The sequence below is a fragment of the Nuphar pumila genome, chromosome 3 (assembly GCF_984573655.1).
Source record: "Nuphar pumila chromosome 3, dmNupPumi1.hap1.1, whole genome shotgun sequence".
Lineage (NCBI taxonomy): Eukaryota > Viridiplantae > Streptophyta > Magnoliopsida > Nymphaeales > Nymphaeaceae > Nuphar > Nuphar pumila.
The window spans coordinates 10,428,033-10,500,121 of record NC_143251.1 but is presented as its reverse complement, the minus strand read 5'-3'; the positions used below and the strand labels follow the sequence as shown (position 1 = coordinate 10,500,121).

At 39.6% G+C, this 72,089-nt stretch overlaps 3 protein-coding genes across 5 annotated transcripts; 1 reads left to right on the top strand and 2 right to left on the bottom strand.

Moving 5' to 3' along the window:
- Positions 1-22,417: 22,417 nt before the first annotated feature.
- On the bottom strand, positions 22,418-25,378 carry LOC149841926 (F-box/LRR-repeat protein 14-like). Its single transcript, XM_090001217.1, has 2 exons — positions 23,556-25,378; positions 22,418-22,837 (listed from the first exon to the last, which is right to left on the bottom strand). The coding sequence occupies exons 1-2, from the start codon at positions 25,354-25,356 to the stop codon at positions 22,824-22,826; spliced, it is 1,815 nt and encodes a 604-aa protein (XP_089857343.1). The 5' UTR covers positions 25,357-25,378; the 3' UTR covers positions 22,418-22,823.
- Positions 25,379-47,824: 22,446 nt separating this feature from the next.
- Positions 47,825-52,628, top strand: LOC149841925 (zinc finger CCCH domain-containing protein 19-like). Of its 2 annotated transcripts, XM_090001215.1 has the most exons (5): positions 47,825-48,283; positions 48,441-48,486; positions 48,898-48,999; positions 49,595-49,669; positions 52,495-52,537. In XM_090001215.1, exons 1-5 carry the CDS (start codon positions 48,090-48,092, stop codon positions 52,498-52,500), a joined length of 423 nt encoding a protein of 140 aa, XP_089857341.1. In that variant the 5' UTR covers positions 47,825-48,089; the 3' UTR covers positions 52,501-52,537. The 2 variants fall into 2 exon arrangements, with proteins under 2 accessions (XP_089857341.1, XP_089857342.1); XM_090001216.1 differs by lacking the exon at positions 49,595-49,669 and having other exon boundaries at positions 52,495-52,628.
- A 12,051-nt stretch (positions 52,629-64,679) lies between these two features.
- On the bottom strand, positions 64,680-68,890 carry LOC149841924 (uncharacterized). 2 transcript variants are annotated; one of them, XM_089998784.1, is made up of 5 exons: positions 68,332-68,890; positions 66,592-66,651; positions 66,168-66,230; positions 66,011-66,079; positions 64,680-65,589 (listed from the first exon to the last, which is right to left on the bottom strand). In XM_089998784.1, the coding sequence occupies exons 1-5, from the start codon at positions 68,761-68,763 to the stop codon at positions 65,110-65,112; spliced, it is 1,104 nt and encodes a 367-aa protein (XP_089854910.1). In that variant the 5' UTR covers positions 68,764-68,890; the 3' UTR covers positions 64,680-65,109. The 2 variants fall into 2 exon arrangements, with proteins under 2 accessions (XP_089854910.1, XP_089854911.1); XM_089998785.1 differs by lacking the exon at positions 66,592-66,651 and having other exon boundaries at positions 64,892-65,589.
- Between the last annotated feature and the right edge of the window lie 3,199 nt (positions 68,891-72,089).

The following is a 72,089-nucleotide window of genomic DNA, read 5'->3' as shown; positions in this document are numbered from 1 at the left end:
CTGTTACAGCAGATGGCGCAGGCGAACGTCTCCACTTTAAATGGTTAACATCAAACTTTCTGGATGGAGGACTTTTTTGTCCTTTTCACCACCCATTGTTTCACAACTTTTGAATGGAGGATATTTTTGTCATTTCCTCGAACCGTCATTTCAGGGCAAGAAAAGCAAGTAAGGGTGATTAAGTCTTTGCAACAGCACTAGAGTCCAATGCAAAGTTATGTCAACATACACGGGAATACGAGCCCCATGTGCATGAATACGTGGCGCTCATTCGATCCCCCGAACACGGACGTGGGATTCAGTGAATCATCGGGGGCGTACATACACAACCCTCCCTTTCATTTGTAACATAGTTATGCATGCGGTAGGTATATATATATATATATATATATATATATATATTTCAGATCAGCTACTCGAACTTCAGAATACATAGCAATAATGCACTTGCTAAAAAAAAATCTCATGTTAGTAGATCGCTGCATCATGGTCACATGTTTTTTTTTTATATATACCATCATCACTTTCGTTCTCATAGAACGTTGATACATTACCCAGACACGTCAGGTAACTAAGCTGGACCACCCGGTTTCATTTTCCTTCTTTTGACAGATCCTGTGAGTGTGTGGGTGGTGTGTGTTCAGACTTATGCTTTCAACAATGTAAAATTTTGAGCAAAACAAACAAGTGAGACAAAAATGAATCTCGGTAACAGCATCAATACCTCTAACACATGGGTCTCATGTTTTGTTTTGATTTTCTGTATACAACTGGGTGTTTTTACTTAAAAAAAATTTTTACCAGATCAATAATAAGAATATTGGCACCCAATAAACGAAAATGAAAGAAATGAAGGGCAGGAAATCCAGACCCATCTTTTCAATCGTTACTTTAACTACGTCATAGTCAGACATAGAATACCATTGTATTTTTTAGATAGACAACCGACTTCTGAATACATTGCAATAAGGTAAATGCTGAAAAAAAATTACAAACCTGTCTACTACTAGCATTTTCAGAAAAATTCTAACAATCTGATAACGTCCAGAACAGGTTTGACATTTCAGTGAAAACATCCCAGCATTATTTTTTTTCTTTACCGTGTGGGATGTTTTACAGTAGGTCGGTTTTTTTTCTTTTTCTTTTTCAAGAAATGTGAGGTGAAATTAAAAGCTACAGGGGTCAAAAATCCTGTGAGATGAATCGATGTATTCACGTTATTTGAAAGTCATCTGATAGGCATTGGCTGATGTTAAATCCATAAGAAAGGGAAAATAAAAAAATGTAACCCTCAACAACAATAGAGTAACATTTAAGGCTCACGGTGCAATCGTGAAGGCTGATCAAACAGGTTTAAGTAATGACGTGAACCCGTTTGGGGTCAGTATCTAACCTGATCAATTAGGGACCATTGCATTGTTAATGCAACCCTTACTTGTGATGCTAAAATGAAACAACATCATGATGCTCTGGATCCGATAGATATCTGTAATTAGTTTTTTTTCTCACATCATATGTGGTCTGCATCTAAAAGTGAATGTATAGCTGACATTGCAACCCATGAAATGACTGAATCCACATACCAGAAGGGCTCAATCATACATACCCAGATACGTTGATATTTCAAAGCATCAACCAACATATAACGTCTACTTTCTCAGTACCCCAGTTTAATATTGGGTTTCTGTCTTTTTTTATTTTAAGTGACGCACCAGATCACAAGCTTACTTATAACAACATCATGCAAAGCAGGTTATATGTTCCCCCCCCGAACAGGGCAGTTAGCTACATCTCATGATCGGGGGTCCCAAAGAGCACCACGTATGTAAGCATGTGCATCTCGTATCCCCATGTTTGTCAGCATTAATTAGCGTTGGAGTTTGATGCGATTGCAAAGACTTAAGTACCCTCTCCTCCATTGGTGCAAAAAAAATGACGGTTCTTAAAAAGGAGTGGTTGTAAAGACTTAAGTGCCCCGAAGATGATTATTTAAGACCCAGTCTCTGCACTACAGGATTATCCGAGAAAGAAATCTTCCCTAGAGGAGGCCATGAACATCAACCCTCTTACTCTCTCTCTCTCTCCCTTCTATTTACCCTTACAAAAGGGGGGTCTGAGGGCTCCTCCCAGTGTGTTCATGGCCTTTTGCCCTTACAGAATGGGGGATTTACATTTCGTAGAACACCCGTCACCGGAACGAGATGAACACCCATCACCAGAACGACGGCTCCGCTGAGACCTCCTCGCTAGGGAGAAGAAGACGACGTGGTGGAGCTTCTGCTGGCCATCCTCAGCGCGACTGCACCGACTGGGTTGCTGTCGAGGAGGAGGGCGAGAACAGTGACTCTTAGCTTGGGCAATCTTTCTTTTGATGATTGTGGTTGTAATGTATCGTTGAAGTTAAAATGGGGAATGAAATGACAATAGAAATTACTGAAAATTTACAAAAATAAACTAGACTTAATAACGAAGACACCACTTTTTACGGATTTGGAATATGACCTCCGGTTAGAAAGATATGACTCTGACAAGTTGGTCCTAATTTGTGGAAGACACTACAAATCGCTATAGCGATTTGCGGAAGACACTACAAATCTCTATAACGATTTGCGGAAGACACTACAAATCGCGGATTTGGAATATGACCTCCGGTTAGGGAGATATGACTCTGACAAGTTGGTCCTAATTTGCGGAAGACACTACAAATCGCTATAGCGATTAGCGATTTGCGAATCGCTATAGCGATTTGCGGAAGACACTACAAATCGCTATAGTGTTTCGCGATTTACGGAAGACACTACAAATACTACAAATTGCTGTAGGAAAGCCAGATAATACTACAAATCATTGTTGGAAGGCCCAAAAAAATTTTGGTCCGGAGGACGCTGCCCCCCGAGCCCCCGGACCCCCCTCCTGTAAGGGCAAAAACTCTAAATCAGGCACATAAGTAGAGAGAGAAGGGAGAGAGAGTGAGAGGGTTGGTGTTCATGGCCTTCTCCAGGAGGAACCCTTTACCTCTCTTGATTTCTTCTCTACAGAGAGAGAGGGTTTTACAGTGTTTTACGAAGAAGGAAGAAGAAGAAGATGACGATGCAGCAATGTAGGATCGTCTGTTGGATGTGCACAGAAGTAGAGAGAGAAGGGAGAGAGTGTGAGAGGGTTGATGTTCATGGCCTTCTCCAGGAAGAACTCTTTGTTTCCCTTGATTTCTTCTCTAGAGAGAGAAAGGGTTTTACAGTGTTTTACGGAGAAAGAAGAAGAAAACATGTTTGTCCTTTTTTTGAACAAAAAAAGAAGAAGACTTTGAAGAGTCAACATCATCCTCGACTTTCTGGATGGAGGACATGTTTGTCCTTTTTTTGAACTATTTGTTTTTTCTTTTTTGAATGAAAGGCATTTTTGTCATTTTCTCAAACCATCACTTTATGAGAAGAATAGCAATAAAGGGTACTTAAGTCTTTGCAACAACATCAGAGTCCGATGCAAAGTTATGTCAACATACACGGGAATACGAGCCCCATGTGCTTGTATACGTGGTGCTCATTCAAAGCCCCGAACACAGACGTGGGATTCAGTGAATCATCGGGGGCGAACATACACCACCCTCTCAACATCATGTGATCCCTGCAACCATCAAGTCGATGGTTGTTGGTTGTGCTCCCATAGTTCGTCATTTAAACGAACTGAAGGTTCGGCCCACGCCCAATCATGTTTCCTAACACCCACAATCACCCGTGTCGACAGTGTTGTCCATACTTAAATCGATGGCACTGCAACATATTTGTGTTGTAGGGCATCTAACACGTACATATAAAATAAAACACCCCTTACCTTGTTCGAAGCTTCAACCGGCGGCAATGGCGGTTTCTTATTCACGTTGGAGCAACACTTCACCACGAGGAAGAAGACCTTCACAATCCAACAATGGAGGTCGAGCAAAGAGAGAGAGAGAGAGAGAGAGAGAGAGAGAGAGAGAGAGAGAGAGAGAGAGAGAGAGAGAGAGAGAGAGAGAGGAAGGAGTCAAAATCGCGTATCACGATTTCTAAGCCTTCTTCCCTATTTTATCTCCACCAACTTAGGTGGGTTTTCAAACTTCAAACTCAAGTGCATCTCCCTCAATCCCACAAATTTTTTGTGGGACAAACTCCTCTTCCGATAATGCCCTTCACTCCATGTATTACATTTTCTAACTTCCACCATTTTTTCTCTAGCAACTCCTCTCACATTTTTGGTGGAGAGAGGCTAAAATGTAGGGTTTCTATGGGCTCACATTTTACCTTTTTCAACAAGGTAAAAATCGTAGATGGTTTGTGCAAAAAGACTATGCACAAGGGGTTTTGAACCATGGACATCTACTAGAGGGGCAATGAACCCCACCACTTGTGCTATCTTTGTTTTCGTCATAAAGAGTACAGAGTTAATTATATTTAACCTATTTGATTTAACTCTGGTTTCCATGTAAAAAGAGGAAAAAGTTTTTCCTTTCTACCACACCTAGGCGCATAGTGGGTTTTGAACTATAATTGCAAGTCTACATAACCATGCGTTCTACCACAACATCACTTTACCGCTACTTGTTTGATTTAGCATAATTAATTTATATAAGCTTACGTTTGATGTTTCCCTATTAGGCGGATTTTCTTGTTTCCACGTGGGTTTTCTCGATTTTTCTTGTCTTCGCATTAGCTTCCATTTAATATACTTTAGATCTCACACCAGAGTTTTGAAGTATTCAATTTTTTTGAAATAACTTCGTGAATCAGGTCGGATCTTCGGATCTCGCTAGAGTTCGAATAAGAGTCCAAATATGAGTATTCTTTATCGGGTTTGCACGAACCAACCCGTACGCATTGGAATCACATTGAATTTGACAAAAATCATATTATTTCATACTAGTTCACATTTTTATTTCATTGAAAATTCCTTAAAATTCTTGGGTTTTACATGGAGGGCTCCATTAATTTTTGTGCGAGAGGGCTGCTTTTGCGTTAGATCTTATCCTCGGCCCTGTTATAATTAGACGCGAAAAGAAGTGGAGGACTATTTGGAGAGTCTGGTTATTTACAGTGTGGTGGTTCATATGAATGGCCAGAAATGATGCTACTTTTCTGGATGTCCCGTTCAACCTTAATTGTTTGACTCATAGGGTCTTGGCTGATGTGTATGCTATCTTACACATATATCTCAAAGACCTGCCTCTGCCTCCAACCGATCCTCATCTAGATGTTTGTGGTCCTTGATGAGTTTTCTGTTTTGTGTTCGGGTTTTTCTGTTTTTTTGTAAATGGTGTGTTCATGTAGTGTTGTTGTATGTGTGCTTGTGGGACTCAAGGCTTTGTTGAGTTTCACTTTTAAGTAATGTTGATATCTCTCTCTCTCTCTCTCTCTCTATATATATATATATATATATATATATATATATATAAAAGGTTTTTCAGGGTGTTTTTTTGTAAATTTGATCATGCAGATTTATTCGAGAGTCTATTTGCTGGAAAATGATGCTTGAACTTTTTTCATCAAAAAAAGTAAAATTTTAAACTTAGATATTTATAAAAAATTTAAACCGTCAATTTTCAAATCATAAAAAAAATTACCCACATAGATGGAATCAAACAATCTAAAAGTTCATTCCAATAAAATCAAGCATATGGAATATGTGTCAATTGCATGTTGGTCTCGTGATTGCCATTTGTCTGAGAGAGTTGGATGTGGGTCGCATTATTGCTTTCAACAGATGCAAATTCTCTAATCATTCATCAACTGCTGCTGCAAAATTCACTTTCTTGTTTAATTTTCAATAAAAAAAAGCTGGTGTTAGGTGGACCCCTACCTGTTTATTTGAGCAGATTTGAAAACATTTGTACAAATTTATACTGGGGGACACAGTCAGGGTCCATGTTAAACCACAGTGTCATTGCCATTGACAGACAAAACAGAAAGGGTTCTTGCCAAGATATTACACTCTTTTGTTAAACCACTGTCATTGTCATTGACAGACAAAACAGAAAGGGTTCTTGCCAAGATATTACACTCTTTTGGAACAAATCGGATTACACATCTATCAAACAATCTAAGGTGTTGAATCAGCGTTTCCACTCCTGCATTTTCCCTGCCACCACCTTCAAATCTGCTGTTGATCAGACTCACCCGATCCCTTCTCGACAGCTCCATGACAATGTTCGAACCCGTCGGAATGAACTCCAGGATCAATTTTCACCCAACTGAGGGAGTCCTGCTCTATCAAAGTAGATCTGCATACTGTCCATCCCTCAGTTATGTAATGCCCTCTGAGTTTCGTACTACGTGTCCAACTCGCCAATTGTTACCATAGAGGCTGAAAATATTAACCTTGATCCAATTAGGAGGGATGGGCGACCATTTCCCATTATATCTCCATTTCCATACTGGAGGGTGATTCACATTCCTACAAATACGTAAACTAGGGGTGTCAATGGGTCGGGTTTGGTTCGGACCCAGGTAGAACCAGATCTCAAACTGGTTTTTGAGTATGGTATCAGGTCAGGACCGGGGTCTAATCGGGTGCACTATAAGAGAAACCATACCCGAACCACTACAAGAAAACCGTGGATTAGCGACGGCCTCTATCCATCGCTAATCCGTCACTAAGCCGTCGCTAAACTGTTTAGCGACGGCTTAGCGACGGATTAGCGATGGATAGAGGCCATCGCGATTTTTTGCTCGCTAATTAGCGAAAAAAATTATCTGTCGTTAATTCTGTCGCTAATTTGCGACAGATTAGCGACGGACATTATCCGTCGCTAATCTGTCGCTAAATTTTAAAAAAAAAATAAAAAAAAATTGATCCTTGTCGGGCGGTATTCCGGCAGCACTAAGCCGGACTTATACCGCACCCGACAGGCATTGCATGCACATAACGATCGGTCTGCCTCATCGCGAACCGGCGTCGCCGTCCTCCATGAACCGGTGCTCTCCGGCGTCGCCGTCCTCCATGAACTGGCACCGTCATCTTCCGTGAACCGGCGTCGCCGTCATCCTCTGTGGACCGGCGTCATCGTCCTCCATGAACCGGCGCCAACGTCCTCCAGCGATCGCCGACCGTCCTCCGTGAATCGACGTTGTTGTCCTCCGTGAACCGGCGCCGACATCATCCAACGATTGCCGACCGTCCTCCGGCGTCGCCGTCCTCCGTGAATCAGCATTGTCGTCCTCCGTCAACCGGCGCCGACGTCCTCCAGCGATCGCCGACTGTCCTCCGGCGTCACCGTCCTCCACTCTCATGTACATGCTCTCCAATAAGCTCTCCGACGTCGCTCGGTTTAAATCGAGCGCGGTCGATTTAAATCGAGCGCGGTCAATTTAAATTTCAAACAGGGAGAGAGGGAAAATTTCGCGCTTGGTTTAAATCGAAAATTAGCGACGGATTAGCGACGGAAATTTTCCCTCGCTAATCCGTCGCTAATTAGCGACGGATTAGCGACGGAAAATTTCCCTCGCTAAATCCCTCGCTAAAATGTTTTTCTTGTATTGAGAATTAGCGACGAAATACTTGTTGTCGTTAATTCGTCGCTAATTAGCGACGGATTAGCGATGAAACAACTTTCATCGCTAATCCGTCGCTACTTAGCGACGGATTCATTAAGAAAGTTTTCTCTAGCTAATCTGTCGCTAATTTGCGACGGAAAAAATTCGTCGCAAATTTCCGTCGCTAATTAACATTTTTCTTGTAGTGAACCATCTAGCCCTTGATTGGATGGCTAGGATTGAATGTATGATGGAACCCATCTTATTTCAAATGATGGATCGGTGTTCAATTCTTGGGATCTATGTCTCTTCTTCCATCTTTACTACTAAGGGTGTCAACGGTGAAGTTTGGTTTGGACCCAGATAGAACCAGACTTGGACCAGATTTTTGGGTATGGTATCAAGTCTGGACCCAAGTTTAATTGGGTCCACTATAAGGAAAATCATACCCGGACCATACCTGATAAAACCATATTTTTTTATCATTTGTCCATTAAAAATTTATGGGTCTTAATCGGAACTCGGGTCTGGTCTAGCTAGTATAAAATTTCACAAACTATACCCAGGTCCATGTATTAATCAGACCTTTGGGTCTGGACCTGGGTCTTAATCGGGTTTTTTTTTATCACCATACCCGGACCCTATAGGGTTTGGTTCGGGTCGGATCCGGGTAAACCAGGCACCTTGACACCCTTATTTACTTCCAACTATTTTCTTATTATTGTCTTGCACCTATTTTTGGCAAAACTATAAACATAACCATGTATTTTTTTTCTCATACAACTATTGCGGCTTTGTTATTATTGTATGCAGCGCCAATGTAAGTGCATAAGACGATTTTATCTTTCGTTCATAAAAAACGAATTGTTCTTTAGGCACGTTTGGAAGTGACAAAATGATATGAAAAATGGCGATGGGAAAGGAAAAGTGTCAAAATTTTCCCATGGTTTCAAACGAGAGAAAAATTATGAACTACTGTAAGATTATAAATCTAGCCGGGTTTTAATTGGTGCTTCGTTGGGGTTCTTTTGGCAACGTTCCCTTGGCCTCAGGCCTTGGATTTGGTTTCATCCGTCCAATCACACGGAATTAATCTTGGTGTTAGTATCTTCTTGGCAAGGAAGGAGGTTGAGATAAATTATTTTTTTGGAAAATCTTAGGAAAATATCTGCATTATATATCATTTGAAAATAAGAAAATATATAGAAGATACAGACATGTATGAAAAAGAAAAGGTAATTAAAAGTTTTTTTGGAAAGATATAACCGCTAATTGCTATCATGATGCTTTAAAAAATGTCATGTTTTGAAAATTATAGCAAAATCTTCACATTTTAAGAACATGAAATTTTGAGTTAAGAGGTGATAATTTGGATCCCATGAAAAGGAAGTTGTGTAATCTCATTTTTTCCAGCAAACATGCATTACCAAATTCACAGTTTCAGCACATTCTTATTCTCGTTCACCTAAAAAAAGAACCAAGCAGTCAGTAAGTAGCCACTCATCGATTCAAGACCTAAAACATATATAGTTGGTTTTTCCTTTTTCATACCACCAAAAAAAGACGACACATTTCAAAGCTAACAAATCCAAATACAAAATTGAGAGACAAACAGCTTTTTTATAATTATTTGAAAATCTAGTTGGATGGGCAGAATAAGATAAGGCAATACTTTCATAAAGTAAATTATTCTAAAGAGTTACAATAGCTTATAAATCAGATATGCTATGAATAAGAAATGTTTAAAATGCTGGAACTAGCAGGTTGGTGCAAATGACAACTAACTATTATTAGGCTGCTGTAGTTCAAAAGTTAATAATTATTTTCATTACTTTCAATTAATGTAATAAAAATAGTCACCATCATCATCTAGCACAGAAGATACTAGGAAAATATAAAACACCAACTATTGGCATCAACATGGATGAGACAGTAGGGTGCAATCATACTATATAGTATATCATTTTCAACATAAAAAAATCTATCAAAGTTTGTCTACACAAAAAAAAGATAAAAAAAAGAAGTTTCATTTGTTCAAAATACAAGTTTCAAAAGCACTCCATTACGCCACACATCTCAAACATCTCGTCTGCCTCCATTATCTAATTAATGAAAGAAGACAATGAATCATTCAAAGTTACATAATAAATTAACTTTTGATATAGAGTGCGTTATAATGAAGAATTCAACTTGTGAAGACTCAGTTTCATCTTCTCCAAATTGCACAAATGTTATGAAGAAGTTAACTATGATAACATAATAAGAAAATCAATAATCATAAAGGTAAAATGATGATGAAGTTAATGACATTATAATTACCTTCTCTTCTGAATGATATCGTGCAAAGCTTTTTAATCCTCTAATACGCAGAAACTTTTGAAGCATTCTTGGGGCTTTTTAGTAAGTCATGGCTGGTATGAATCATCCAGATAACAACCATAAGAAAGATATTAAATACTAGGAAAATATAAAACACCAACTATTGGCATCAACATGGATGAGAAACAGTATGGTGCAATCATACCATATAGTATATACTTTTCAACATAAAAAAATCTATCAAAGTTTGTCTACACAAAAAAAAAAGATAAAAAAACAAGTTTCATTTGTTCAAAATACATTCATCTAAAAAATTTCAAAAGCTATCTTGTCAGACTCATTACGCCACACATCTCAAACATCTCGTTTGCCTTCATTATCTAATTAATGAAAGAAGACAATGAATCATTCAAACATAATAAATTAACTTTTGATTAGGGATGGCAGTGGACCGGGGGAAAACGGGGCCCCGCCCCACCTCGCTCTGTTTGGACCGGGGATGAAGGGTATGAAACGGGGATGGAGGCGGGGACGAAGGTTAAAATCCATCCCCGTCCGGGGGTGGAGGCGGGGATGGACGTGCACTTTTCCCCGCCCCACCCCGTCCCCGCCACGATCCCCGCCTCATCCTCACCCCAACCCTGCCTCGACCACTTTTCCCCGCAATATCCCCGCCCCGCCCCGCCTCATCCCTGTTTGAACCGGGGATGGAGGACATGAAACGGGGGTGAAGGCAGGGATGGAGGATAAAATCCATTCCCCGCCGGGGATGGAGGCGGGGGTGGAGGATAAAATCTTGAGGCGGGGCGGGGGTGGAGACCTTGTCCCCCGCCCCACCCCGCCCCCACTGCCATCCCTACTTTTGATATATAGGGCATCATAACGAAGAATTCAACTCGTGAAGGCTAAACTTCATTCTCTCCAAACTGCACAAATGTTATGAAGAAGTTAACTATGATAACATAATAGGATAATCAATAATCATAAAGGCAAAATGATGATGAAGTTAATAACATTATAATTACTTTTTCTGAGTGATATCATGCAAATTAAGCTTTTTAATCCGCTAGTACGAAGAAACTTTTGCTGAGCACGATTGATACTATTCATTGCACCTTGTGCCTTTTAAAGCAAAATAAGATAACATAAATAACTATAAATACATAAATTATAAACTTTAAGTTGTTTTTATGAAAATCTAATAACCATACCTTTAACCGACGAAACTCAAAATGTTTCATAAGGGCCACACACAAACCCAAATCATTTTCGGTTCAAGAGTGTCCTCCAGCAATATAGTGAATGGCTACGTTTTTATAAAGACAAGGATCTCACAAAGATAAAAAAAAATATGTTTCTTAAAAAAAGGAGAATATAGAGCCTACCATCTAACAACTTCTTACCTATATTTTCTCTTTCGATTTTCTTGCACTAGTAGGAATCAGACGTATGTACACCCCAAAGTTAACCTATACAAAACTTTTGGCAGATACCTTGTCTATGCTTAATTTCAGTTTAGCTAACAAGCTCTTGGATTTACTTCAAATGCACTATATATGCAATTGTGACATAAAATGGAAGTAGCATGAACAAATAGTTATACCAAAGAAATGAATACAAGCCTCGGGGAAAAGGTCTTATTGGAGAGAAGGCAACATGACCGAAATTAAGCTTTAATTACCGCTGGCTAACTTGCATGTAAGCAGAGAATTGAACTCTAAAATACCCCATTGTGAAGGACCACTAACCCAAAAAGTGGCATGCACTTAAAATGTGAAATCTATTTGAATTTCATGTTCCTTCAATTATTAAAAAAAAAATCTCCAAATTACACTATGACATTCTAAATGAAATGAAGATAATTCCCTGCTCCTTTGCTAAGATAAAATGCAATGTTTTCAGAGTATATCATCAAAGACCATATGATATTATTCATCAAAATAACTTAAAAAAAAACAGCAGCAGCTAATGGCATCCAAGCAAGCCAGAGCCCTAAGCCACCAACTATGACCATTATCTTTTGGATCATCAGTCTCAAAAGAAAGAAAGCAAATACTTGATGGATCAGTTTTATTCAATACCAAGGCTGCACCCTAATGAGAAAAATCAGTGGACTCCCACTAGAAACACAAAGATAAACTCATAAATGCATACAACTATTTAATCAAAAAATGCTTTTTGATGCAATGATAGGAAAAAGGGCGCGTGTGGGGGAAAGAAAGGCTGCACCCTAAAAATGCTTTTTGCAGCAGTTCTAATTGGCTATGCCATCTGACCACGCAGAAGAAGATGATGAAGAAGCTTACCGCAACGACCGATCGAGTCACAAACAACAACCCAAAGCCTCACAGAAGCCTGGCTTGAAAGAGAGAGAGAGGAAAGAGCGAGAGACCACTGGACCTTCAACGGACCTAGGTAGGCCTGACTCTGTGCTGGTAAGGGGTCCAGGTCTGGGTCCAACCAGACCTATCATAGGGATAACAATAACCGGGTTCTATAAGGATAATGTAAACCTGACCCAAACTAGCCTGGGTAAAATAATTTTTTGTGATTTTTACATTAAGACATTGTGGATCTTAATAATAACTAGGGCCGGACCCGGCTACCAGAATTTCATCAACCATACTCAGCCCAGTATGCTGGTTGGACCCTATAGGTCTGCACTGAATAGTTCATTGGACATCTTTCTTGTTACTATTCTCAGATCCTATCCGATCCAGTAATGATTGGGATCGGGACATAACCGACCCATTGACACCCGTAACTTTATTGCTGTCTATGGGACAGATTAAACAAGAACTCACCCGAAGAAATTGGATATGGACCTGTACAGGATTGTGAAGCTAACCAGTCCGGGTCTGGAGGTTCCAATTATTATGGACCCAGAACTATTTCGTCATGTATAAACCAAGTCTTAATCCAATTCTTTTCCTGATGAAGATCGGTTACTGTCGTGTGCAGTTTTCTGGCAGAGGGAGTTTTAGCCCCTTAGTCTTACTCATCAGACACAGAACCTGTCCTGTCTAAACCAGGTCCGTGTGGACCTGGACCCAGTGTGGGTGATTCAAAGCTGGATATGGAACCAGAAGTGATTGGATCAGAATCAAAGACTGAGCACCTGACAACTCTAGTTAGTAGCACTAAGACTAGGGTTGGACATTGGGCTGGGTCGCACCCATTAGGACCCAACAGGCCGACCTGAACTGCCGACAGCTTGACCAGACTCTTACCTGTCTTGAGTAGGATCCATGTCTTAATGGGTTCGGGCCTTGGTGCTGGGACCATATATATTCGGATACCTGGATCAAGATTAGAATGAGCTAGGCCACAATGAGAAATTACTTTACTTAAACCTAGGTCCGAGAGTTTCAATCCAACATGCTGTGCAAACCAGACCCATTCTTGGCTGGTCCAATGTAGCCCATTGGGTGCCCCACCCGATCTCACTTCTAAGTACCTAGTATCGTAAGTACATTGATTCCTGAAACAACCCTAGTAGGTGCAATCGGTTTAACGGGTCAAGTCAGGTACTTATATTCAAACCCGGACCCGGTTGCATATTTGTGAAACAGATCCATATAGTAGGTTGGACCTAGTTCCAACCCTCTCTATGTGCAAATTTCAGGAAAATGCGAAGAAAGGCATCTTACACTGATAGGAATGAACATAAGAAATCAGATGGACCCAAGTTCCATACTATGCTGATCCGTGTAAGTATCTAGGATCCACTATTCCTAGTAAGAGTGGCCTGAAGAATGGATCTGCTCTGGCTCCCCCTGGACCAAAGATGGAACGATCGGCCTATTAAAACTGGATCCATGGGAATTTGATGAAAACAGGTTTAAGCCAAAGTAATCTTGGAATTGGACCGAGTTCACCAAGCAGAATAGCAAGCATTTGCATAGGCACATAAATGGACCTGGATCGTGCAAGTCTCAGCCCAGGATGGGATGCTGATCCAAAGCAAAAAGGTGCTCTTAGAATCTTGGCATCTACTGAGAAGCCGGTGGAGGAGTCGGGATCGGGTGCAATCACATGGCACAAAATTTGTGCATTAAGCACCTGATTGCCCTCCATCAGTCCTTGGGCCCCACAACTGACAGGCCCTGCCCCCAAGATGGAGGGTGATCAGTTGCATATTGCACCTTTCACGCCGATGGGGATTCATTTGGCATCTTCTTTTTCTCAATCTGTTTCCAATTGAAGGAAATATGATGTTTCTGCCTACAACAATAGTACGTAAGCATTGTTAGCACCATGCATTTTAGATTATTTTATCATTCGCTTTGGTTGCTTAGCCAAAAACAACTAATGTTTTGGTTGCATTTTCTCGGTTCCTAAGGGTTAAAAAACCCACTATATATATAGGTATAGATATGACATGACATGCTATTTATGTTCGTTTGCTTTATTTACTGATATTTTATGTTAATATGCCTCATATGGTATGAATGTGCTTTGTTGTCAAATGCATGAGCTAGATTTGCTGCAAACATTTCCAAGTTTATGACATTTTATTCATTTGCTCCCATTACTTAAATTTTGTGCTAATTAAGTAACATGGATGGGGTTGAGATGCTTAAATGCCTTACGTTTGTTTTATTATAAATGCTATAGAAGTTGACATTTAAATAATGTACTTGATTGTTTCAATCATCTAGCATACTCCTAAATAATATCTCAACTGTTAAACATAATTTGAGAATCAGTAAAACCAAATTAAATTAACTGTATAGTAAAAATGATGTATTTATTTAAAAACCTCACATTTGCTAAAAATGTGCCCGATGACCAAAATCGTAAATAGCCAACTTTGTTAGGACCCTTTTACCATTCACATGTGTGAAACTCATTATGTTCGTAGGTATCACAAATTCTCACTTAAAAGGAGGTCTGTACATTTTCTTTAATACTACAAAGCACGCAAAACTTTATGTTATCTATGCGTCTTTTTTGTTAACCATAAAATCACAAATACCTTAGTAAAATCATATATTTTATGCCAAAGTCATAAAAAATCGTGTGAATCTCCTTTATCCTTTCTTTAACCCTCACTTAAATGTATGTTTACACATATTTTACAGCAAAGTTTTGTGAACCTCCTTATGCTAGTAACTTTGCAAATATGTTAGCAAAATCACATATATTTGGTACCTATAAAATGTTATCTTCATACAAAATATGCAAATTTTTGTTCGAGCATTCATGGTCTTAAACCAGTGAGAACTTATGACCATTTTTCAGGGTCATGCATCAGCAAAAAAACATCAACGTCAAGTTTTTTCAGTAAGGGAATCTTATCGTATGGGTGACATTGAAAATGAAATCCTCACCACATTTACATCATAAAGAACATGAACGATGATGATGTAGAATCGATGACATTGTATTTTTTCTCCATCAACACAGAGTCAATATATCTCACAGTCAGTGTTCGATTACATGGTATGGATGTGATAAAAAAGGTTTATATATAATATTCTTGAGTCCCAAGAGATAGAGGTACCTATGCACATATTCTATTCATTCATTTTATGAAAGAATGACATGAATGCAATTTATAAGGATATAATGTATGAGCAACTTAATTTTGTCAAAGAATGTAACAAATATAATATATGAGCAGCTTCATTTTGTGAAAGAATAGAATGAATGAAATAGATGCAATGCTTGAGTATATATCATATGCAAAATATAAGTTTTGTTAAGAGTTGTTTAACAATGTATAAGCAAATTCATTTTTGAATGAATGAAATAAGTGCAATGTACAAGCAAATTCATTTTTTAATGAATGAATGCAATATATGAGCAAGTTTATTTTTCTTAAATAAATAAAATGAATGCAATGTATAAGCAGGTTCATGTTTTTTAATAAATGCAATGTACAAGCATGTTCATTTTTTTGAATGAATAAAATGAATGCAATGTATGAGCATATTTATTTTTTTGAATAAATAAAATGAATGCAATGTATGAGCAAGTTTATTTTTTTAATGAATGAAATGAATGCAATGTAATACTCGATATTTTTTTAAAGGTTGAAGATTCATTTAATTTAATTTAATTTAGTAACATTTTCTCTTTGAATTCTCTAATAATTTAGTTAATATTGCTTAATTAGTTTATATTATTTAATTAATAATATATTAACCAATATGGTTTTAATTATAGAGTTAGTGATTTTTGTTGGACACTAGGTTGGATTGTGGACCTAATGGAGAAGATCCATAGTACAGTTCCACTAAATAGATAAAGCTTAAACTATAAGCTATTAATATTAGTAAGTTGTATTCGATTAGAAGTTAAGTACAAATTTCATAAAAAGGAAACAAATTAGGTTGCTTGGAATTGGGAAGTGGTTATTTAGAACTTCCTAGAGGGATGTCACCTAGGTCTAGGCCTAGGTGAGACTCCTCATAAATAAAAAGAGGTGTGAAGCCTCTCTCTCAAAACATGTTTTGAGATAGAGGGCAGCACGATAGAGAGGAAGAGAGAGCTACGAGAGAGGGAGATCGAGCAAGAGTTAAAGAGAGAAGGCAACACCATAGAGAGAGGGTAATACGAGAGAGAGAAAGGGTAGTGTGATCGACAGTTAAAGAAGAGGGCGATACAGAAGGAGGCTGACCTACACCTTTTCTTCATCTACAACTTCTTTGTCTTCTTCGCAGATCAATCAATATAAAAAAGGTACGGGCCTCTCTCGTAACTTGATAAAAAAGAATATTAGCACGAGTCGATTATGCATAGAGTTTGAGAAAAGTGAAGAAAAGAATATAAGCAAAATATAGATTTGCTTATAAGTATTTCTTTGGATTTCTTTTCATTGGAATCAATAGGTATAGTTCTATTATATCGTGAACCAATAGTTTTTTTTTGGTTCACTTATAGATTTTTAGGATCTTGCCTATATGGGTTCTCTTTGATGCATGCCATGTAAATTTATATTCAGGCTTTATAGACTTTTAGCATCTACCAGTTTTGTTTATCTGAGTGGTTCTGACATTAGTTAGAGCATGAGCAAATTATTTTTCCATGCTCAGATTTATGCATGCTTTGATTATTTTTCCCATGTATCGATTTTGTGTAATTCATATTTCTTGTACAGATTTTTAGTACCTAGTGTTATTTAAAATCTAAATTTCCTTCCCTTAGCTTAGAGTCTGATATTTTTTAACATGGAATTAATAGCATGTTTGGATCGGTTGTATATAATCTGGATTTAGGTATGTTGATTAAGTATGGATTTGTAGAACTAAATCTGATTTTTTATTTGGTTATGCAGCTGATTTCTTGTAGACACTAACATACATAAGTATCCATTTCAGAAGAGATTAATGTGAATATAAATAGGTATTCTCATGTTAATGTGAGTTTGGTGTTTACTTAAATTTGTAATGTTATTAAGTGTACTGAATTGTATGTTAGTTATGGTTGAACCACTTGTGAGTCTTTGGAGATTAAATGCTTGTGCATTGTTCTTGAAATAATCAATTGTGAATGCATTGATATATTGTTTTACAATGCTTTTGAGTTAATTTTGATATAATACAAGTATTACACAAATAAAATCAATGGGGGTAAAGTCTTTGTCGGATAATGCATGATGATTTGCATATTGTTCTTATGTGAAGAACCTTAAAAAATTTAAGAGCATTTGAAAGACCTAAACAATGTAATTAATCGTTCTTCCTTGATTGCCCTCTGAAATTATGAGATCATTAGATGACGGTCATGAGAGATCGTAAGGATACTGGACATCGTGTTCACTATTTGCTTTAAAAACCCGATAAGTGGTTTGTGTTCTTAGTCATGGTTGTAGGAAGCTTCTACCACTTTGTCTGCAGGTGATATTGTCTGACTCAGTTGGAGTTATTGGTATACCAAGAAAAGAGGTGTAAAGAGGGATTATTTGTCATCCCAACATTAGGTGATGATTCTTAATGTTTTGACTTAGGGTGATGATTCCTGACATTAGTTGAAGGACATGTGTAGGACTCGGTTGATAAAATACAATTGTGTGATTAAGTTACAAAATGTAAACTATCTTGGACCTCGGGATTTGACCCGTTTTTAGTATCGGTGGGTTTTATGCAAGATGAAACTTAAATGTGTCGCATTAAGTATGGACATGCATTTAAAAGTAATGATTGTTAATTAAATTAAAAGTCACTCATGAATGCTACATTGATTCATGCATCCAATTTTGGTTTATGTAACATGCAAATTATGATTGCCTGAAGTTACATTGGTTTATATTTTAAGCCTATAAAAAACATGTGAACTATGTGTTAAAGTCCTCTTAAACTTGTCGGATTTAACGTATAATTTCTTTCTTACTGTTGAAATTTGAGAGAGTCTCGTATGAGTACTTCAGTTATTACCTTGTTTTTAAAAATCTTTTTCAGGTGCTGAGACTCAGTCTTAGTTGAGCAAAGTAATTGTGAGACCGACTTGTTGGAAGGAGCGATGATTTATGATTTAGTGTCCTAGATTCTAACTGTGTGGGAGTTGATTGTTTTTTGAACTTATTAAACGTTGAATTGGGTTTACTAAGTTAATTACATTCAATTTAAATTTATGGATTGAATAAATTTATGTATTGGAATGGATGTTGATTTGGTGAATATAAAATTTGTAATGTGCTTCGGATCCATGGGTTATCTTTTCAAAATGATTTAAAAACATTCATTCATTTAAAAAAATCATATTTTTGAGGGTCAGTTTGATGTCGTTATATGCAATATAAGAACATGTTCAATAAACAATTAAACTATAAACTATGTTTTTTAAGGGAAAGATGTTCTTTAAATAGATAAACTTGCGAGGATAAAGAAGTTTGCATAAAATATAGGCAAACAATGACAATTATTTACGAGTATAGGAAAGTCTGCATAAAATATAGGTCAATAATGATAAATATTTGTGAGGATGAGGAAATTCGCATAAAATATAAGTGAATAATGTTTATTATTTGCAATGATGAGGAAGTCTGCGTAATGACAAATATTTGTGAGAATAAAGAAGTCTTCATGATGACAAATATTTATAAGGATAAAAAAAGTCCACATAATGTCATATTTACGATGATGAGAAAGACTGCATAAAATATAGGTGAATAATGAAAAAATATTTAAGATGATGAAAAAGTTTGCATAAAATATAGGCGAATAAGGACTAATATTTGAAAGGATGAGAAAGTTTGCATAAAATATAGGTGAATAATGACTAATATTTGAAAGGATGAGAAAGTTTGCATAAAATATAGGTGAATAATGACTAATATTTAAGAGGATAAGATAAGTCTGTAAGGTATATGCGAACTTGGTTTATTATTTGCATAAAATATACACAAATTTCATCCACTACTTGTGAAGTTACGTAGTTCAATTTAACTTCGTACATATTTTCATAAGTTTTAAATATATATATTGAAGTTCGCATAGTGCACAAACTTCGTACATATCTACAAACTTCCTGTAACTGAAACATGTTTAAACTTCTCCAATAGTGCACATGTGATTCTCAAATTTACTAAAGACTTAAATACAAACCTCTTCATATTTGCCATATTTTGCCTATATTATATGCAAACTTTGTGGGGTTTTCATAAAATATATGTGGACTTCATCATCCTCACATAGAATATATGTGGACTTGTTTGCATTCATTCTATTCTTTCACAAAATGAAGGCGTTTATACATTATATTGGATTCATTTCATTCTTTCACAAAATGAAAGAGTACATACATCATTGCATTCATGTCATTCTTTCACAAAATGAAGGAGCTTATACATTGTATTCATTATATTCTTTAACAAAATGAGTTGCTCATACGTTGCATTCATTCTATTCTTTCACAAAATGAAGTTGCTCATACATTGCATTCATGTCATTTTTTATAAAATAAATAAACGGTAATACATTGCATTCATTTCGTTCTTTTTCAAAATGAAGTCATTCATGCATTGCATTCATTTCATTTTTTATAAAAATATTGTTTCTCACTGCCTCTTTGATGAAAAGAAAACATAGTATGTGTAAAAGTATCTTCATCTCTTGGGTCTCAAGAATGTTGTAGATCACTGCATCTTTGATTGGGAGAAAACACAATATTTCATCATTTTGTTCTCCTGATTTTTCTTATCTCACCCATACCATGTGATCGAATGTTGACTTTATGATACGTCGATTCTGCGTTGACGAAGGGAAAATACAGTATATCATCATCATCATTCATGTTCTTTATGAAAAGAATGGGTTTTCAGCTGATTAACTGTAGCACTCGTGAGCAACTGTTGTTCTCCTAAGTTCTTCTATTCCACCTATACCATAAGATGTCCTTACCAGAAAAAATTATCGTTGATGATTTTCCTCTAATGAAGCATCGTCGATCTTCTCACCGCTAATGCTTGGCCCTAAAAAAATGACCATAATTTTTTACTGGTTGAAGACCACAAAAACCCTAGACTTGGTAAAACCTTAGCTTTGCTTTTATAATATGTTCATAAAGAAATCTGCATATTTTATTAAAAAACTTGTTTGTACGCGCTTCATGAAGATCACGAAAAAATATGTGAGAACATACATTTAAGTGAGGGTTAAAGAAAGGAGACAAGATGTTCACATGGTTTTTTGCAATTTTGGTATAAAATATGTGATTTTACTAAGGCATTTAAGATTTTACTATTAACAGGGAAGACCACATAAATAACATAATGTTTTGCATGTTTCATGATGTCAAAAAAAACATGTAGATCTCTTTTTAAGTAGGGGTTTGTGATACCCGACGAGCACGTGCGAACTTCGTGAGTTTCATACTTGAGAATGATAAAAAGGTTTTGATCATCGGGCAAATTTTAGAAAATTGTAAGGTTTTTAGGAAAATACATCATTTTTGTTGTATAGTATGATCATTTTATGTTAAATTAATAAAACTTATAGCTGTGTCACAAGTCTGACAGGCAAAAGCCATGACCACATTCTCACCAAAACCATCAATTAGAAACGTTTTTGCTCATTACAAAAAAAATTCTGGGCCCCCCTAAGAAAACATGTTTGCCCCCCAATAAAAGTTTCTGATCCGTCCCTGCCTACACCTGACTATATCTGACCTGAGTCCGATCAGTTTACATCCTCACCATTGAAGTTTAATTGTAGACCGAGGATTTTACTTAACGGTTTTGCTCATTATGATTAAGAAGCCGAGAGGCGATTTAGAAAAACAAATGTGGAATTAAAAGGAGTGTTAGATGTCATGCAATAAGTGATGTTTTTGGTATACAAAGCTTAAAAGAATCTACATTTTGAGGATGTTTGCTTAACCCGAGTTAAAAGTTTGCAACACATTTGAAATGTGAGAAAACTTTCTTAGTTATGTTAATTAGAACTAAAAGGATGGTGCTTATCTGAAATACAGGTGATATATTATTATTTATTATTGTGTAGTTGTTGTTGCTGCTTGTTGTCATGATTTAATAAAAATTTAAAAAAAAATACTAGTTTCAAAAATAAATCAGGCAGAAAATCATTTTTAAATGTACAACATTGATGTTAGCTTCCTAAGGATCTTTCATTTTATACAGGCCAGTTTATGTAAGTGCCAATATTATATAGCTAGGTTGAACTTGATTTTCTAAGCAGATATCGAATGTACCCCAAATTTTAAAACACCACTCGAAGTCCAAGGCCCCAGCCTTGGATAACAGTGTGTTCCATTTATGAGTCACCCCAACTGCATGAACAAGAGGAGAAAAAAAGAACAAGACACATCTCAATAGCGTAAAACTCCGAGGCTAGGACCCTGCCCCCGGGGCCTATGCTATGCATAGGCTTGCGCTGGAGGGCAACACCCATGGGAATCGAACATTGACTGCCCGTCTAACAGCCAAGGTTGGGCCAACCCCCTCTTTGGGGTTACTCTGTCATCTAATAACACACACAAAAAAAAGTGGACAAAACTGCTCATGCACCAATTGATTTAAACGTGGTCTAATTAGCATTTTCCCCTTCTCTGCCCACACACAATCACATTCACTCGCTCACATCACAAGCTCATCTATAATATACATGGATCAAAACCAAAAAAGTGAACTGTTCATTCTCCAAAGCTCAAAAACAAAACTGAAGGAACATGTTGCAATTAATTGCTCCAATTTGCATCTCCCCTTCTATACAAAAACAGAGAAATGCTGCACATATACGGCACATCTGACATAACAAGCTCATTTACATTAAGGCTGTGTTTGGGAGCTGCCACTCGGTGGGTAGCTGTGTTGGGAAAGTGTGAAATCCACAAATTCTGTGGATTTGGTACTTTCCACCTGCTTGTCTGTGAGCACCATTAAAATTCTGGCAAAACTTACTAAATCCATTTTTGAAACTGTTTGGGAGGATGTCATTTTGGGGCAGAAATATGCCCTGCAACTTCTTTTATCGCATAACAAACGTGCCCTTAATTCAGCTTGTGTAAAAAAAATGCAACATGGCCTTCAACGAGAACCAGGTATAGCACTGCATCAGCAGATATGGCAATGCATCACAATTTTTTCATGAACAAAAAACAGGAACTGTGTTCCTCTCAATTTGAATCCTGAATAGCTGGCCAAAATTTCATTTTTTAACTGAGAAAATGATTTGCAGCAAAGACTTGTATTAAAATATTTGAGGACTAAGCAAGCCAACAACAGGGTGTCAGTATGCCAACGATTCAATATTTTCTTCATCTACAATATCTCGTAAATTTGGCCCCAAAACAGAAAAATAGAAAAAACTATGTATACGGTATATATATATATATATATATATATATATATATATATATATATATATATATATATATATATATATATATATATATATATAGGGAAAAGTTTTTTCTGCTGATGCCTCCCTTCACAGCGTGCGCATCCTTGCTCTCCATGACCAGTTTTCCTCAGAGTTCTTCTACACACTCCTCTTCAATTCTGCTACTTGGGATTGCCAACGACTCCTCCATCCATCTCTATCTTCCAAACCCTGATTCAAAGAACCAAGGAAAATCTCAATAACACCCAAACACGATTATGTTCAAGAAGACAAACAACCAACCCCAAATCAAACAAGAAAAGAAAAGCCCCAGCTCTGTTCATGAGAAACCCCAAAGCAACAAGAAGAACAACATTTTCATTACCATAAAAGAGAGCAATAACAAGCACACAATGAACTAGAACGAGAATTGAAGAACAAAATCCTCCAAGAAACAATAATCTCAAGATAGAACAAAACCCAGATAGAAACCAAATTCTTTCATGGAAGGAAACAAGGGTTCAGGTGAATATCTGATTTGGAGAAGTGTAGAGAAGGGGAAAAAAGGCAGAGCAAAAAAGACGAGAGGGATTCCACTTGGAGTTATTTGGTAATCAATAAGATAGGTAGGATGGCCATTGGAGACCGCCGGAGCACCATCGGAGGTGTCATCGGATAGAAATTAGAAATTACCACCTCCTTGCGACGGTGGTCGAAACGTGGAAATGGCGTCCGTAACTGTATCCTGAACACCCTCAAATACAGGTTTTCCATGCTCCCAAACATATGTGGACGGCAGTGGATTCCACGCTTCCACTCCGGTGCCCTCCGACGGTCGGCTCCCAAACAGAGCCCAAGACTTAGACATATCGAAGGATAAAACTATACTGTTCATTATTCTCTAAAGGCCAAAGTGCAAACCCAGAAACTTGAAGAGAAAATTTGCTACCTTTGATTGTTTCCCTCCACTCCTCGGCGCTACAAAGCAAGCAGCCATGCCCCAGCAGCAAGCTCTCTCTGCGGGTCTGGGAGAGAAGGGAAGTGGAAGGAACAACGATCCTCCTCAGAGAGGGCCTCGCGATCACCATCCAACTCAGGAGCCCCGTGCTCACGCCGCACCCGCTCAGGTTCACCTCCCTCAACCCCCTGCACATCCTCACCACCTCCTTCACCCCCCCCTCCGAGACCCTCAAGCACCCTTCCAGGTCGAGCCTCGCCAATCTCCTGCAACTCCTCGCCAGACCCTCCAACCCCTCGTCCGAGAAACCCGACCCACCCGCGCGCAGGATCTCCAACTCCCCCAATCGCCCCACACCACTAATCCCCAAGCAATCGTTCACGCTCAATTCCTCAATCTTGCTGCAGATCTCGCCGATTTCCCCCAATGTATCGTTCCCCAGTTTCTTGTTCAACCCCAATCTCAATCTCCGAACCCTTCCCCTCTTGAAATTGCAATCGGAAAACCCTAACCCTGCCCCCAAACCTGTCCCTTCCATCCCAATCTCTTCCAGATTGGTGGCGTTCGTCAGAATAGTGCGGAAGCTCTCGTTCGTGAGGCGGCGGCAATGACTCATATTGATGAATCTGAGATTGGCGAGACGAAATCCCAATTCTTGCACCAATTCGTCCGTCAGGAAATTGGCCCCTTCCAGATCCAGATGCTCCAGGAGCCCGCATCGCCGGACCACGATCGAAACCCCGGGGAACGAGAGCTCCGGGCATCGAGCGAGGATCAATCGCCGGAGAGACCGGCTCAGGTCGGCAACTCGGAAGAGCAGCTCGTCCGAAACGACCATCCCCGAGAGATCGACGCTCTGCAATTCCCTCCAGTCAACCAGGAAGCTCCTCGCCGGGGACGAGGACAAGAACCTACTCCCGTTCGCCGCCAGAGAGACGAGACGCCGGCAGCGCGAGGTGACGGCTAAGACGCCGGCCGAGCTCACGAATCCGCAGTCGAGGACCGCGATCCGGCAGAGGGAGGCGCAATTGGAGGCGATCGCGAAGAGTGAGCGGTCGGTGATGCAGTAGTTCCCGGAGAGATCCAGCGACCGGAGACATCCGAGCTTCCGGGACATGAACTCGACGCCGGAGTCACTCACCGCCCCCGGGGACGGCCAGCAGTTTTCCGACCAAGAATCGACGATCGGTTCCTCCGTCGGATAGCTGACGTCGAGCTCCTCCAAATCGGGGAACGAGCCGGCGATTACGAGAAGATCCCCGTCCTGAAAAGCCCTAACTCTGGAGCAGATGAGGGTTCTCAGCGAACCGACGCTCCGGCCGAGCTCTTGGAGGCGGCCCCGCGGCAGCGGCCCCTGGCCGGAGAGGTCGAGGGCCCGGAGCCTGAGGCCGGAAGCGGCGACGGCCAGGAGGAGGAGGCCTAGATCGAGGCTGAACCCGCCGGAGACGTCGAGGCGGACGAGGTTGGGGAAGCGGGCGAGGAGGGCGGAGGAGCAGCGGTCCGAGCGGAGAGAGAGGGAGCGGCGTAGGCGGTTGGTGATGGCGAGGAAGCGCTTGCAGGTGAGGGAGGCGGACTCGACGTGGCGGTGGGAGAGGCGTCCCAGTATCAGATCCCAGCACTCCTCCGGCAGTTCCGGCCAACCGCCCTCCTCCGCCATCTTTGCCTCTATCACTTCCCGGCGGCCGTTTTTTGGGGATCGGCGTCGTCGGATGGAAAGCGACGTTTGGGAGCGCGAGCGAGTGAAGTTCGTTCGCAGCTTCTCCTCCAGACGCAGGGAATACGAGAGAGTCATGTAATCTGCATTTTGGAAGGTTCCGCAAATTTCGGATTTTTTTTTTTAAAATGTTTCCAATTGGGCTTCATCGTGGGGTCCGATTACTGCCATGGAATATAGGCCCTCGCCACGTGTCCAAGATTTTGCAGTTGGGAAACGTGAAGGAAAACTGGGGGGCAATCTCTTTTCGTTTTGGCCTTTGCCCTTCCAAATTTGTAAAAAAAAAAAATCAAAAAATCCCTCCATCAATCTGCACCAAGAGTTTTGTCATCACCATCATTCATCACTCTTCGCACCATTATCACTAATCGCCGGAATACCACCACCACTCATCTTCTGACACAATCTGTAAGCTGTGGGGCCCTACGGCTGATGGATGACGGTCAAGTGTAAGGGCACATGCACTTTGTGCATAGTGATTGCAGCGTATCCAAATTCTTCAAGGTGAAACCAAAAGATAGGGGTACGGGTCAATGGAAAAGGGCCATTAAGAAAATTGATCCTCAATTAAAAAAATGATTAAATCCTGAAGAGATTTCAGGACCGTTGAGAAGGGGGGGGGGGGGCATCTCACTCAACGATAATGTGTGAGCATATTTGAAAACTGACAAATGTATTTGAAAAATAAATCAATTACATTGCATATTAACAATTAAGGGTAAGAAAGGATTAGGGAGAGCGTCAACTTTACATTTATGGCCCTCTTTTGTTCTCCAAACACACCTACCAAGAAAGAGAGAACCCTTTTGCCTAAGAGGCTGTGAATATTGAGAGGGTTGTGTATGTTCGCCCCCGATGATTCACTGAATCCCACGTCCGTGTTCGGGGGATCGAATGAGCGCCACGTATTCATGCACATGGGGCTCGTATTCCCGTGTATGTTGACATAACTTTGCATCGGACTCTGGTGCTGTTGCAAAGACTTAATCACCCTTACTTGATTTTCTTGCCCTGAAATGACGGTTCGAGGAAATGACAAAAATATCCTCCATTCAAAAGTTGTGAAACGACGGGTGGGGAAAAGGACAAAAAAGTCCTCCTTCCAGAAAGTTTGATGTTAACCATTTAAAGTGGAGACGTTCGCCTGCGCCATCTGTTGTAACAGTGCTTCCATTATCAACGCAAATTTTGCCTTCGTCTCCAGTCGAGCTTTCCGCCTTGTTTTTTATCCTGTTGTACAACACACTGTCGCCTTCTCGTGCCTGCCTTGTGTTACAAAACATTCCATTGTCTTCTCTTCATTTCTGTTGTCGTTAGGCATCATGGAAGAAAGCAATGATTCACAAACATTCCAACCAGTGCCATTAAGGCACCGTGAGTAGCTTTTCATCTCATCATGCTATCGATGAAGAAGGCATGTCGTCTTGTGTGCCATTAAGGCATTGTTTGGTTATTGCAGGTAGATCTTGTTATTACGAAGTTTGGAAACTTATCGATATTTGTAAGATGCTGGGACCTATTGACAAGAACGCTTGTTTGCAGATGCTAGGAAGGGCCTCTACCCCATCAGGTATCCTACAGTCACTCATCATATGCATTGTATCTCAAACCGTTGTATTAGTAACAGACTCTCGTTTTTGTGAGATACATTTTTGCTAGTTAATATCGATTTGTTTGCTATTATGTTCAAGTTCTTCCTTATCGATTTATAATTTATTGTGCGATATATTTATCGACCTTTTAGATAGTGTGTTTTTGTATCGTCGAGTTATAAGTTATAAATACTGAACTGCCGTATCGATTTTCAATATCTGACAAATCGCTATACATATCGTTTTGTAAGATATTATATGTTTTGTAATATGTATTTGTAAGATATTTGTACACAGACTTTGAAAACGTTTGGGTGCAGAAACACATCTTGACACGCATGGCGGGGCGATTTTCGCATGCATATCGTTGCTCTCTCAGCGACTTCTATTGAACTCGCTTTAGAGCCTTGTGGATATTATGAGAGCGTTATCGTCAACACACATGTACGATATGTTTATTTTATTGGCATGGTAAGCGACACGTCGATGCTCAGCATAAGCAAACATCAAACCGCACTTGCTTGATACTTTCATTCATTAAATCGTTGCTTTGACTTGCGTAACCCTAGTGGTATCCGTTCTTATATGCATCCTGATTAAATAGTAGTAAACCTATGCCGCTTGCTAACGGAAATTGATATATTGCTTACAAAACATTCCACTGTCTTCTTGTATTTGTCGTTGTTGTTAGGCATTAAGGAAGAAAGCAATGATGCACAAACATTCCAACCAGTTTCATCAAGGCGGCGTGAGTAGCTTCCCAGCATCATGCTATCGATGAAGAAGGCATGTCGTCTTGTGTGTCATTAAGGCTTTGTTTGGTTATTGCAGGTAGATCTTGTTCTTACGAAGGTTGGAAACTTATCGATATTTGTAAGACGCTGGGACCTGTTGACAGGAATGCTTGTTTGCAGATGCTAGGAAGGGCCTCTACCCCATCAGGTATCCTACATTCACTCATCATATGCATTGTATCTCAAACCGCTGTATTAGTAACAGGCTCTCATTTTTGTGAGATAATATCAACTTGTTTGCCATGTTACTGCAAACACAAATTGATATATTGCTTAAAACATTATTGAGCTTATCATCAGGTTGTAATAAAGACGATGTAGCTCAATCAATAGAAAGATCTGGAGAATTGAATATCTATACTTATGACCCAACTGAAGAATTGAACATCTGCACTGACGATGCACATGAAAAGAAGGGTGCAGGCATTAGACCCACTATTGACTTGAATGTTCCAGTGGAAGAAATGCAATTCAATGATGAGGTAGACTACCATGACAGCGCACATAATAAAAGTGTATGCACCGGGAATGTACACGGAAGTACACCTGACTTCAATGTTCCAGGAGAAGAAATGCAATTCAATAATGATCCTGATTTTGATGTCAGTACACTTAATAAAACCGTAGGAACTGGGAATGTACATGGAATTGCACTTGACTATGTTCCTGTAGAAGGAATGCATTTTAATAACGAAGAAGATGCATATAAATTTTACAATGATTATGCCTTAAAAGTTGGCTTCAGTGTGAGAAGGTTTTCTTGGTCAAAAAATGCACAGGGTGTCTTGGTTAGAAAGACATATGTCTGTTCCAAGCAAGGTTGGAAGAAATCAATGGGAAATCCAACTAGGAGCACGCCAGAATCAAGATGTGGATGTCAGGCGATATTGGTTTTGAGAAGACATCCGAATGAGAAATTTGTCGTGCGTACTTTAATCAGTGATTATAATCATGATTTATCTGCATCATTTATTACTCATATGCTAAGGTCACATCGTAAAGTAACTGTAGCTCATGCTGCAATGGCTGAAATAGCCGATAGCGTCGGCATTGCACCAAGGAAGACATACAATTTGGTTACCCGCATTGATGGTGGTCGCGAAAATGTGCCATTCACACCTTTGGATCTTAGAAACCACTTGAGCATGAAGATGACAGATAACATGAAAAACGGAGAAATATGTTGTTTGGTTCGTTACTTACAAAATAAATCAAGTAATGAACATGGTTTCTTTAGTGCAATGCAAGTGGACGCAGATGGATATGCCGTGAATATGTTTTGGTCAGATTCAAGGTCTAGATTATATTATGAATGCTTCAATAATGTGCTTGTGTTTGATACTACAGAAAAGATTAACACCGAACAGTGGCCATTTGCGCAGTTTGTGGTAGTGAACCATCACTCACAGAGTTGTACATTAGGCGGTGCTTTTGTGTATGACCAGACCAAGGAAACCTTTGAGTGGTTGTTCAGAGTATTTACACAGGCAATGAACGGGAAGCATCCTGAAACTGTACTTACAAATGGTGATCACGCAATTGCGGCTGCAGTGCTTCATGGGTGGCCAGATGCACATCATCGCTTGTGTTTGTGGCATATCTTTCAAAATGCAGCAAAGAACATAGGACACATATTTAATCAGAATACAGGGTTTGACAAACATTTTATAAGGTGTGTACTTCATAGCGTAGACGAGGTCACCTTTAAGTCAGATTGGGACAAAATGATTAAGACATACGACCTTGCTGACTGTCTGTGGTTACAAAATTTATATGCAGAAAAAGAGAAGTGAGCATTGGCATATGGAAGACAATACTTTTGTGCAGGTATGATAAGCACACAAAGAGCCGTGCATGCCACGCTGAAGAAAACCCTATATTCATGTTTAACAATGTTTCGTTTCATGGAACAATATGAATTATTTGTAGACGGTCTAAGACAGAATGAGCTTGAACAAGACGTGAAATGCTTCAATACACGACCTCTAACTTTTGGCATGAAAATATTGATGCGACCTGCAGCTCTGTATACACTAACTGTATTTGAATGGATCAAGAAAGAGGTGTTGCATGTCATGAATTGCAAAATAGAAGAACTGGTGCAAACTGAGAATATGCACAAATACCATATTTTTTGTCAGGGCGACAAGCATTAGGAAAGGCAAGAAGCGCATGTCACGTACAATGTCGACAACGGAAGGGTAGAATGTTCGTGCAAAATGTATGAATTCAAAGGTATCCTATGTTGTCATGCATTAAAGGCACTCAATCAAGAGAAGATACAAGAAATACCTGAGTCTTACGTAATGCGAAGATGGACGAGACGCGCGAAGATTAAAATGCTCGTTATGGACGATGCGAGTAAATCTGGTGTTGACGAGAAGTGCCACATAGCCTACCGTTACCAACAACTGTGTAGGTCATTCATGCATGTTGCTGATTTGGCATCGAAAAGCGAAGAAGGCTATGCATGTGTGAGAAAAGCTGCAACGGAGTTACTTGAAAACGTGGAGTTAATTCACATTAAGTCTGTTGCAGCGAATGAATACCAGCCGAAGATAATGGGATCGAACAACGTAGGTCAAAATCATGTCTCGCTTGACACTCCCGAGAAGTTGCGCCGAAGCGTAAACATTATCTTCAACAAGTCAGTAGTGAACGTTGTTGATTATGATGGACATATTCATGAAGCGCAGGGTATCAAAAGAAAACCTGCCTCTGATCGCAGTCGTCGGAGGGCAAGGGTGCACTAGAATTGGTTGGCAAGAAAAGGACTAAGAAACAACCAACCTATAATAAAAAACAACAATGCCCTTCGAATGAACAGGTATGTAAAACATTATATTGCTTCCCTTTGCGTGAAGCTTGTCAAATAGCTAACTCGTGTAATGTCCATCATGCAGCAATACCCTGCAGAAGTACCGGCAAACGTTCAAACCTACATTCCTCCCGACCAGATTTCCGGCAACGATCGCTACAGTTTTACAAGGCTTTTGGTATGTAATCGATGTTGCGAGGAGGTACGCATTTCTTGTGAAACATAATTCAGTGTCTAATATTTTCTCTTTCATGACAGGCTATGATGCAGTCGACAGATAGGTTTGGGACACAGGAATCTCGTGTGGGCTATTAACTTAGTTGCCATGCTTCTTTGCATGACCCGATCTCCACAATGCCGGATTTTTTGAGAGTTTATAGTCGTTTGTCATTGACGACTTGCGGTTCATGGTTGAATTTGTTCAAATCGATAGATAGCGGGTTTTTGCTTCTGCAGGAAGGCGAATGATGACATCACTGTATGGCGATTTGTGGTTATCGTTGAATAGCGATATGTGGCATCGCAGCGTAGAACGTTGTTGATTATTGTTGGACTGTCAATCTTAGCGTGATGCGAAGGATTGTTCAAGTGTGCTGCGATGTGTGGCATCGCAGCGTAGGACTGTCAATCACTGTGCTGCCATGCCACATATCGCTATTCAACGATAACCACAAATCGCCATACACCTCCAGTCAACATCTTCTCCAGCAAATCTTTCGCGTTCCCGACACCTCCACTTGCCTTTTGAAATCATTATTGTTATCTTGTGAAAAGTTGTATCCATATATTATAAATAAAAGGCTACTCAATGTGTATTTTTCAACGGATACCCATAAATGTTTGAGTTGTCGTACAGTATTCATTGATCATGTTGGTTGAGCAGTACATCTTTTAGGTCATAAATAGTCGCACAAGCACTGGAAGGTGTGTTTGTCTTCTACTTCGTGAACCAGCAACAACCAAACCGACGGTTCCTTTATAAACCTGGAGATCCGCCCTCGAACATAGAAAATTATAGTCGGTGAGGCAGACAAAGACAGCTACACGACCAACAATGGTGAATCATGGGTATATTGTCTACACATAGTCTACATGTTCAGCAAAATCTGTCTCTTTCATGCGTTTTTTGCGATTTATTTTTGTGTATTATATAATGTAATTTAAATATCGGTCGTTGCAATGTCCGCATTCATTTCAGTCGAACATCCACCGACGAAGTTGGGCGAAAACTTAGTCAATCACTCCTGGAGGACATCAACCGAATGCGCAGTGAATTCGCACAATGCAACATGATCAGTAATTTTGTTAGTATGAAACTAGTAGTAGTTGTCTATAAACGTAAGTCATGTGTACGTATGATCAATACAACACCATATTTGCTACAAACAGACTATATCCGATTTCGTAAATTATATTAAAAGCAACGCACCAAGCCAGACTGTGAGCGTCGTCAGCCCATATTTCATGGTATATCGGTTGTATTTTATGTTGCTTTTCATTATTGATTTAGTCCAATTGATTCGTATGTTAACGTTGGTGTTAGCAATGTTTCTTTCGGTTTGCAGACTATATTACGCCGTTTGCCATACTCCAGTGGATTTCAAGACGGCAAACCTTATTGGGTTAACGGTAATCACTGCAGAGACCTTATGACAAGTGAAAAGGTAAGCAAACAAACCTACAGTGCAATATTACAGCATGACAGTGGTAACAACATTTTTTCGATCTATTTGCAGATACTGATTCCTACACTCTGGCAGTCTGAAAAGCATTGGGTCTTATACATGATGGATTTACGCGAAAAACAACTATGGTGTTACAATTCGTTGGAAGTTGACAGTGGTTTACGGTTAGACATTTCCCATCTCGTAAGATTCCATCTATATGAGTATCGTGTAGTGTACTGGGGTCATGAATTTACTTTCGGTCGCATTATTCTCAGATCGGTTTCCTCATAGCCATTTTGGGAGTCGATGTCAGCGAGTGGATCTATCGCACGGCATACCATGCTCCTTTACAAGATAATGGCGTTGATTGCGGCGTATTTGTAATGAAGTACATTGAAGCGATATACAATGGTGCAGAACCCTGTTTCGACGCTATATGCCATTCCTTGGCCTCTGTTATTGGCAATTAAGGGCATGTCTATTGCTTCTAGTTTACAATCTGTTTTTGCAGGTTGATATACCCGGATTCCGTGAAGAACTCTGCAAAAAGTTGACGTCCTTTTTAATTTCGGATGAGAAACTGACAGAGGCGAGGATCTAAAAGGCTTGTAATTGATAAAAGATGTGTGCTCAACCCGCGTGATTGACAGTCGCAGGGTGAGACTGCGATGTGTGCAATGAACAAAGACTTCCACTGTTCGAAATAATAATATTCAACATCGCTATGAAATGTTGTATGCTTAAACATCGCTTTAATGTCGCGTTCGTATTTTACGAATAGTACAAAGCGATACGCTTGGTGGTCTAATGTCAAACTACACTGCTACGACCATGAAAACCTGTGCCAGCATTTGAAAATTGCTTGAATTTTAAACGACGGTTTCTTCAATTATGATCTTACAGACCTATGAAAAAGGTATAGACGGATACGACAACTGCGTCGAAGCCGCCTATGCACTCGATTCAAGAATAAGTCATGTATGCAGGAATTGTCGATTATGTCGGTTCCTTATTCGCGAAGCAAAATGGAACTGTGTGTTGTGTCATTCAAGTACGTCTAAAGAAATCGCCTTAGGTGTACATTACCGTCGGTTCATCAATACAGCAATTTCTAAGAACAAACCTTTCTTATTGATAAGTTCACGTAATGCGATATTTAGAAATATCTTTCGTCGTACAGTATTCTTCATTTCTTAAGAACAACTTTACCAGCATTGGTTATGCGTATACAACACAAAACTATTTCTGAATACAATTTACTTTTCATAGAACACCCGTCAACGGAACGAGATGAACACCCGTCACCGGAACGACAAATCCGCTTAGACCTCGCTAGGGAGAGGAAGAGGACTTGGCGGAGCTCCTGCTGGCCACCCTCAGCGCGACTGCACCTACTGGGTTACTGTCGAGGAGGACGGTGAGAACGGTGATGGAGGGCTTCGTTAGGTTGTACAGACAGAGCAATCGATAGGTTTCACTTTATACTATTCTGTCTGTCGTTCGTTTTAAACTCAATCAATTTTCCGCATATTTCGTCGCGTATTACCGGCATATGTTCCTGCAACAAAACAGGTAATATGAAACCAATATATAACAGGAATACCCAATAACATCGGATACGAAGCTCATACAGCGTGGAAACAAGGTTGTTCTTCATTGTATATTGCTTCAATATGCTTCATTACGAATATGCCACAATCGACCCCATTACTTTTTAACGGAGCATCGTCAGCACAGAGCAACATCCACTCACCAATGTCGACACCCATTTGCCCGTTAAGGAATCCCGTCTGTGAAAAAGGGATAATATATTACAGTCCGGTCCACCTCGAATAGCTACTTCACCTTTGGGTACAAGCTTACCAAATGCATAGCATCGCGTTCTACGCCACTGTGGCAGTCCAATGAGTTGTAGCACCATAGTTGTTTTAGCTGAAAATTCATCTCGTATAGGACCCAATGGTCTGGATGTTGCCAGAGTGTAGGAAGTAAAATCTGCGAATCGATAAAATCATTTTTCGTTCCAGAGACTTATCGTGATGGGGATGTTACGAATAAACCTTGGATAAGAGGTTTGTTCACTTACCTTTCCAAATTTTGAAATGTCTATGTACTCATCATCGCTGTTACAACAAGGTAGTGCATCTTCGAATCCTATGTCGTATGGCTTTCGCCGAACGTACATCTGTTGCACGAAATAGCAAGGTTTAACCACCAAGAAACGTGAGTACTTCATGAAAGCAAACAGAACAACAGCGGCACAGACATACCATGAAATACGGGCTGATGATGTGTACTGTATTGCTCGTTGGGTTGCTCTGAATGTAATTGACAAAATCATACATTGTCTGGTTGCACAAAGTTACGAACTTCAGAACATGCAAACCGATGACCTAGAAATTGATAGTGGACAAATACTTACAAAATTACTGATAGTGTTCCCATCTGCAAATTCATCTTGCATCTGCTCGATGTCATCTATGAACTCGTCGGGGCGTTGCCGCTCACCCGAGACTGTGGTCGTTGCACTGAGTGCACCATGAGCGTGGTATTCAGGATTGGACATTGAAATTATTATCTACAGTAAACAACACTAGTCCAAATACGACATGAAAAGCCAAATGTTCACTAAACCGCTCAGGCGTTTCAAAGAATATACCTCTTAAGCGCTAGTCCTGGTACTGTGGATGTGGTTGTCTTCTTGTTCAGAGCCGTGCGTGGCCGTTTTGCTGCCATTGTCCACTCCATTGGCAACGTGCCTGGTCGTTTAGCTCCCATCCTCCTATCTGTTTGCTCCGTGCCTGGTCGTTTTTCTCCCCTCGTCCACTCCTCTGGCGCCGTGCCTGGTCGTTTTGCTACCATCGTCCTCTTCGTTGCCGTCGTGCCCGGTCGTAGTGCTCCCATCGTCTTTGGCGTCGTGTCGGGTCGTATTGCTCCACTAGTCCTCTTCTTGTCCGCCATGGCTGGTCGTACTGCTCCGATTGTCCCCTTCTTCGGCGCCATGCCTGGACGGAGATATCGATGGCACCTTTGCAACGGAGATACTGAAACGCCATCCTCACCTACAAAGGTAAAGTCCTTTAACGTGCAGCCATTTTTTGAAAACAGCCCGCTAATTATAAATATGGCTTTTCGCATGCCGCCTTTTTTTGATAACCGCCGCCAAATTAAATGCTTGTGTTCGAAGTATTCAAAAATACGTCTTTCCATGCCGCTCATTAAGTTTTAAATATTCAAAAATACGTTTTCCATGTGTGATTTGACATTCGAACAATACCCACAAATCACTATACTGCGATGCCACAGATCGCTCTCCGACTCAAAGTACGAAGTATCCAACGATGGCAACAAATCCTTTCCTTATCTATTGATTATTTAACACAAATACCTTTTCACGATTATCGTATATGGATACAAACCTTTGTGCCGTCAGAACTCGTTAAATTATTGTTCATGGCTTAGATCGCCAATACTTTGTGCGCTATTCTTTCGAGGCGAAGACAAATACAGCGATTGTTAAACAGAAATGCTATATCTTAGCGATGCCAAAGAGGTTAGGCAATATTCTGATAAAAGCTTTGGGCACAGCCAAGTTCATCTTTCTTAGGGACAAGCTCAAGCTCCGTGACCACCCCTTAAGCTTGAGGGGGCATATTAAGGATATCGATAACATCAGGGAACATGTTGAGCTGGAGAAATCGGATCCTAAAATCCAAGAGTTGATTCAAAGAAAATCGGATGAGAATAAACAATCTCATAACAACAAATGTAAAGCTAAGGAAAATATTCTGTATCTTCCTAAGATAGAATTGCCTTCTAAATTGCGTTGTAATCTTTATTTAAATTAAGATAATAGACCAGGAAAGAGTGGAGAGTGAGGTTTTTTATTATTCACGTAGATTCCTATTAGAATCAAACCACGTGCATTGTCTGTTGCATGTGTGCCTTCATTCAATTATTATTTTTAACTTTTCTTTTTTCTTTGATTCTTCCACAGATCCAGCCATTTCTCAACTGATGGCCGAACTCAGTTTTGATGGTGGTGTTTTTTTTTTTCCTTCTAGAAGAGAAGAAGGGGTGGGAAATAGGCCTCCCTCCCCCGTTCTAAACCAGGTTGAAAACGTAGGGAGAACCTGTTTTGCAAAATTGGGTTTTCCACAAAGTCGGAAAGATGTAATAATAAAGAATTAAACAGTAAAAGAATTTTACGTTACCGCAACTCATTATACAATTACAACAAATGTATAGCGTGATAAAAATGAAAATCTAGGATTTATTCCGAGTCACTGGACGAATCTGATGAAATTTCATAGACTTGTCTCTCACTTTTTATTGGTGGACTGTCTATCCTGGGTGGCCTCCTCGTTGCGAAACCTTGCCTAAGAAGACTAGTCATCATGTCCACCACTGCATTCAATTGGGTCCCCATAGTGCTTACTTTTGTCCTTAATTTCTTATTCTCCCTCTTAATAAGTTCGAACCTTGCGGCAGAGACAGTCTTCTCTTTTGGAGCAAGTGTTCGGTCTTCCTCGTGATTTGTTAATGATTGACTAGTCGTATTAACCAGAGCGAGACGACATTTTGGTTGTAGAGGCTGGGCTACAACATGAGAAGGGACAGTTGGGAGGCATGGGTTGACAATTTTCTCAATCTTCCGATTTCGCCGCATTGGTTCCCAATAGCTTTCGAAATAGAAGTGATCAAATTGTAGTCCTTCATGATCATACGGTACGGCAGGGAAACCACCTGAGTTCCAATTTAATAATTCGTCCCTGTAGCAATCGCTCCAATTCACGTGCCTGCCCCCACCAATATTCATCTTCCTTCTCACCTCCAAAGGCTTATTTGGGATAGACTGCCCCAAGCCAGATTGTAGGAGAACTCGACTACCTTGCTGCAACTCGGCTTCAAAATTGCAGAATAGCCACAGATCGCGGTCAGACAATCTGGCAGCCTCCGCAACAACGTCTTCATCATCGCCCCCATCTTCATAAGGTCTCCACAAAACCTGTACATTGGTAATTCTTTTTAATAACGAATGACAAATATATTAAAATTTATTTACGCATGATATGGCAACAACGATATGCACTACGGAAGACAATCCTGCAGCGATGTATACTTAAGAATGCTGAACATTACAACGACTTATAATACTCAATGGTAAATGCTGACGCGATTGTAAACAATTTTAGAACGTTTACCTCGTTTAATTGCAGCCCATCTAAAATGGACTTAGCATTATAAAGTGCGACGTTTATTCTGGCCCAGCGATCGATCTTTGGAAAACCACAAATCGGAGGGTCACACCGTGGACGCAATGGGATAATATGTTCCAACGCCTAGGCCTAACAAAAAAAATATTATTAGCAACGTCACAGACTGCAATGAGATTTGTCTACGAATACTAAGTATGTAATCAACAAATACCTGAACAAATGGACAAAATCCGCCAACTGTTTTCGTACCATTACTCGCACGGTGGAGTTGACTGTACAGGTGTGCGAGCATAGCGGCACCCCAGGCATAGTTGTCGACTTCGTCTAAGTCTGCCAGGTACTGCAGCCACATAGAACTTATTCTCGAACCAGAACAATCAGAAAATAATATAAGAGCAAAAAAATATAGAAGGAAACCGTGCAACTCTAGGTCAGCTGTTTCAGATACACAAGTAGCGGAGTGGCCTTCCCATTTATTACGAAAAACTGAGACCTTCATTGATGTGGAATTGCTTCCACCAGAAATACATTGACTCCATTCGTCCATCGACATTCCTAGAAGGGCAGTGCAGTTTTCCCTTGCGTTATAGTTTGAATGCCGTAATAGGACAACACTGCCATCGCACTTAAGGCCAGTGATCCTCGCCACATCTTCTAGAGTCATGGTGATCTCAAAAGAATCAAACTGGAATGTGTTAGTCTTATCATTCCACTTATTTACCAGGTGAGTCATGGTATTCCAGCAAGTTTCAAAATATTGCTGGTCCAAAAGGCCACCGAAGTGCATATTTCGTAGTCGGTCCTTCTGATATGCACTCAGTTGACCATACCAAGACAGAACTACAGGCCATTGACAGCGACCTCCGAGCTTTTCACTTGGTGCTCTACTTCTCCTGTGACCTCCCTGTAACACAAAATAACATATTATTCCTACAAATTATAAATTACTTATATTTGTACTTATAAATATTATTCTACTAACCGCTATAAATAATATCGGTTGCAGACATACTATCGCAGTAATCGCTATAAATATCAATACCTAACACAGTAATCACTATACCAAAATCGCTAAACATATTATTAAATCTTCGCAGACAGGACGGATATATTTACCTTGGTCGCTATTTTCTGTTGTTCTCGCTCCAACCTGGGACTTTCTGGTGGGTTCACTGCCTCGAACTGCCTTTCAATCTCCATCTCTACCGGCTCCACTGTCGCCTTCCTTTCTCTCGCCTTCCTTTTCTCATCCTCCTTCTGCTTCCTTTCTCTGTCCCTATTCTCCTCCTCCTCCTTATGCTTCCTTTCTCTCTCCTTTTTCGCCTGCTCCTTCTGATTTCTTTCTCTCTCGCGTTTCTCCTCCTCCTTCTCCTTCCTTTCTCTCTCCCTTTTCTCCTCCTCCTCCTTCTCCTTCCTTTCTCTCTCCATTTTCTCCTCCTCCTTCTTCTGCTTCCTTTCTCTCTGCCTTTTCTCCTCCTCCTTCTCCTTCCTTTCTCTCTCCCTTTTCTCCTCTTCCTCCTTCTGCTTCCTTTCTCTCTGCCTTTTCTCCTTCTCCTTCTCCTTCCTTTCTCTCTCCCTTTTCTCCTCCTCCTCCTTCTTCTTTCTTTCTCTCTGTCTTTTCTCCTCCTCCTTCTTTTTCCTTTCTCTCTCCCTTTTCTCCTCCTGCATCATTTCTCTCTCCTTTTTCGCATCCTCCTCCTTCTCCTTCCTTTCTTTCTCCTTTATCTCCTCCTTCTTCTGCTTCCTTTGTCTCTCCCTTTTTCGCCTCTTCCTCCTGCTTCTTCCTTTCCCTTTCCTTTTCTTCCTCCTCCTTCTCCTTCAGCCGCCTTTCTTTCTCTTCGATTTCTTGTTTCCTTCTTTGCCGCAGTTCTTCCACCTGCTTCTTCCTTTCCCTTTCCTTTTCTTCCTCCTTCTCCTTCCGCCGCCTTTCTTTCTCTTGCAGTTGTTGTTTCCTTCTTTCCTGCAATTCTTCCTCCTGCTTCTTCCTTTCTCTTTCCTTCTCTACCTTCTCCTCCTTCTCCTTCCGTTGCCTTTCCTTCTTTTCCTCATTCTCCTTCTGCTGCCTTTGCATTTCCTTAGCTTCCTCGAACTCCAACTCTGTCCTTCGCCTTTCCTTTTCTTCCTCAAACTGAGGAATATTTTGTTCCTTCTCTTCCTCCTCCTTATTCATTTGCCTTCGCCTCTCCTCCGCCTCCTTCAGTAGCCTTGCCTTGTGTCGCATTGCTCTACTCTCCAAGTTTCTCCAATGAGCCTCCGCCATCATATTGCTAAAATCCCTTTCCCACTCCTCCGCCTTCTTCTTCCTCTTTTCCATCTGTTGTGCGTTAATCCTCCGCATTCTATTTATATTCTCATCAATATTTCTGACCTTTGCCTTCTCTTCGTCATCCTTGTTCTGCATCTTTCGTTCTTCAGAGTTCTTCCTTTGGTCCGCAGCCTCGATATCTGATGAATAATCCTCCACAAAATACGATTCCAAGGCTTTTTCCCTGTCTTCATCGTTCTCAATCTTAAGTATATTTTGGTATCTTTCAAAAACTTTAGATAGATGGGACTGGCGGATCACTTCTCTAATAGACAACCCATAGAACGACGGGGTATCTCTAATCTGATGAGGCACAGACATTGCTAACCTGCACAACACAATACACGATCATCATCATTAGAAATCGTCGGAATATTTGGGTTCATAATACAAATCCTTGTATAAGAACCAATCTTCAGATTGAAGAAAGAAAACTTACACGAAACTCACTGAAATGATGGGAATTTGGATATTCCAACTGTAGAGTAAGCAACAGTAACAACTAATACGCAACAAAAGGTGGCAACGATGCTGCAACTGCGCGTAAGACGGAAACAGATGCTCTGGTAAAAAGGAAAGGATGCTCCGGCAACTCGAGATGAAAGCAAAGAATCTCCGGTAGAGTGCTTAGAGCGAGAAAGAATTGTTTTGAACTATTTGTATCATACAACATAACGCTTGCTACATACGCAAACTCTGCGGAACGTTTTCCCGCGATATCGATGGAGGGCAGTTTTGTCATTTTCACGAACCGACGATTCAGTTTTCTAGAAGGAGGGCATTTATGTCCGTCCGAGGAAGAGGAACCGACGATTCAGTTTTCTAGAAGGAGGGCATTTATTTCTATAAATTTTCAACGATTTCTATTGTCATTTCATTCCCCATTTTAACTTCAACGACACATTACAACCACCTGCGGAACATTTTCCCGCGATATCGATGGAGGGCAGTTTTGTCATTTTCACGAACCGACGATTCAGTTCTCTAGAAAGAGGGCATTTATGTCCGTCCGAGGAAGAGGAACCGACGATTCAGTTTTCTAGAAGGAGGGCATTTATTTCTGTAATTTTTCAGCGATTTCTATTGTCATTTCATTCTCCATTTTAACTTCAACGATACATTACAACCACCTGCGGAACGTTTTCCCGCGATATCGATGGAGGGCAGTTTTGTCATTTTCACGAACCAACGATTCAGTTTTCTAGAAGGAGGGCATTTATGTCCGTCCGAGGAAGAGGAACCGACGATTCAGTTTTCTATAAGGAGGGCATTTATTTCTGTAAATTTTCAGCGATTTCTATTGTCATTTCATTCCCCATTTTAACTTCAACGATACATTACAACCACCTGCGGAACATTTTCCCGCGATATCGATGGAGGGCAGTTTTATCATTTTCACGAACGTCGTAAATGAGGCAGAGCACGACCAGAGCGAGCGCTACGGAGTGGCCTAGAGAGAGGCGCACCGCCATTTCGAAGACTCCCCTCCTCACCCACTGCCCCCTCGAGCAGCAGATCACGCTGCGGCACAGCCACAGCACCAAGAACGCCTTGTTCTCTTGCATGGAAGGCTCCTCCTCTTCTTCTTCTTCCTTGCCTCGCGCCCACTCTTCCATCCACATAGCAAACGTCACCCTGCTTGAACCACGCCTAAGAAGCTTCTTGAATCGTTCCTTCAGTTCTTTGCCGGATTCTGCACTGTTGCTTTTGAAATTGTTGGGGTCCTCTCGAGCGAGCTCTCCAAGCAATGGGAGTTCCATCATCGCCAAATCTTCCAAGGTGATCGTCATCTCTCCCCACGGAAACACAAAGGTGTTGGTCTCCTAGCACCATGCTTCAAACAGAGCCCTTATCACGTTGGCCTGGCACTTTATGTTCCCTAAGGATGCCTTCAAAGCCCCGTAGATCCCAACCTTGTTCCAACCTCCTCCAAACTTGGGTTTCAGTCGCCGGAACCAGTCGGACAGCCCGGGCAGCGGCCTCATTGCACCTTCTAACCTGCAATTTCCGGACCAATCTGCCCTGCCGGACTTGATTTCGGCTTCGAGGGGTGGCATTTCCATCGACGTCTCAAACGCCGCAACCTCCTCTTCTTCTTCCACCTCTCCAACGATTGGCTGCAACAGTTAGGCTTCACCCTTCCAAACATCACGCAACTGTCGTAGGCCCACGTCGATGGTAGCCATGGTCGCCTTGGTTTTCCTGACATAAGAGTCTTGAGAGAGTAGAGGAGGGCTTCACCACCCACCGAATAACAAAAAATACAACGACTCAACTTCAAGTGCAGTAAGGACCCAGAGTCGAATAAATTTAGAGGCAGCTCATCAATAAGGACCCACAACAGTCAATGTGCAGGTCAGTCGGTGCTTGATGGAGCAATATAGGATCTTGTGATGGATGTGCACAAAAGCAGAAATAGAAAGGAGAGAGAGCGAGAGATGGTTGATGAGCCCGAACGGGTAGCATTCTGTGAGGGCAAAGGGCCATGAACACGCTGAGAGGAGCCCTCAGACCCCCCTTCTGTAAGGGTAAAAGCTCTGAATCAGACTCCATAACTCTTCAAGTTGAATGATGTTACCCACACTGAGAGGAGCCCCCAGACCCTCCTCCTATAAGGGTAAAAACTCTGAATCAGGCTCCACAACAGTAAATGTGCAGGTCAGTCAGTGCTTGATGGAGCAATGTAAGATCTTCTGTTGGATGTGCATAGAAGCAGAAATAGAAGGGAGAGAGAGTGTGAAAGGGTTGATGTCCAGGGGAGATATCTTTCTCGGATAATCCTGTAGTGCAGAGACTGGGTCTTAAATAATCATCTTCGGGGCACTTAAGTCTTTACAACCACTCATTTTCAAGAACCGTCATTTTTTTTTGCACCAATGGAGGAGAGGGTACTTAAGTCTTTGCAATCGCATCAAACTCCAATGCTAATTAATGCTGACAAACATGGGGATACGAGACGCACATGCTTACATACGTGGTGCTCTTTGGGACCCCCGATCATGAGATGTAGCTAACTGCCCTGTTCGGGGGGGGAACATATAACCTGCTTCGGTGAATATTCATATCGAAAGTGTACCAGTGTGCTCCTTCATATCTGACCACTTATAATCATTGACTAGGAGCGATTTAACATTGCTATCAGAGCCCGAGTGCAACTGTTGTTGTTTTGCCTGCCACCAAGTTGTTGCTCTGCTCCTTTGGTGTTTGATTCATGTATATGATTTAAACCATGGTGTGGTAGGTACATAAAGAGATATTAAAAATAATAATAATAATAATAATAATAATGAGATTGAATTGTGGATCTAGCTATCAAAGGCTTAGATCTGTCGATCAGACTTGCGATCCGGCCATGCAAGGATCATATATGCTGATCTGGAGACAGATCCAGTCATCTAGTGCGTGGATTTGTTGAACATAATATAGATCTGGCCAACTAGGGCTTGGATCGCTTGATCAAAATCCAGATCAAGCCTCTTAAAGCTCAGATCTTCCTCGGCAGATCTGGCTGGTGATCTTTTTTAGGGTGGTCAGATCTACCAAGGTAGACAAAGATCTGTCGACTAGAGGTGAGACTCACCTCTGAAAGAAAGGCAGAGACAAAAGAAGAAACAAAAAGAGACAGGGAGAGAGGAGTGCCACCCGCTGCGACACTCCTCTGTTTTGATCTCAAACCCTTAGGGAGAGAGAAGAAGAAGAAAAATAGGAAGAAAAGAGGAGACTGAGAGGGCCTTCGTAGAAGTGGGTGTTGCCTGCGTTGCTGAAAGGAGGCCACCATAGGATGTGGTCGGCAAAGCAGCTGGTATTGTCGGAGAGAGGCAGATAGTGGGGTGCCTGCGTTGTCGAAAGGAGGTCGTTGAAGGTGGTGGCCGATGGAGCCAATGGTGCTACTGGAGAGAGGTAGTCGTTGTTAAGCTACATCAACGAATGAGAAACGTAAAGGAGAAAGAACAATTAACCTGGTTCGGCTATGATAACCTACCTCCACGGAGGCAAAGATGATTCATTTCTCATAAAGTCAAAATACAAGTTACATCAGATCTCTTATTTATACATATATCATACGGTTTCAACGGATAATCCCTGGCCTCTTAATGAGGAGGCGATAGAGATAAGGAGAGAGATTAAATCGCGTGGATATCACCCGGATACTGCGCCAAATGTGTTGGTGTTGCACGTGACACCAGTCCGGATATAGAAAATATAATACTCCCCCTCAAGCTGGTGGGTTGATATCGATCAGCCCCAGCTTGCCACACATGTCTTCAAAGCGGTTTCGACTCAATGCTTTGGTGAGTATGTTCGCAAGTTGCTGTTCACTCTTGACGAACGGGGTGCTGCTGAATTTTCTTTGAATCTTCTCACGTATGAAGTGGCAGTCCGCTTCTATGTGTTTAGTTCGCTCATGGAAAAATGGATTTGTGGCAATGTGAATGGCCGCCTTGTTATCGCACTTCAATTGTATTGGTGTGGATGTGACAATCCCCATGTCTTCAAGAAGAGACTTTACCCATATGAGTTCGCATGTAGTCGAGGCCATGGCCCTATATTCAGCCTCGGCGCTGAAACGGGCCACCACAATTTGCTTCTTGCTTCTCCATGTCGTGAGATTCCCTCCTACAAATACACAATACCCCGTAGTTGACCTCTAATCATTTGGGTCCCCTGCCCAGTCGGCGTCGAAATACCGTACTATGTCGGTATGACCATGTCTCTTTAGTAATATGCCTTTGCCTGGGGTGGCCTTGAGATATTTCAAAACTCTATGTGTCGCTTCGAGGTGAGGAACTTTTGGAGAATGCATAAACTGACTTATTAGGTTTACGACGTAAGAGATGTCAGGCCTGGTTACGGTCAGATATATCAACCTCCCTATCAGGCGTTGGAAGCTCCCAACGTCCATAATGAGTTCTCCATCGTCTTTAAGAATTTTGTGATTCATTTCCATGGGTGACTCTATTGGCTTTGTTCTAAGCAGCTCGGTTTCTTTTAAGAGATCTAATGTATATTTGCGTTGACATATGAATATTTCTTGATCAGAGTGGGCAACTTCTATGCCCAAAAAATATCATAGCTTTTCGAGATCTTTGATTTCAAATTTTTGTTTAAGGTTTCGCTTTACCTCCTCCATGCCTCTATTGTCATCCCCTGTCACAATAATATCGTCTACGTAGACAAGGACAAGGACAATGTCGGAGACATGTTTGGTGACGAACATGGAGTAATCGGCGCTACTTCTTTTGAATCATTGTTTAAGTAGTGCTTCGCTCAGTTTTGCAAACCAAGCCCTTGATGATTGCTTCAAGCCGTACAAGGCTTTTTTCAATCTACATACGTTGTCTGAATTATAAGTTCCTTTGAAGCCTGGGGGTAGGTCCATGTACACTTCTTTCTCGAGGTCACCGTGGAGGAATGTGTTCTTTACGTTGAGTTGGTACACGTTTCACCTCCTATTTGATGCAACATAAAGGAGGAATCTGATAGAATTCATCTTAGCGACTGGCACAAAGGTCTCATTGAAGTCAATGCCTTTGATCTGAGTGTAGCCCTTTGTCACTAGTCTGGCTTTAAAGCGTTCTATGCTGCCATCACTGTTATACTTTATTTTGTAAGTCCACCTGCATCCAACTGGCTTTTTACCTGCAGGAAGAGAGACAACATCCCAAGTGTGATTTTTTTCAAGAGCAGAGAGTTCATCTTGCATGGCCCTCTTCCAATGAGGTTGTGAGTCGGCTTCTTGGAAGGACTTTGGTTCTGTTTGGGAATAGGTAGCTGCTAGAAAATTTAGATATTGGTTGGACATGTTCTGAAGGGATAGGTATTTTTCGATGGGATGATGGGTGGAGTTGGAGATGAGCTAGGTATAATAATCTCGTAAACATGTTGGGGCTTCAGTGGTCCGAGTGGACCTTCTGATGGGTTTGACTTCAACCATAGATTGTAACGGTTGAGTGCTAGGATCGGGCGGAGATGAAATGGTGACATTTGGTAATGGATGGCGCTCGGTGTGAGTGGATTGGGAGGCTTCGGTATTGTGGATGTTGGGTAAAACGAGTTTAAGAACTTGGATAGTTGTGGACTCTCCCTGAGGTTTATACTCCAATTTGTCTGAATTGGTGTTCTGAAAGAACAGCTCATGCTCAAAAAATTGCACATCACGGGAAATAAAAAGTTTGTTCCTTTATGGGTCAAAACACTTGTAGCCTTTTTTGACAAAAGAGTAGCCCAAAAAAATACATTTGATGGCTCGCCTATCCAATTTGTCCCTGTCCTTGGTTTGTAAATGAATGTAACATATGCAGCCAAAAACTTTTAGATGAGCAATGGAGAAATTCTTTCCACGCAATATATGCATGGGGCTCATGCCTCCGGTGCTTTTACACGGTAACTTGTTTATGGTATAGCAAGAAATTGCCAATGCGTCAGACCAAAATTGTTTTGGGACGTTGGTTTCAAACATGAGGGCTCTCACAACATTCAACAAGTGCTGATTCTTGCGCTCGATGACCCCATTCTGTTGAGGTGTATTGGTGCATGTGTTTTAGGGTAGGATTCCATGTTGACTGAGGTATTCTTTGAATTCCTTACTGGTGTACTCTCCTCCATTATCGGATCAGAGAGTTTTGACGTAGATGCCAAACTGCCTATGAACCATATTGCAAAATTCTTTGAAAACATCAAGCACCTCATCTTTTTTTTGTAAAAAATAAATCCACGTAGCTCTTGAATAGTCATAAATGAATGTAACAAAAATACTTGAAACCAAAATATGAAACGGAGGGGGTTGGACCCCAAATGTCAGAGTGGACAAGCTTAAAGATGTTCTTACATCTGTCTTCAAAAACATCAAACAAAAGTCGTGTTTGCTTTGCGTATTGACATCCATCACAAGATGTATTTATATCACCGACTAAATTAGGAAGTAAAGCTTTTAAAATCCGATAGGATGGATGACCAAGTTTGGAGTGCCATAGCTTGTTTTCGTCAGCCTTCTTATTCACCAACATGGCCTTAGTTTCTTTGTCCAAAACGTAAAGTCCATTGACTTTTGTTCCTTTACCAATAATTTTCTTTGTCTTGAGGTCCTGAAAAATCACCTCTTTAGCCAAAAAAATCATATCCCAATTATGGAATCTAGTAATTTTACTGACGGATATGAGATTTGCTGGAAACTTAGGTATGTAAAGGACGTCAGAAGTCTTCATGCTTTGTAAAAAATTTTGAGTTCCCTTGCCTTGAACGGGCACAAGGGTACCGTTAGCTATGCGCACAGGGCTAAGGGATGTGTCATAAACTGACACAAGCCAATCGTAGTGTCCGATCATGTGATCCTGGCCTATTCGCTCATCATTTTGTTCATCATCTTCTGGAACATAGCATACATCTGCGGATATATGCCATCATCCTCTTGTTGGCCTTGTCTCCTTATTCTGGTACCATGGATCACATGATCAGACACTAAAAGAAAAACGTTAATTAGCGATGGAATATTTTCATCATAAATTTGTGACGGATTAGCTAGAGAAAACTAGTCATCCCTGAAATTAGAATTAATTGCAGAATTAGCGATGAAAAATTTTTGTCACAAATTTCCATCGCTAATTAGCGACAAATTAGCAACTAAACAATTCTGTTGCAAAATCTGTCGCTAAACAGCGATGAAAACATTTTGTCTCAAACTCTGTCGCAACTTAGCGATGGATTTTATGACAAAAATTTTTCGTTGTTAATCCGTCGCTAATTTTTTATATAAAATGGTATAGGGGCGACATTCTCCCGCCCTCTTCAAAATTCTCGCAGACGCCAGAGAAAAGCTTTTCCACCGTACCGTCAATGGTAGAAACCCTACCGGAGGAGGAATCCCTTCCCGATCTCTTCCTCGACGCCCTTGACGATCCAGATCCGTTTGATATTTTCTAAAAAAATTACGATATCGCAAAAATCCAGGGTCATTTCGAAAGAAAGCTTGCAATTTTCGGATAATAAGACAAAGAGAAGAAGGGCATATGAAGAGGAACAGTCCTCTCCACTCTTAAATGAGACATTCTTCTCTTGCTACAGGAGTGGACGACGAAGGGTGAGTTCTCAAGGAGAGAAGGCAGGTTAGCTAACCAAAACCCCAAGAACAAGAAAAAGAAACCCTAGGAAAACTAGATGCCCTTCGCTTAAAGGGGAATCAGAGGATTTCGACCGCGGTGTGAGGGAGAAACTTGCCATGGACGAAGAAGCTGCCGTCGACTTCTACCGCCCTTTGGAATTTGACGTTTTGTTGCCTTCAGAGCCAGCTAAGTATAAGAATGGCTTGCTGGATTTAAATTTCTAGGCTTTCGAAGGCGCCGACTTGGAGGAGCTTGTTTCGCCGCCTATTCACGAAGTTGGGGATGTGACCATCGACGACTCACCGCCAGATGTGGAAATGGTCGTCATCGATGTGGTTGAGGTGGTGGAGGATGGTGGCATCTCGGAGTCGAGTCGAAGTGGGAGAGGGAAACGAAAGAGGAGGAAGAAAGGGGCGAGGGCTCAGCCGAAGGTCCAAACGAAGAAGAACGAGAAGGAAGACGTGTCCTTCATTTGTTTCGATGGTGGAAATCTTGTGCTTTGTGACCGAAGGTACTCTTTCACCTTTTCTTTCCCCTATTAGGGTAGGCACGCCTTTATTTTCTCTAATTGTTTTCTTGTTAGTCATGTTTTTTATTTTCTTCTTTTTCTTTGATTGCTTGCCTGTTTGACTTATTTTCTCTTTTTTTTTGCGTCTTTGCTTCTTTAGGTTCTGTCCTAAGGCTTACCACCCAACGTGTGTTAATCGCGATGAGGTATTTTTTCAAAAGAAGGGCTGATGGAACTGCAGCTAGTCCTCTCTCTCTCTCTCTCTCACACACACACTCTCTCGGCATGTTTATGTTGTGAACATGAATTTTTTATTTGGTAGTCTGCATTTTAATTCTTCTTTTGCATGAGTAGTGCGACGAACCTTCTATTTATTCTTCTGCATTTGTCAATTGTTTGCTTGTTTTTTATGAATAGAACGGTTGTAGAGACTCTGTTTTGTTGGAATTGGAATTTCAATCTTGATTTTTATTTTCATTTTGTAAACTTTTCTTCAACTAGATTCAGTAAGAGAGGAACAAACTTTTAACTATTAACATGTGGGTTTAGTGTTTCTTGACCAGCAATGATAATTTGGTTGTTTATTGAATTTTTTATTGAATCAATCAACTTGACAGGAAGTGCACGAACCTGCAACAAGTGGTCCCTTATCTTCTTCAGGGTCATATTCTGTTGCAGGAGCTAGAAACCAAAATCTGCAGTCGTTGCCTCATGTCATGGTATGCAGAATCTTTTTTGTGCCTTTGACTCTAGCTGTGAGTAGATTGATTTCAATGTTTTTAGTGCTTAATAATCATATGTTTGAGTCATCATGATAGGAAGGTGCAGTTGCACACTTTCATATCCTCTCTGCATTTTCAACATTATTATATCTATGATTTCTCAAAACCTGCTCATTTTCTTTGGATTGATTGAAGATTATTTTGTAGTTGTGATCCAAATGTTGGATGTATTTATATATTTCGTCTAGTTTTCATATAATTTAGTTGTTTTTGTGAAAATTTGAAAACCTTTGAACTATAATTAAAAGATGTTTTATTTTCTAGTACCTATATTAGCTTCTTTGTTGATATTGTGTCATATTTTCAGTTGAGTTCGGATGTATTTAGTCTCTCTCTCTCTCTCTCTCTCTCTCTCTCTCTCTCTCTCTCTCTCTCTCTTAGGTGTTGCAAGTCTCCAACACCTTCTTCACCATAATTTAAATTTTGGGAATGTTTAGGTAATGGTAAAATATGTATTTGTTTAGATTTTGCCTGATGCTGAGTTTTTGCCATCTTAAAATGAGCATATATGCCTTGTAAACATTGATGCCAGGTGGGACAGCAAGAACATATAGCCCTTAAAAAATTATTGAAGGAGGCCATGGTTCTTGCTAGAACTGCAAGAGAGGTAGTTATTGTACTTTCACCAAGCTATGCATTTTTTTCATTTTACATCGGTACTGCTTGGCTTTTTTCATTTTACAGAGGTAAAATTCAGCTAAAATTCAGGCACAAAATAGCGACGCAATTTAGCGATGGTTATTATCCGTCAGTAAATTTTAGTGATAGATTTATATCTGTCGCAAAAACAAAATTAGTCGTTATTTAGCAACGAATTATGGCATTCGCTAATCCCTCGCCATTTAGCGACGGAAGTAACGATGGATCTTTTTTGTCGCTAATTAACGACCAAGAAATTATGATGGACGTTATCCATCGCTAACAATTTTAGCGACAGATTGGCGATGAATAACGTCCATCGCTAATTCGTGAAATTCTTGTAGTGGGTGAGAGCAATAGGAGACATACCTGAGGGTTCGTTTTTATCATTCATCATTGTTCTTACTGCTAAGTTAGCTTTATTGAGTTGCTTGAAGAGTCTAGCAAGATCATCCATGTTTATTTCTGAGGCTGGAGGCTTCTTGATGTTATGATTATTGAGGTGAGTTGGTCGACCAACAATCTCCCAGCACCGGCCTTTAGAGTGTCTGGGTTTGTTACAGTGTGTGTATTTTAGTTTCACATGTTCTCTGCCATGGCTTCTATCATTGGAATTGGACTTGCCAGGGTTGTTATTAGGCTCTGATGCATTTTGCACTGTGAATGATGATTTCTCATGAGCATTATCGTTGTTGGTTTTGTTTTTTATCCCCATTACTTGTCTCCTAGTCTCCTCGTGTTGTATGATGGCGCACACATTGTTGAAGGATATTGGTGTGTTTGACATCAGAATTTGGCTCCGTAAATTATCGTAATTGTCATGTAGACCAACAAGAAGTTTAAAGACTTTATCTTCCTCTGCTTATTGCTTGAGCACGGCTATGTCGATAGTGATGGGCCGGTACTAGCTCAGTTAATCGATCATCCTGCACAAATCACTAGCATATTTGTGAAAGGGCCTTTAAACCATTTGAAGTTTTAAGATTTATTGTTGCAGTTGGTACACTCGTGCCATGTTGTTCTACTATCGGTAGACCTCGGCTAGGGATTGCCACAACTCTTGAGTTGTGTTGTGAAAGCAGAAGCCTTCGGCTAGTTTTGGCTCCATTGAGTTTAGGAGCCAAGACATAACCAAGTTGTTTCTCGATTCTTATTCATCATAGGTGGCATGCTCTTTGTTCAGGGCAGGGTTTTTACCATTAACGAACCTGAGTTTGCCTTTCCTGCTTAAGTAGAACATCGCAGCCTTCAACCATGCTAGGTAATTGGTACCATTGAGGAGTATCGTGGTGATCCTGAGTGTGGGATTCTGCTTCTGCACCACAGTCTTGTTGGTGGAGTTGCCATGTTGCTCGTTGGTAGGGATGTTGGTGTTGTTGGCATCGCCGCTCATGGTTATGATCCAAGGAAGATGATCAATCTCCAACCCGCTCTGATACCATGTTAATCTACATCAATGAATGAAAAGCGTAAAGGAGAAAGAGCAGTTAACGTTGTTCGGCTATGATAGCCTGCGTCCCCAGAGGCAAAGACGATTCCTTTCTGATCAAGTCAAAATACAAGTTACATCAGATCTCTTATTTATACATATATCATACGGTTTCAGCAGATAATCCCTAGCCTCTTAATGAGGAGGCGATAAAGATAAGGAGGGAGATTAGTTTGCGTGGATATCACCCGGATACTATGCCAAATGTGTGGATGTTGCACGTGACACCAGTTCGAATATAGAAAATCTAATAGTCATTAGGCCGTCGGTGTTGCTAGAGGGAGGCACTGGAGGCGGTCGATTGAGACCGGTGAAGCGGTGGTTGTAGAGGAAGAGGAAAGAAGGAAAAAAGGTGAGAAGCAGAGTTTTCGAAGAGTCGAGAACCCGATTTTTCCTTTTTATACGGGCTTAAAAGGATTTTTACCCTTCTGCCCTTTATCTATTCTTTGATTTTTAATCTCGGATTTCTGTGTAACCATGTATTTTTTTTGTTACTCTAGAAAGGGGTTTCCCAGTTTTTGTTTTCATAGAAACTTAGTATGTTCTAGTTTTTCCATATAGGACTCTTATGGTTTTTCTATTTCGACAGAAACCTTGTTATTTTTCTGGTTATTTTAGAAAGGACCCTTTGCTCTGATTTTTGTGAAACACTGTGTTTTCTAGTTATTCTAGAAAGGAACCTTGTATTTTTTGTTTTTACAAAAATACCTCAGCTTTGTCTTTTGCTATTTACTGTTTAGTGCATCAAATTATTGTTATTCCCTGTTGGTACGATGTTTGCTTGCTATTTATTATTCAATACTCAATTACTTTTTATTTTCAACATTCATAGTTCTATGTTAGAATAATTATCGATTGGTACTTGCAACTTTGTTAAAAATGCTGAAAAGTGGCTCTGTTAAAATATTAATTACAAAATATTAACATAACATTTTTAAAATTACCGAAAAAAGTTTAGAACTTCTAAAAATTATAGAAAAGAGTTTTTAGGCATAATTGAAGTTTAAGAAAAAATAGTGGAATAGTTTTAATTTAATCCTAGTATTATCTTTTTTAAAGGTTAAAAAATGACTAGTCAATTAATCATGACTGAGCTTTTCAAGATTGGGAAACTCAATAGCATGAATTTCTGGATGTGGCAATGCAAGATGGAGCATGTACTTATTCATGATAAAACATTATATATTTTGAATAATGTAATATCAACTCTTGGAACAAACGTTAGTGAAGAAGACAAAAAGAAACTATCTAAGCTTATTGAGGATGACATACTGACAAAGACTACTTTCCTCACTTTCATGCAGACATGATGGAGTCCTGCCTAGATGGTGGATTGACTCATGTTTGACTCAGCACGTCTCTAAAACCAAGGAGGGTCGTATGGAGATGATGGAGCTGAAAGAAGGAAACCAAAGTGTCTATATGGAAAGCAACACCAATTACGACATCATGGTAATTCAATCGTTTAGATTGTTTATTGATGGCGACGATCTTTTATTGACTAATGCTCTGTATGTGTCTTCTATGAGAATAAATCTAGTGTATGGTACTGATTTTATGAATAAGAATTTGAAAGTTCTTTTTCAACCAAATAAGGTCACCTTTAGGAATTGTGGACAAGTTAAACTCACTGAACACTTTGACCCTCATCATGGTTGGTTCTGCCTTGATGTAACTACTTCAGCTATGAATAAAGTAAATGCTTTTGGTTATGACTGTATCTTGAATGTTAATGCATATATATGTTGTAAAACCTTAGGTTTTTCTTTGATAATTAAAGTAAATAAATGATGAATTATTGGTGTATTTATGACTATAATTATGAATTCTTGATTTTCTTGATTAATTATGAACCTTTGTCTCAGGTTATAAAGAGTATTTTAAGAATAAATGAAAAAGCTAAAATATGTGGACTAAACAAAAAAGTAAATGATTTGTATATTTTTAGGTTATGAATTTTGAATTTGGATCTAGTCTCATTGGATTTGACCCATAGCGTAGGACGCTCTGAACAATATCATTAATGTTTCAACAAAATTTTAGCTGATCAGTGACTCACCTATTAAATCGGATTCAATTTTGACATTTTTTATTTTAAGAGCATAATAATCAACTATTTACATGCCCAAATTGGTATTGATTTGAGAGTTTTATCATCGACCAAAGTTCATGCCTAATTATAAGTTGAAAATTAATATTTTTTTATATCAACTAAATTTTCTTGTTAATCTGTATGTGTATGATTAAATCTAAGACCACCACGATAATCTACAGTTTAAGAGCTATCAAATCAACTATTTAAACATCCAATTATAATGAGTATTTGGGTGTGTAGACCTTCCGGAAGGTTACCATATCACTAGAGCCCAAGCCAAAGTAAAAAATTCTTATTTTTCTTTTATATCTTAAGTAATTTTAAAATTTAATTAATTAGGTCTCATAATTTATTTTCTTATTTTATTAATAAAGTAAATTAATAAATATTAACTTTTTATATTAGAGATAGAACTCTTGTCTAAGCCCATTTATAAATAGAGGCCCTCATGAGAAGGATTAACAAGATTAGTTTTCTCTCTTCTTCTTTTTTTTGGGTTTTCTCTCTCCTCCAAAATGTGTACAAGCTTTGGAGAACTCTTGTGTAGCCATTAGACCTGCACTTGATAGTTGGGTGGTGGTGGAATAGGAGTTGGATCGTTCGTTTCTTCATTCTAACCGTGAAAACCGATCGTAGACAGGTAAGATTTACATAGCCAATGTTTTTACACCCTTGGAGCATGTATGATTGAAATATTTTAATTTTTAGTAACTTTGAATATGTTCTTGATCTGTTCTTCTTGTTTTTATAGTTGAAGAAGTCGATTCTTGGAACGAAAAATACAAACAATGAGTTTTTCCTAAAAACGATTTTGAGAAACATGCAAAATTAGGGCTTTATTATTATTTTATATTATATCTAATCATAATATGATCCTTTATAGAATTATTCATGTATTAAGTTAGATTAAACAAAAAATAATCAGATTCTAAAGGTTTTATAATCTTAAAAAGGGTTCTTACAAAATCATTTTTTGAGAAACCTAAAGCTATGATGTCTGATAAATTTTTTCTGACCAATTTTCAAAAAAAATTGATAACTCTATGAATACTGGTCTAAAAAATCTAAATAAAATTACTGCAATTATCTACATATCTTGATCTTGAATTTAGAATCTTATTTCGATCATTTTAGATATGTATTGATGCACATATTCCTATTTTAATAAAGCCTCAATTTATGGCTTTATTTACAGATGATTTCGGCCCATATTTGATAAACATTGCAAACGCCTATGAAAAATGACTCTAAATATTTTATAAAAAAATTAAGTAAATCTTAATACGTAATATCAGACTGTGTAAAAAGGGTTTTGTCAAAAATGCTCTAAAAAAAATCAAAAAATACCTTAATCTAGTTTAAATGCTACAAATTACAGATTCTGGACCAAAACTCTACCCGAATAGGGTTTAGTAAAGATTTTTAATTATTTATATATTTATTATTTTTATAAACAGTTTATTGAGTTGTATTTCTGACAGGTATAGGTAACCACAGTAAAAATACCATGATTTTATCAACGTTTTGCTATTCTCGACAGATTTTATAAAATCGGGTTACCAGAGATCTAAGTTTGATTTAGTCACTTATACTTGTTTTTAATTAGCAACATTTTAAAAACTTATTATTTTGATATATTTCTAGCATATATTGCATATTATTAGTGATTTTATGTCATATTGTATCAAGATTAATGAGCTAACCATGTGAGAAGATCTTATTGGGATGTTTATGTGAATCATATGTGTTATGATTCTTTTTATACTGTTTTGCAAATATATTTTTCTGATTGATTCAAAAAGGCATATTCCATTGAGATATGAATTGTTGGTAGTTTAAATAACATGAACTGAGTTTAAGTAATATGTAATATGTATGCAATGTGTGTCATCGTACTTTGGTTTGTGCATACTATGTTATTTTGTATGTTTGTATGAATTTGATACATGGTGCACATATAACTACTATTGTCGTATTATATGTTGGTCAATGAGATTTTGACGTACCTTTTTTATATAACTATATCGAAGATGATATATTGATTTATGTGGTGAAATAATGTATATATGACTTTCATCCTGTGTGCATAACTCAAACTATATAAGAGTTACGTATGTTGAGGTTTAGTTGCTTCGTATTATGCAATATGCATGTTCACGTATGCATGCATAGAACCCATGTTTTGTTTACACATACTTCAAGGTTCAATTTATGAAATGCAATATTTTTTGTGGCATTGATTGATGTCTAGGATAATATTCTTCTGTATGATATGATTTAAATGCTACGTAATATGAAATTATGAATGCATATGATAAATGTTTAAGTTCAATAGTGAACTATGGTTTTTGAAACCTTATTTGGTTAAATGTATGATTTTAATACTATATGAAGTGATGTATGATGTGATACTTATTGATTGTATACATGCTTGTGCCCATGTTGGTGGTTATAGACCCTGAGAGTGGTCAATTGTATTGATGCATGTATAACAATAATTTTCATTAGATATGGCACCCGTTGAAGAACTGTTCTCAAGGGATTATCTGTGAGGGTATGTATGACCAGATCAGGTAATACGTTAGAGCGGTAAGTCCTTGTGAGGAAGTGCATTGTTCAAGAGTGGGTAGCCTTCCAAGACAATATATTCCAGTGAGGGAGTGCATTGTCCAAGATGAGACATGTCATCCGTCTAGGGCAGTAACTCCTTGTGAAGTCATATATTTCCCAAACTAGTTGATCTGGCGTGGATCTTTTAAATCTTTATTATAAATAAATGAAATATTGTGATAAATGATGATGGTCATCTAAGCTAATTGAGATGGCTAGTTATGAATCTATAGATTTGACTTTTCTATTTTAGCATGATTATATGTTGAACTCAGATGTGATTATCATATCATTATTGATTTTAGATCTTGATATGAGGTTATATTTGTGACGCTTATGTTAGTGTATAAGAGAATGACGCATCATGCCTAGAAATGATTAGGTTGACTTATTAAGTTAATGACGCATCACGCCTACATAGTTTTGGTGCAAACGATTGCATTATGATTGTCTGATTCAAATATATCACGCATATGTATCATGAATATCTAACTGATTTACTTAAAAAGTATGTGCATGTGTTTCATGCTTGAATGACCAAATATAATTTGACCTATTGTTTATAAGAATTATAAGTGCATTTAAAAATAATGCAATGATTTGAATGTATGAGTGCAGAAGTGAGTGATCATGATCATCGTTGTGACGTTGGTGTCACGCCTCCGAGTAGAGTTCTCTCAAAGCAGTTGTTTCCTCTCACGATTTTGGGCACCATCCTTGGGGGATACAACTCAGGGGGCAACTCGGGCATAATAAAATATGTAGCATAATAAACACCTGAGCTAGTCAGCCTGTTTCAGATGGGTCTACATCATATCCAGGTATACCAGAAAATCAAGATGTAACATAAATTACTTGCTCACCTTACCTTATTGCACTTTACTTTACTTTAAATCATATTACTGTAAATTATTCTTGTTCCTGAAAGTTGGTAAATTCATGCTCATTAATATATGTCTTGTTATCATCTGGAGTTTGATGTTAGCATTTTTATGAATTTGGAATTCATGAATAGCTGGTAGAAACTTTATATTTGCCTTGTTGGTAGTTGATGTAAATTCTGAGATATTTATATCATGCAAGCTTTATCTGTTGTATATTGCATTAGCCAAGTGAGTTTTATTAGGACTTTTTAAAGCCTTATTCGTTCAAAATAAAATATTTTTTAGGAGACATGTGATGACCAGAGCGAGTGCAGGAAGCTGGAGGGAGTTGTGCACACTGATGTTTTCGATGATCCAAAGGGCTTCTTATTTTATTTAAATTTTAATACTTTCTGAATTATTAAAGTATTATTTAATTGGATATTTGATTATTAGTTAATTTTTGAATTTCAATTACTTTGTGCATAGTCAATGTCTATTCGAACATGTGATGCTAGTAGTCTCTTAATATAATATGTCCAGAGATTTAACCAAAAAAACACTTTATAAAATTGATTTAAAAAATCAATATTTTTCTGCTGTGTTTACTCACCTAATAATAACATAAGAATTCTATCTTTTGGATGCTTTAACTTCGAACCTTGTTCTACGAAGCTATTAAACGCTGGTGCATGTGCAGGCTGACTCACTAGAGCTTGATTCGATTAAGGCAAAGAAAATAATGAAAAACTTGATATATTAATAAATTCTTTTATGTATTGGTTCAATCAGATTTGTTAATGGATGGTTCCATACTGAATCGGGTACTAGGAGGCTAAGACACGCTTGCGCTTGTGCTTAGGCAGGTCCTCTAGTACTTGGTACGGTTGGAATGAGTATGTTGATGAAATTGTTGCATTATTACATTTTAGAAAGAAAAAAAACACAAAGAAAAGAAAAAAATAGATTCAAACTTATAAAAAAAATCTGGTATTTTTGGTTTGAAATCATTCAGGCCTTTTACATATGACATTTAAGATTAGGTTATATAAATATTAATAAAATAAAAAAATTAATAAGTCAAATCATATTAACTATTTTTAAAAATAAGGGTTTTGATAGATATGAACCTTGTATAATTGGAAAGTTGACTTGTAAACATTTTCCAAAAGATAGTAGGGCTAGAGAATTGTTGACTATAGTCCATTTGGATATTTATAGCTCTTTGACTATTGAAACTCATGAGAAGAAGTCATATTTTATTACTTTCATAGATGACTATTCAAGATATAAGTATATTTTTCTTATTTCTAAAAAATTAGAGGCTTTTGAAATGTTTAAGGCATATAAGTATAAATAGAAGGGTTGTTAGGCACAAAGATCAAAGTCATCAGATCGAGAAGGTGAGTACAACTTTGTTGAGGTTAAAATATTTTATCATAACAACCATATTACTCGTAATACTACAATGCCTTATACTGATGAAGAAAATAATGTATCCAAAAGATGAAATAGAACAATGATGGATATGACTCGATCAATGATGGCACATGCAAACCTTCCAAAGAAATTTTGGAGAGAGACTGGTCGTACTGTCATGTATATTTTAAATAGAGTCCCCTCAGTCTGTTGAGTTAACATCATATGAGTTATGGACTGGTAGAAAACTATGTTTGACTCACCTATGAAAGTAAGGGTCGATTGCACATGCTTTAATTCCTAAACATCTAAGAGATAAGCTAGACAACAAAACACATACGCGTATTTTTTTTATCATAAAGGTTCAAAAGGGTGTAGATTGTATATCTCTAAGAATAGTTTTATAGAGAGTAAGGATGTTGAATTCTTAGATGAAAATGAATGAAAATTTGATACTCAAGAAGATGATGTACCATTTGACATCTTAAATGATGATGGTATGCAATTGAATGAACCAAAAGCCTTTGTGCCATTTACATAGGATCAAAACCTAGTTATAGATGATGTGCAGTCTCCATAACATGTTACTGGATATAAAAGGTTCAGAGTTCCTCCATCCTATTTGGATGATTATTATGTATATATTATGTTGCTTCATTGATTTAGATGAAGTCATTGATAATATCAGCTTTCAAGATACGATTAGTTCGCATGAATCAAAAGAATGAATTGGAACAATGAAAAATGAATTTGACTCAACAAAAAAAAAATAGAGTATGGGAACTTGTAACATTGCCTAAAGATCACAAGGTATTTGGTTTCAAATGCGTCCTAGGAAAGAAATATAAAGTTGATAAGACCATTGATAAATTTAAAGCAAGATTGTTTGCAAAGAGATATACTCAACGCGACGGCATCAATTATGAAGAAACTTACTCTTAAATTATGAAATTTGCTTCTATTCAAATTATATTGGTCTTAGTGACTTTCTTTGACCTTGAGTTACATCAAATGGATGTAAAAACGGTGTTTCTAAATAGTGAACTAAAAGAGAGTATATATATGCAACAACTAGAGAGCTTTATTATAGAAGGTCAAGAAGATAAGGTATACAGGTTGAAGAAATCATTGTACGAGCTTAAGCAATCACATAAACAATGGTATATGACTTTTCATAAGTCAGTTACCAAATTGGGTTATGTTGCAAATAAGTTAGGCCATTGTGTATATGTCAGGAAAAGTGTGAGTAAGTTTACTATGTTATCCTTATATGTTGATGATATACTCATAGTAGAGAATGATATTTGAATAGTCATCGAAACCAAGACTTGGTTATCATCTCAGTTTTATATGAAAGACTTGGGTGAAGCATCATGCATGCTTGAAATCAAAATTACAAGAGACGGACAATCTATATTGTTGTACCTAAGTCAAGAAAGATACGTTGACTACATTTTTAAAAAAAATAAAATGAATAACAAAAAAGCCGAGTTAACCCCTATTGTAAAATGAATAAAATTAAGTAAGAATGATTATCCAAAAGATGGATAAGAAAAAATTAAAGTCCCTTATGCTCAGATGCTTAGTAGCCTGATGTATATTATGTTGCGCATTACACTAGACATTAACTTTATTGTGAGTTTAGTGAGTAGATACCAAAGTAATCCTGACATTTCTCATTGAGAAGTGAAAAGAATCTTTAGGTATCTTAAGAAAACTAAAAGACTTAAGTTATGTTACCAAGCAGAAAAGTTAAAGCTTATTGGTTATTTTGATGCTGACTTTTCGGGAGGCATTGATTATGAAAAATTCACTTTTGAATGTCTTTATCTCGAGAGGTGGAATTGTTTCTTTGTCATATAAGAAAGAACATTGTGTAACATTGCACACTCAAGAAGCTAAATATATAGCATGTAACATGGTTGTAACCTTCAGGGTTTTGCCTTGTCGCTTCTTGAGTGAATTGAGATTGTATATCTTGAATGAACCAGCCCAAATATGTTGTGATAATAAAGCTGCAATAGCTCTAAGAGTAAACATATTAAGGTAAAGCATGGCATGATAAAGAAAAATAAAATCTTAATTAGTTATTTACGTTCGACAGACATAATAGTTGATCCATTAATGATGGCCGTTACTCAGGATGTCTTTGGAAGACACGTGAGTCAAATTGGACTCGTATAAATTAATCATGAGTAAATAGTTCACTTAGTGTAAAAGGAATCATTATGATGCTCATATTAAAATATGCAATATGCATAAATAGAATACGAAGTGATGAATATAAAAATGCAAAAGCCCATAAAAATGGGAGTAGGCTTTGTGACACTAAACACACTAAACGTCCCTAGATGGTGTATGACCAAGTGGGAGATGCAAGAATTTGTGGCCATGAGGTGATTAAGTAAATGATTCTCTCATTAAGGAATGATTAAATCCTTCTTAATGAGGGGATCCAAGACTATTGAGAAGGGGGGTCATCTTAACGGCCTGGATGAGGTTGGAACACCTCTCATGTAGACATTTGGAAAGTGACAAATGCATTTAGAAATAAAGCAATTACATTGCAAATGCGCCTCTTTGTATGCTGTGTTCATAATATGAAACAATAAAAACAGGGCGACTACTACACAACTCAGTTAGCACACCATACAAAAAGGAGGATGTAAGGCTTCCTCCATCATAGTAGGTAATCTCTCTCCCTCTCTCACTCTAATGAAAAGGGACATTAGTGACTAAATTTCAGCAGAATGAAGAATGAGTGAGTTCTCTGCAGGTTTCTCCCGTTCTTCCCCCATAAGGGACGACAAACATGTTGCTCCTCAGAATCCTGGTGCAAAACCCCACACACAAGCCCATCGATCATGGGCAGAGACAATTGAGGGTTCTCCTCTTCCAAAGTCATCTCCAAGAGCTTCGGTAGTTCAAGTGGGAGATTCGTATCGGTTGGAGATGGAATGCTAGTCCCACTCAGGTGGTCTCTTTTGACAGGATTTTCGTGTGGCAAAACTCTGTAAACACCTGAAATATTAATTTGTGTTTCAAGCGTTTCGACTTAGTATAATAAGCTCATGAACTTAGTGTAACTTCACTATTGAGAAACGAAAGAAGACTTCGATCTTCAATGACATGTCACTCTTCTTGGAGACAATGGAAAGGGGCGCATTTTGCATGAATTTGTGTTGTTGTTTCAGCTGAATGTAGTGTTGAAATAACGGCCGAAACTTCCATCAAGAGATTATCTATGAACAGAAAAATCGATTTTGTTTACAATGTGGATCCACCAATCATTCGCTAATGACATGTCCGATTGCAGAAAAATGTCACTCCTGTTTCTGAAGATCCAGCCCCTGTAGATGAGTGGAGGCAAGTGAAGCTCCATCGTTGATCCAAATTTCACAGCTCTATCTGAGGATGGTCACAAGGAGGATATATTGGGGAACACTTCTGTCCCTCAAGGACTGTCCAACCTGATGGAGGTTGAAACCCCTCATCCTCTGCAGGCCAGTGAAATACTATCCATACTTGTCAGTATCCGTGGCCACATGCCCGAGCATGTCCGCTCGTGTCACCTGAGACATGCTACCAAAATGAAGTGTCCCTGTGACATAGGGGACAACAACTGATGACTAATAGCTCTAAAATTTGTCTAGCAAAAGAAAAGAAAAAAGGAACCCTAGACGCCGTATAGAATATGTTTTTCTTTTAAGGCAAGCTGGGGTTAGGCGGACCCCTACCAGTTATACAGTGATACCATTGGGATTCGAACTTTAAATGTCCCAACACAAGGTGAGATGCACTGGCTGCTCCTACCAGACAACCGGAGCCCCCATTGGTGCTGTATAGAACATGTTTGAAATCTTCAAGGCTCAAACAATCGAATTACAGCCCATGTTAGGATGTTAGATGACGAGTTATGTCACATGGACACGACAAAAAGGACACAGGACCAGGCATTATTGTGTAAAAAAATGAAGATAGTATATAAGCGGACACGACTCGAGAGCAAGTTGGAGTGTGTCTTTGACATAGATGACTAGTCTCATTTATTTTATTTTGATCAAGTTAACACTAGAGAATAGTGCATAGATAACCTATAGGAGTACCCAAATGCAATGGGTGCTGGCGTGGTATAAAATAAACTGATCAAACACATAAAAATAGAATTGGTATCATAAACCTAATTATAGTTATAGACTCTCCCTAAAGAGCCAGGTATAATGTCATGCACGAATTATTCCTATTTGCCACTGTTGTGCACTTTTTTTTTTTTTTTCAAGCATTGGTGGAGATGTTCACCCAACTTAAAAGAAACAAGACACTGCATGTTTTACTGATAGGTTATTTTGATGTCCTGTGTAGAGATGTAAACGGTTCCGATTGAGGTCGGACCTAGACATTACCAAGTCCGAGCTTAATAGGATTCGGATGAAAAAATATAAAACCAAACCTGGATCTAACTAGCTTAAAACCCGGTATTGATCATTTAAGTAAAATCTGGACGTCAATTCGGATCAGATTCGGACCTGTTTAATTAGATCACTTTTGGATTTGGATCAGCATTTTAATTCAGATCTGGGGTTGATCCGAATCAAAATTTGACCTAAATGCATTTTTTACATGTAAACAGTGTGTTTTATTCTTTCTTTCTTTTGGATCCAGTATTTTCACGTGTATTTCGGATTCTGATTCTATCTAACCTCCTAGGATTTGATTTGGATTTGGATCTACTGTTTTCATTTCAGATTTGCAACTGATAGGATCTGGATCAAATCTGACCAGTTTTCACCCCTGAGAGAGAGAGAGAGTTGTCTAACCCACCTTGGCACAACCAAAACCAGTCTAGTCACAGTCAGACCCAGACCCGATCTGTTCACTGCCCCATATCCACTTTTGCTGTATAGAGCACCGTACAAGACACTAACCTATAAGAACGAACCCCTAAAGCAAAGCCAAATATAAAAATATTGGCTGCTAGTCTACCACGACACCACCTTGCAGTGAAAAGAGGAAAAGAACCATAAGTTATCTATTGAACAGGGAACACCCACCATCTTTCCATGTGACACCATTTGTTTATTTCATGTGCTTTTCTGCTTTTATGACACCAAGCTTGCAAGAAGCAACTAACCCCAAAGGGGTTTGGCGCAGTGGAGTTGGGCCTTGGCTGCTAGACGGGTACTCAAGGTTCAATCCCATGGGCATCACCTCTTTGCGCAAGCCGATGCATAGCGTAGGTTTCCGGGGCAGAGGTCCTGGCCTCTGAGTTTTATGCCACCAGCATGATAATCATAGATATAGCAGGCTGAGACAGCACGGACAGGTCTTCTGGATGAGTGTGGTTTCTTTGGCTTATAAATATATATATAAAAAAAAAATGGTACTAACAGGGAATGATTTCATATTGCTACCCAGTACCGACCAGCTCCACTATCCATCAATTTGTTATAGAAGAAGGGGAAGTCAAAACCCAGGAAAGCATCCACTAAAGGCACAAGCATGCCTAGGATCATCCCAAACTTGATGTTGGCATTTATTACTTGTCATGAAACCGAACCAAGTTGCAAGACTTTACGTGCAGACACACATAACCTACTCCACAGAGTCACTGGGATCCAATGCCACACACGGTGTCCCCTGCTTTTAATGTTTTTGATGTCAACATCCTACTAACCATATTAAAGAACCAGCTGGTGCAAGTTCATCCAACTCTCCAGAGAGCCTACAAAAAAATTACTCACCAAACCGTGTAAGCAGCAGCATACTAAACAAACAAAAAAGCACTTCTTGCCCTACCTCAAAGAAATGCATTTGGTAGAATCCCTAAAGTCCCTAGCTATGTGACAAGGATACTTCAACTGAAGGCCGTGTCGTGGCCTTTTATATACTATTCTTAAATGGCAAAAACTGCGCAAAACTGGTAAGTGTCCTTTTCGACATGTTCATGTGACATCTAAACCAAGTTGGCAGCATTAACTCTACTTGGGCAGCAGTACAAAATAAACTCAAAAGACGCTTGTATGGGATTTGGAAGATCCTGGAAGCTAGATGCGGCAAAAAACATATCTTGGCCACAAATCAATGTGCCAGTCAAGATTCAGAAACTAATATATGGCTTGGTATAGATAACAAATTCACAAGATTTTTCACCAACAAAGTAATTTGACAAAGATATGAATGATCAGAATATCACCAGTTACCAAAACTGCTGAGCTTTAAGTTCCCTGTAATAAAGGAACTATTTATTTGGCGACTGAAAGAGAAGCAGAATTAAAACTTCCAACAGACTGCAAAAGCTATAATCAATTTCATGCACAATTTGAAGAAGGTGCCCTCCAATGATCATGTAGAAATGAAAACCACCAAAAGACACTGCAACCAGCCTCCATGAACAATCACGGGATTGTACCCAACACATTTCTAACTGATCAGACATTATGCCATAAGATCAAGTTGCCATGCCTTATTAAGAAAATGATCAAAAGGGAACCAAAAAGAGAACAAAATATGTAAATAGAAATGGCACCTCATCCATGAAATTTTATTGCCAACAAAAAAGTTTCAGCTTCCTTGTTGGCTGGTATTCCGAGTTACATAACAAGAAGATGCCCGCGAGCCAGAAGAAAATTTTCAGCGGCCCAGGCTGCCAGTTGTACCTACAGATCTACAGTCTGAAAAATTAAATAGCCTTCAACCATAGCAACAAAGGAGGAGGTTTGATCAACAAATTTTATAGTCAGGTGTTAAGGGTTATGATCAATGCCAACGAACATGAATGCAAAGAATCAGCAAATCAATACCCAACTGAAGCACAGCAGCAACTGATCTAGTATACTCCATTCAAGCTGATGCAGTGGCGAAGGCAACAGTGTTTATGTACAGTTAAGCTAGACATGAGCTCAAAGTCTACCTTGATCCACTTGAAGCAACTGTTATACCATATCACACCCAAAACTAACTTCCTCAAAAGGCAAATTTAGATCGGGAAGTGAAAAAGCTTCACCACAGCCAGCAAGGGAGGAAGAGGAGCACGTCTCTGAAGCAGAAATGTCTTGATGATCATTTGATGGCAATGGCCTGGAGACTTGCTCGGCATTTTTCTGGAGGAGGACAGGTTCATGGGCTGCTTGGTTGACGGTATCAGAAGGCAGGATGCCTGGTTTTGCATTTGACATGTTCTGCAATGCCACGGGGAAACGTTCGGCGGATTGTGCTGGAGGGATGGCTACATGGATTGCTTGTTCAGATGTATCAGAAGCGATGAAACCTGGTTTCAAGTTTGACATGTTCTGCAATGCCACGTGGAAATGTTCAGCAGCCTCTGATGGAAGGATGGCTTCACGGATTGCTTGTTCAGATGTATCAGAAGCGATGAAGTCTGGTTTCAAGTTTGACATGTTCTGCAGTGGCAACTGAAAAGGAAAAGAAACAATCTATCACAACAATCCAATCTTTAGAGAACAACTTTGCTACAAACTTGATAGTCAGAAGGGCTATGAGACAAGCAGCTTCAAAGTTACCACCTTCATGCAAGCTAGTGAATTACAAAGGCCCAGCCATGACTTGGATCAACAGCATATCAAATTGCAAATGAATGAGTGTAGACTTGATCTTGAAAAATTACCACAAATAATGGTTCAATATTAAAATGAAATTAATATTAAGTCCAGACATTTATAGCTTCACTTATTTATTTATTTCTCCACTCGTATTTATACAGTACAGTGTGGATCATGCAAGACTTGCTACTTTCGAACATAACAGAAAAAAAAATAAAAAATCATTAGAACTTGTGGAAAGAGAAAGGGCGAAAAGAAATGGGTATGGCCTCACTTGTATCCTCTTTAAACGCTTGTTTTGCTCCAGCAGCTTAATATAATTCTTCATTAACTTCTCTATATCCTGCTCAACCAAAAGCATAAAACTGCATCAGATAACACGACCAAATAACAGAAAACGGAACCGTATGTCCAGTGACAATATTGCATACCCTCTCTAAATCCATCCTCTCTGTCAGTAGCTTATTCTCCTCATCCTTCAGTACAGCAATTGGCTGCAAGCAGAAAGCCAACCATTACTTAACAATTCCATGATACCCATACCAAAGCAGAAAAAGAACACGATACACCACTAAAGGATGTGCACAACTAAAGACGTCAATGGTCTATTAACCAAATGTTTATAATTGATCCACTAAAATCATTTTCATGTATTCTTATCTTATATACAAAGTATATTCTTCTGGAAGTAAAGTAACATAAACAATGGACCATATGGTATCCGAAGAAGCCGAACGGAAAAATAAGGTAACAAAGGTAGCAAGCATTAGGCATGAAACACCATGCACTCACATGCTGATAAGTCGGGGTTAACAAAAACAAAGATGGGAAAAAGAAAAAGAAATTAAAACAAACCTTCTTCTTAGCTGGTCGTTTATTCGGCAATCTCAGTGCATTTGCTTCTCTTGCAGCAGCCTGCACACGTAAAATCCATTGGAGCCCAATGATACAAATCACTATTGCTACCACTGCAAGCATTTATGTTGACATTTAACCACAAACTAATCTACAAACAGTGATGTTGCCACGCGTACAAGCAATGAAGTTTAAAATGCTACAGGGGACATTATGCATTTTGAAGAATTCCTTCTACATGTGACATAGATTAAGAAGATTTTGCAAACATCAAGTCATCACTTGGAATGGTGCCACCTGTACAGATTTGTAGAACACTTCCCCCATTTGCCCAACTGTTCTTTCATGACTACCAAAAGTGTCACTGGACTTTGTAAACGTGGCTGTGGCAAAATGGTAAAACTTGATTACAATGAATCAAGGTCAATGGGGCATTGCTCGTAAGCATTTGAACAGCAAATGGCGAGAAACAGCATATTTCAACAATTACAAGATTCATGCACAGTTTCAACAAGTCAGTCAGCCTACCCAAACTGGCCCCACCCACATTCCACAGAAACTTACAAGAAACAGGAGTAGAAGAGCATCTTGGTCAAAAGTCAAAACACTCCCAAGAAACCTCCCTTTCCATGAGAGAGAAGGAGAGAATTGTGTTGACGGCATTTTCTTTGAGGTGGGGACTAGGGAAATGTGAAGAAAGATTAGCCTATATGTTTTGGGTCTCTCTTTCTCTCTCTCTGTGTATATATATAATGTGTTCGGTGCTCCTTTGTTGGCACGGCATCAGATCCTACATGGGGGTGGTGGATGATTGGTGGGGCCTACAACATACATGGACAAAGAAGGTAGGTGGGCCCCCACCACGTTGGGAATCCATAGGAACCGACGGTGTGGACGCTGGGTGGATATGCTGTTGTCGATTGCAGCAGATGAGCATTCAACACGAGGAGAGAGAGAGAGAGAGAGAGAGAGAGAGAGAGAGAACGGGGAAAGGAGAGAAAGGAAAAGGAAATGGTTAAAAGATGAGTGGAGCAACCCGCCGAAACGGCGTGTAAATTAGAAACCCATTTTCTCTTCCTCTCCATTCTTTCCCAAAATATGTATTACTCCACAGAGGAGAGAACAGTGACTCGAAAAAAGCCCTGAAAAAAAAATCAATACACACAAAATAAAGGCACCCAGAAACCATGAAACAACAAACCCCTTATTCTCCAACACCTCGAAAAATTTCCCCTTTTCTGATAATATTAAGCTTAGAAAATTATCAGAACCCAAAGAGAGAGAGGGCATAAAAGAAAATACACAAAAAGGAAAACCCCATAAGACCCATCAGATGCTGACAAACAAAGCATTAACAACAGTACGCTTTTAGAAGGATTAGATATACCCTCTCCTCCTTTCACACCCCAATCTCTGTTTTAGAGAGAGAGAAAGTTCCAACCAACCCTTGACCTAACACCAAACTCTCTCTCTCTCTCTCTCTCTCTCTCTCTCTCTCTCTCTCTCTCTCTCTCTCTCTCTCTCTCTCAAGACCAAGCAAAGAAACCCCCCACCCCATCTCCGCCGTCTACTCGGCGAAATCACCACCACCACATACACCAAACTTACTCCACTAAACCACCGAAAGAAATAAAAAAAATAGAAGAAAAACGAAAAACCCATAAAAATATTTCCAAAAAAAAAAAGAGAAAAAACGCGGAGGAAAAAAAAAGGAACCAGATGGTCGGAAGAAAACCTAACCTTCATTCTGACACCGCATCCGAACCCACCATCACCAGCAGCAGCGGCCGTCTCCGGAGCGCCACCCGCTTTGACCCGGCGGTGGCTCGACGAATCCGACCCATCTCCTCCGCTCGACCCCGCCGCCGCGCTCCACGACAGCGGCGTCGTGGGGCTGGCTACCTTCGCCTTGGCCTCCGCCTCCGCTTCCACCGCCACCGGCTTCCTCGCCGAGTCCCCGTCAGACCACCCCTCCGCCCTCGGCCACCCCCTGGCCCGCTTCCTCACCACCCCCCATCTCACCGGCAGCGCCGCCTCCGCTGCCTCCGCCTGAGATAACCTCGGCGGCTCCGCCTGCGGCACGCGGAGGCGCATGAGCATCTCCGCCACCAGCGCCTCGTTCTCCTTCGCCAGCTCCACCCACTCGTCTCTCCCCTCCATCTCCTCCTCCATCTCCCACAAAAACTCCTCCTCCTCTCTCTCTCTCAACAAGGAGAGAAATCACAAGAAACACAAAATATCAAGAATAAGAAGAAGATGATGAAGAAAAGGGAGAGCGAGATTGAGAAAAACCGGTAGCCTTCTTCTCTTGGCTTTCCTTCTCTCTTAAATATGCGTGTGTTGTATTTAATGCACATATCCGGTTTCCTCTTTTGTGTGGGCGACGACGACCCACTCGCTCCGCGCCCGGTCTCACTGTACTTATGGCCCCACCACTTGCTACGTGGCAGCAACCCATTCGTCCTCTTACGGTCCTTTCCTAGACAACCACCCCGGCGGGTGACTTTTTTTTTTCCCTCTACCGACTGACATCAGGTGAGAGCCGACGCTGACGGGGTTGGCACGTGCGAGAGCCTAAACTTTGAGAGATTTTAGGTGGTCTCCTTTACACGTGCCACCCGCTATCTTCGCCGAGTAGGAGGTGGGGCCTCTTTACGAGTGTTGGCGTGTGAAAGTGAGCTTTACTCTAAGAAAAGTTAGTTCGACTAGGTTCAACTTGGTCGAGCTAATCCTGATCGACCCTAGTCCTTTTCCAAATAGCGTTTTAATGGTTATTAACTTATTATGCTTAAATTTTGGATTGAGATGTCTTGACTCGCACCTTGGGTTCAAGTATGGTGTCGACCAAGTCCAATTGGAGTTTCTCGACCAAGTACTATGATTCTAAACCCATACTTAGTTTCGATTAGGGGTGGCAATCGTGTCGGGTTGGCGGGTCAGCATACCTCAACCCGAACCCGACCCGTTTATTAAATGGGTCGGATGTGGCAAACACGAACCCGACCCATTTAATAAACGGGTAACCCGACACGACCTGCCAACCCATTTAATAAATGGGTTGGGTCGGGTAAACGGGTTCTCAGGTTCGCGGGTCAGGTTGGCGGGTTGACCCACCCGCCTAACCCGTTTATTAAATGGGTCAGCCGGGTTGGCATACCCCCAACCCAAACCCGACCTATTTAATAAACGGGTTATGCAGGTCGACCCGTTTATTAAACGGGTTGGCTTAAGCCCAACCCGAACCCGCCTAAGAGTCGGGTTGGCGGGTCGTGTCAGAAATTGCCACCCCTAGTTTTGATTGGGTTAAATTAGAATCAAGTATAGATTGACCTCGATCTGCCAAATGTAACTTGACTTGGAAAGCCCCGATTGATTCATGGTTAACTGTTGCCTCAATGTCTATTGGCTCAACCAAAGCTCTGCAATGAACCTCCATGCACCTTTGACCAAACCAACTAGAGTCTCATTGACTCCATGGGTTGTCCAAGTTGAGTTCAATCCTTCTAGTTCCCAAATTACTCTTAATTTTGGTTGGGGTTCCTTGACACGTGTCAAGCGCTTAGAGCGTGTGAGTTATCCTCACATGAATAGTGGACAAAGGTGGATGCGATCGTCCTTTCTTGGGTTTTTATGATGGAAATGGAAGGTGAGAGGAAGTGGGTGAGAATTTGTGGGGATTAGGGTTTGTTGTTATCGTGGGGGGATGAGATTGGATTTTGGGTGCAATCAAGGAAAGAAAGTGTTGGATTTGTTTCATTTATTCGTGGGATTTTTTTTTTCACATTTGGTGGATGCATGGGCCTTTACTAAACACGAATCCAATAGATAAATCCAGTTATTTACAAATTACTATTCAATATTCTAAATATTACTAAAATTTAACTTTTTACCTTCCGTTGTTTGTCCTTGTTTCAAAGCTTCACTGTCACGTGCCTTGCACTACGTCTAGAGAGAGGGGGCTTTTTCAAAAGACAAAAACTTAGTTAATAATATTATTTTAATAAAATTATTATATATTAAATTACTTTTGACCTTGCTTTTTCTACAAGCATCCTCCCCTCCTGCATGAATCTAACCGAACCCGAGAAAAAACACTTTTAAATAAGGGGTGTTCTTTCTGCAGTGGTAGTCTTTCTTTTCATTAAAAACTGGTATTTAAGTTAAGATTCTTTTTTACACGGTGACGATGATGATAGAAATTAATTAAAAAAAAAATTAGAGTAAAAAAAAAAGCATGGCCTAAATTAGGATGGGAGTGGATGGGGGAAAACGGGCTCAGCCCCGCCTCACCCCGTTTAGACCGGGGATGAAAGACATGAAACGGGAATGGAGGCAGAGATGGAGGTTAAAATCAAAACCGGCGCAAGGATGGAGGCGGGGATAGACTTACACTTTCCTCTCTGTCTCCGTCCCTGATCCCCGCCTTGCCCCATCTCCGATCATTCTTTAGGGATGGCAATGGATCGAGGGAAAACAGGGTTTCGCCCCATTTGAACCGAGGATGGAGGACATGAAACGGGGTTGGAGATGGGGATAGAGGTTAAAATCAAAACCCTTGCGAGAAAGGAGGACAGAATTTTGAGACGGGGCAGAGGTTGAGACCTTCCCCCCCCCCCCCCCCCCCAAGTCCACTGTCATCCCTATGCAAAATAGGAAAAAAAGAGTTAAAAATATTCATATGTAACTTTAGGTCGTTGATTCAAACATCTTCACGAAATTACAACTGTGAACCTCTATAACTTCATTTCAAGATAATTTTAACTGCTTTGTAAAGTTTAAATTCTTAAAAACCATAAAAAGGGAATAGATAAGTATATTTTTTATATATAATAAGCTGGTGATTTTATTAGTAGTTTTAGATTCATGCACGATTTTGTTAGGAATTGTGTTAACTAACTTCTCATTTAAAAAAAAAAAAACTTATTTAGATGATTTGATAAGAGTAAGAGCGGGCTGCATATACCTAAGGGGTTTGACTTAGTGGGATGGGGATAGACTGTTTGACGGGCAGTCTAGGTTCAAATCTCATGTGTGTCACCACCTGCATAAGCCCAAGCTTGGTGGCTTACTGGGGTAGAGGGGTAAGCCCTTGGAGTTTTACACTGATAAGGATAAGTACCAGCGCGGCTAGGTTTATGTGCCTAGAGCGGTTTATCTGAGAACAAAAAAAAAGCCAGCTGCATATGAAAAAGACAGTTGCTTTAAGTATAGGCTGTGGTGGTGAGACAAATTTTGTTTGTGGCTGAAGAAACCATGATCAACAAAAAAACATATGGATATACACTAACAACTTGTGAAAAAAAAAAGGAAAATTGTGTTTTGAGTCCCACCTTTTGCATAGTATTTCAAAAAAGGGTCCTAACTTTTGTACAAAAACATTTAAATACCAATATTTATATTGAAACTGTCAAGTAAAGACTTCACTAGAGTAACTCAGATTCCTCTAAAAAAGAAATAGAGTAACTGAGAGTTACGCGTTATATAATTATTGGGTTCAA

What these genes read in the sequence shown, in the direction of transcription:
- LOC149841926 (XM_090001217.1), bottom strand. Translation starts at nt 25,356, where the DNA reads ATGACTCTCTCGTATTCCCTGCGTCTGGAGGAGAAGCTGCGAACGAAC.
- LOC149841925 (XM_090001215.1), top strand. Translation starts at nt 48,090, where the DNA reads ATGGTCGTCATCGATGTGGTTGAGGTGGTGGAGGATGGTGGCATCTCG. An exon ending in CGTGTGTTAATCGCGATGAG is followed by an intron (nt 48,487 to 48,897) that starts GTATTTTTTCAA and finishes TCAACTTGACAG; the next exon opens with GAAGTGCACGAACCTGCAAC. An exon ending in AGTCGTTGCCTCATGTCATG is followed by an intron (nt 49,000 to 49,594) that starts GTATGCAGAATC and finishes CATTGATGCCAG; the next exon opens with GTGGGACAGCAAGAACATAT.
- LOC149841924 (XM_089998784.1), bottom strand. Translation starts at nt 68,763, where the DNA reads ATGGAGGAGGAGATGGAGGGGAGAGACGAGTGGGTGGAGCTGGCGAAG. An exon ending in GATGCGGTGTCAGAATGAAG is followed by an intron (nt 66,652 to 68,331) that starts GTTAGGTTTTCT and finishes TTACGTGTGCAG; the next exon opens with GCTGCTGCAAGAGAAGCAAA. An exon ending in AGAGGATGGATTTAGAGAGG is followed by an intron (nt 66,080 to 66,167) that starts GTATGCAATATT and finishes TTGGTTGAGCAG; the next exon opens with GATATAGAGAAGTTAATGAA.